General features: G+C 44.3%; 1 protein-coding gene across 1 annotated transcript; it reads right to left on the reverse strand.

Moving 5' to 3' along the window:
* Nucleotides 1–34216: 34216 nt before the first annotated feature.
* Nucleotides 34217–48917, reverse strand: LOC149324505 (uncharacterized). Its single transcript, XM_089565470.1, has 6 exons — nt 48789–48917; nt 47188–47397; nt 40081–40167; nt 38132–38379; nt 35182–35307; nt 34217–34243 (listed from the first exon to the last, which is right to left on the reverse strand). Exons 2-6 carry the CDS (start codon nt 47219–47221, stop codon nt 34217–34219), a joined length of 522 nt encoding a protein of 173 aa, XP_089421596.1. The 5' UTR covers nt 47222–47397; nt 48789–48917.
* Between the last annotated feature and the right edge of the window lie 23172 nt (nt 48918–72089).

Raw genomic sequence — 72089 nt, forward strand, 5'->3', positions numbered from 1 at the left:
CTAGAATTTCTTTGGAGGAGAAATTCTAGAGGCCCGTGTACTGTGCGATGTCAGTGCACGTTAAAGAACCCCAGGTGGTCGAAATTTCCGGAGCCCTCCACTACGGCGTCTCTCATAGCCTTAGTCGCTTTGGGACGTTAAACCCCATAAACCAAACCAAACCAAGACATTATGCAGAAAAACATGACACGAAGCATTCATAAAGGCATGCAACCGTGTTGACGTAAATAAAATGTTGGAAGCTTTTTTTTCCTGAAGCTATTTAGCATAATCTGTAAGGAGAGAAACGACAGAAATTTTCTAATCTGTTTTCAGTTATAACTGGAAGGAAATATTCTTGAAGGCATTGGAATGTGACTGCGTGCTTCAAGAATACTTTTGTGGTCATTTGCTTCTGAAAGGGCGTCTTTAAGGTAGCGATGACAAACGTTTTCTCGTTGGAAACAAATAAGTGCTGCTTGAGAGGGCATGGAACGAAATATATGTGAATCCTAATAACTGTTTAGTCAAGATTAATACAGCAGCCTTTCGACAAAAATTGATTGTTTATAAATAATCGAGAAGGAAGAGTTCGGCTGCCTATAAATTAACTATTTAATCTCGCATTCCACCAAGTGTTCATACGTGACGGGTGGGCTAACAGTACACATGCCATTAACAGCTTATCAGATGCTCTTCAGAAGATGTTTATACGTATCTAGAGGCGGCGAAGTTGTCATCTGAGGGTTCAATAAAAAGTAAACTGGGCTTATCCCGAGTAAAACTTCTACTGATATGTTTCCATCTAATGTTCCTCCTGGTATAAAATATAATAGTTACTAAAGCCAGATAACTCATCAAGCCTATGTGCTACGAAAAAGATGATGAGAAAAAGTGAAATAAAATATATTTTACACAAGAAGACTGGTGACTTCAGAGGTACAAAAAATGAATAAGTACCCAGGCGAGATTGTGCTAATACTAAGCTGGTGTATAAATATATTTGATATCGGGTACATAAAACATGTAACAAAAATTTTAAGGCCTTCGAAATTGCGGTGCACAGTAGCAAAATGACATTCATTTGGCACTGACAGCATTGGTAAACTGGCCGTCTTTCCTCTTTCTGCGCTCATTAAACAAATGAACGCTTTTAAGTTTTAATATAAGGTGCATCAGTAATGAAGAAAAATGGCTGCAGAAAATGCAAAAAAAGTTTTTTCTTTTGAATCAACATTTCAAAGATACAAGCACATTACTCGGTTTCAAGATTACAACCGAATTATTAGAAAAATGTAGGCGAACATTGTTGCAAGAATAACGCATTGAACTATAATTGTTTGACTGTTTTCAATTTTAAGGATGGAAATTTAATAAAACACACATGCAGTCCTGTGTTCGAAAAGGTAAAAGATTCTAATTTTATAGCAAACTTGACAACGGCAGCCACACCAGATATGCAATAAGCATCAGCGATGCCTGTGACGTTTTACTCCTTATTATCAACTGTGAAATCGGGTATGGGTGGTGCATGTTCTAGCAATCTTTGGCCTTTAGTAAAACTGTTCATGACAAAATCTTGAATCAGTGCCCGCGCAGCTCAAAGCTGTGGCGTACATGAATTTGTCGCTTCTATAATGCAGTTATCGTGTACAGCCACGGGTACTGCAGCATTAGTATACATTTAATTTCCCTGCACAGGGGGCAAGAAACAATGCGATAATTATTCTTGGGAAGTGACAGAATGCGTTGATTAATCGCGTCTAGGAGTACTGTCGGTGCTTCGAGGTTCATGAGATCGGAAGAAATAAAGTAGTGACAAATAGTCCGCTGCTAAGGCGACTATAAAGTTTAATCTCTTGTCTTCTGCCATCTCGATTGCTCTAGCGTGGTTATTACCTTTACAGTTATTTTTCCCACTAAAATTACAATACACACTATGTAAAGAAAACGCAGCACTCTTTAAGTCTTCTGCTGACATTTATAAAGGGCAAATAACAACGAAAGTGCGTCACCCTCGCCTCTATTATATAGCAGATGTACTTGATTGTAAACTGCGCATGTACTTTTGTGGTAGGAATTCGTATTGAAAAGGGCAACCAGCTGTTACCTTTGTCTGGAGCATTGCCTGTCAACTTCGTACCAGCGTCTGGAGCCAAAGAGGCACTCATTAAACAAGTCGGCAGGATAGTCTAAATGCCACATTTCTTTATTGAAAAAACGCTGGACTTCTGGTTCCGCGGGGTTAATACGGGGCATTCGGAATGAGTAATTCGCAATATCCGAGAAAAAATGATCTCACTATCAAAAATAACACCCCAACTTCTCCAGAAACAAATATCCAGACATCCTTAGCCTTAAGACTAGATTTGTGATACAAGTATTTCATATATAACTATTCTGTTTGGTTTCTCGGTGTTTGTAATGCATTTTTCATTAAAAATTTATTTTCTTCGGAACTCCTTCTAAAGGCAGTGCAATCTTCTTCCTACTTTTTTTTTTTATTTGATACCTCAAAGGCCCTTGGTATGGGGCATTACATTAGGGTTGGGCATGGCAGTTAAACAACTATGGTCTTGATAGCGTTCTTAAAATGGATGGCGTTGATGTGATGCACGGCGTCCTGTGGTAGATCATTCCAGTCCCGGGATGACGTGACGAAAAAAGACCGGGAATGAGCGGTAGTTCTTGCGGTGGGGGCGTACACGGCCTTATGGTGGTTAATACGGCTTGAGAGGCGATAAGCCGGTGATATCACTGATTCTCCTGAAGATGAATGATAAAACATACGAAAGAGGCACAATCGAGAAATTTTTCGTCGCGTTTCAAGGCTGGGTAAGTTGGCTCTAGTTTTTAAAGCAGACAGACTAGTGTAATATGAATAATCAAAATAAATGAAGCAAATAGCCAGATCTTGTATTTTTTCTAAGGTTAAAGAGATGTTCGACTAGTAAGGATCGCATATTACTGAAGCATATTCTAGTTCAGGATGGACAAAAGTTATGTATGCTAATGACTTGACAGATTGAGTGGCAAACCGTAGATTGCGCCGTAAGAAACCTAGGGTATGTTTAGCCTCGTTAGCGATGTTCATGATATGAGATGACTCTAAGCACAGTAATACCTAAGTGCTTAGAGGAAGAGATGAACGACACTTCTGAACTGAAAAGAGTGTATTTAAAAGGAGTATGCATCTGCCGACGATGGAGCGAAATCCAACTTGTTTTGGAAATATTGAGAGACATTAACCAACGTTTGCACCAAGTTCGAATTCGGTTAGGATCTTGTTGAAGAATGCCAGCGTCAATACTGCTAGTGATTTGACGGTAAATTACACAGTCGTCAGCAAATAAGCTGTTTTTAGAGGAAATACTGGAAGGACAGTCGTTAAAGGTGCACTGAAGAGGAATCTGAACTTGTCTTTTTGCCGCGGGAACTCGATCTACACGTTCCCAGCATTCTTAGAAACTGTGACTTATTGCCCTGTATGGCCGATTTCCCAAATTAAATCGAATTAACGGCCGGCTCCCGCCCTTTTTTTTTGAATTCTGCCTCGTACGGTGGGCGGAGTCGACCAACGCGTGGAGTGCCTTTCACCCAGTCCCGTGGCGGCTTGCCGCTCTGCCATCGGCGGAGTAATACGTAGTAGTCCGTAGTAGCAAATAGCCCGCGCGTATTTTTATTTCTGCGGGCTTATTTTGCGGCTATATTATCTGCGAATGAAACTATTTATTCATGGAAACCTAAAAAACAAAATAAAGCGAAAGCAAAGCCTCCACGGAGCTGGCTGAAAGGAACTTCACGCGTTGGTCGACTCCGCCCATCGTACGAGGCAGAATTTAAAAAAAAGGGCGGGAGCCGGACGTTAATTCGATTTAATTAGGGAAATCGGCCATACAGGGCAATAAGTTGCAGTTTCTAAGAATGCTAGGAACGTGTGAATCGAGTTCCCGCGGCAAAAAGACAAGTTCAGAATCCTCTTCAGTGCACCTTTAATATATATGAGGAAAAGGAAAGGTCCTAGGACTGTACCTTGGCGAACACCTGAAATGACCGGGCTACATGGAGAAGAATGATTATTAGCATAGACAAATTGCTGTCTGTTAGCCAAAAGGTTACAAAGCCATTCCAATACTAACGGATTAAGATTTAGACACGATGTATTTAGTAGCAGTCTTTTATGCGGTACTTTATCGAAAGATTCTTCGAAATCAAGAAAGAGAGTGTTAGTAGGAACGTTAGGTGAAGTTTGGAGCTTATGTCATTAATTTGGCTATGTGCGAATAAATAATATATTCCATTAGTTTCGAACAGACGTTTGTGAGGGAAACGGGGCGGTAATTTTTGCATGAAAATGGTGAGCTGTTTTTGGGGACTGGAGGGACCTTACCAACTTTCCAATCTTGTGGAAGGATACCTGTTGATATAAACTGCTGAAAGAGGTGGCACAATATTACACTTACAGCGTTTTTAGTATTTTTTAGGATTTTAGAATTTATGCAGTCAACACAAAATGAACATGTAAGTTTCAATGATTCAATGAGTTTCATGATTCCATTAGCATCAAATGTAATTTGTGGCATAGCTGGGTGGCCGAGAGATGGGAAATCCGGTAAGTCACTTCAGGTTCTTTTGTAAAAACTGAAGAAAAACAATGGCTGAGGCTTAGGTAAGGTTAAGCCTAGTCCGATGCGAAGCATATTGGTGGCTAGGCTTGGTAATACATGGATTTCCTTGGTTGAATACTTCGTCATTTTATTACAACCACTAGAAGCCTTCGTCGTGGGGGAAGACAACGGCATGGCTACAGCGGAACGCCGACTAACCCCGAGACGCGCGTTGGGTGAGCGCCTGGATTGGCACGGAAGCCGCGTCTGCCTGCCCGGTGGAGCGAGCGTTTCACCTACACCGAGTGTGAACGCGCGTTCGAAATGCGCGATAATGCCGCTCGAGGACATTCCGGCGTCTGTGCGATGGCATCGTTCTCCCTCTCCCAGCGCGTGACGGCGATCTGTCGTGACGTCATGTGTCACGTGGTATGTCACGTGGTGTGACGTCACTGTACCACGTGGTCTGCAGGGCGTGCAACCACAGCGACGGCGCGAGGTGGACCCCCGTCTTCCTCTGTCGTGACGTCATGTGTCACGTGGTATGTCACGTGGTGTGACGTCACTGTACCACGTGGTCTGCACGGCGTGCAACCACAGCGACGGCGCGAGGTGGACCCCCGTCTTCCTCTGTCGTGACGTCATGTGTCACGTGGTGTGACCTCACTGTACCACGTGGTGTGCACGGCGTGTAACCACTGCGAAGGGCTGTAGTGTACCTCTAGTAATATGCTTTGCATAAAAAAGTAAAGAGGGTGGCTAGATTAGTGTTCCGGGGTAAAGTTGTCGTCGTCATGTAATGTTGTGTTATCTAGTAGCCCAGTGGTCTCTGATTTTTAGAGCTAGAAGCATGCAGCTTGAAAAAGGGATTGGAGTTGGCGGAGACACCTTCCTGCTGCTGAATCAGATATATGAATGTAACGACTCATTCTACTCTCAATACGCTGAAGCAACTATCGCAAGCTGATGCCTCTCCTAAGCCCTATCTAGCAGACTACGCGACAAATTTGTTTGGCATGCAATGCTTGCAGAAAACAGTTACTCTTGCTGCTGGACACCAAAAGTACGCAGGAAACGTATACGAATTCTTCATTACGAAACAGGTCACCAGTTCTTAAAAGCAAGCAGTCTGAAGCAGGGAATTTGTTTTGTTTTTTTCAATGGTCATGTGGACGACTCAAAAAAATTTAATGATGAATTCATTTCAGATGTGCGTATAATTATGGAACGAAAAAGAAAGCATGACCACTATGCCTTTGCGTGTCACGTAGACTGCTGTAGTAACTGGCCTAAGGCGCCTGTATAACTGTCACCTCCGAGCATATTTCTGTTGCATATAGGCCAATACCGAGAGTTGGCACCCGCGCCACTCTCACGCACAGCGGTGGACCGTTGCTGCATTGGTTCGGTCCGAAGGAACGGAAACGAGCTACAAAAGGGCGTAATTTTCGAGCTTAACCATCAGGCAGCAACCTCATAATCTGAGCACACTTAGTGATTTTGCTGGTTGTAACCACAATAGCAAAAGTGTATATGATCGACCATATTTCGCGCCTGGATTAACACTAAATTAGAAATTAAAAGCAGGGATGCAGATAATGAAGTCTCGAGTGCATTTAAAAATAGTCGGAAACAGTTTTTCTGGACTAACTTGGGAACGCAAGTAGATCATCAAGCAGAGAAAACAAAACTCCGCCAACCGAGACATTAAACAGGCATCAACGATCGCTATTACGTTTAATCGCCTATTGTGCACTCTGAAATCGAGTATGGGCGGTGGCTATTCTAACGATTTTTGGCGTTTAGTGACCCTGTTCATGAGATTTTGAGACAGTGCGCGGCAGCCCAGAAGTATGGTGTACATGATTTTGTCGCTCCTATAAATCCATAATCGTCTACATACACGTGTACTGCAACACTAGTATACAGTTAACTTCTCTGAGCAGGGAACAGGAAACAATGCTTTATTTATCTTTGGGAAGGGGCAGAATGCTTTCATTAATCACCTTTAGCGGTATCGTTTGTGCTGAGAGGTTCATGAGATCGGAAGAAATAAAATAGTGACAAATAGTCAGCTGCTAGGGCGACGATAAAGTTTCATCTCTTGCCCTCTGCCATCTGGATTGCTCTAGCCTGGTTATTACCTTTAAAGTTATTTTTCACAATAACATTTCAATACACACTATGTAAAAAAAGCGCAGCACTCCTTAAGTCATCTGCTGACATTTATAAAGGGCAGATTACAACAAAAGCGCCTCACCCTCGCCTCTAATGTATAGCAGATGTACTTGATCGTAAACTGCGCTTGTACTTTTGTGGTAGGAATTCGTATTGAAAAGGGCAACCAGCTGCAACTTTTGTCTGGAGCAATGCCTGTCAACTTCGTGCCAGCGTCTGGAGCCAAAGAGGCGCTCGTGAGACAAGGCTGCAGGATAGTCTAAATGCCACATTTCTTTATTGAGCGAAAGAGGCGCTCGTGAGACAAGGCTGCAGGATAGTCTACATGCCACATTTCTTTATTGAGCCAAAGAGGCGCTCGTGAGACAAGGCTGCAGGATAGTCTAAATGCCACATTTCTTTATTGAAAAACGCTGGACTGCTTGTTTCGCAGGGTTAACACGGTGCATACGGAATAAGTAATTCGCAATATCAGAGATAAAATAATTTCACTATGTATTATAGCGCCCAAACTCCTCCAAAAACAAATAATATCCTGATATCCTAAGCCTTAAGGCTACAATTCTGACACAAGTATTTCGCATCTGACCATTGTATTTGGTTTTTAGGTGTTTGTTATGCATTTTTTCTTTAAATTTCTCTGAATTGTCCCCGAAAGCTTTGAGAGCTTCTCCTTCCACTGTGTTATCTACTCGCGCAGTGGTCTCTGATTTTAAGGGCTAGAAGCATGCAGGTAGGAAGAGTGATTGGAGTTGGCGGAGACATCATCCTGGTGCTGAATCAGATATATGAATGTGACAACTGGTTCTATTCTCAATACGCTGAAGCAAATAGAGCAAGCTGATGCCTGTCCCGAGTCCTATCTAGCAGACTGTGTTCAAATCAGTTTGGCATGCAATGCTTGCAGCAAAAAGTTACTCTTGCTGCTGGGACAACTGCACGTTGCAGGCGCCAAAAATACGCTCTGATCATATATGAATTCTTCAGTACAAAACAGGCCAACAGTTCTTAAAAGCAAGCAGTGCGAAGCAAGGGAATTTGTTTTTTAACCGTCATTTCAGATGCGCATACATTTATGAAACGCAGAAAAGAAGACAACCGCTATATCTTTCTGTCCTATACACACGACGTGGACGTCTCTCGAAGATTGTTCTAATAACTCGCCAAAGGCGCCTATATAATTTTCTGCTCCGACCGTACTTCTGCTGCTTATAAGTCAATACCGAGAGTTATCACCAGCGCCACTTTCACGCATAGCAGCGGACCGCTGCTGCATCATTTCCGGCCGAAGGATCGGAAACAAACTACACAAGGGCGTAATTTTTGAGCTCAACAATCAGGTAACAACTTCATAATCTGAGCAAACTTAGCTGTTTTGCGGGTTGTAAACACAATAAAAAAACTATAAACGGGCTAAAAAATTGCTTGGAATAAGTGTAAAGTAAAAGAAGTGACGTAGGTAAAGAAGTCGTGCGTGTGAGTCGAAATGCTAGGAAACAAATGTTCTGGACTACCTTGGGAACGCGGGTAGATCATAAAGCAGAGAAAGCAACACTTTACAGTAGCTTAAGGCTGCTTGGTTGGCGAAATGAATCTGCATGAGGTTTTCCTGCTTGTGCCGATATGCTATTTTGGGACAGGCCGCACATTACGCCGGTGCACTTATTATTATTGTTATTCATTTATTGCCAGACCTGAAGGAAGGTCCACATACTGATCGATTCCAACTGTTTTTGCGTGACATTGAAGTATATGATACGCGGCAATTCAAGGCCTCTTCAGGCGGCCAGATAGACATCGCATGTTGTTTCGCATTATGCGCCGGGAAATGGGCATCATTCACAAAGCTTTATTTATATTATTGTTAGGGATTGCAGGTTTTTCTGAGTAGGCTAGCGCTGAGCAAATGACACTTACTTTTGAAAGTTGATAGTAAATAAATGGCAGTGACTATATTTACGTACGCACTCGAAATGTGGCGCTAAATTTTAACTGTCCCAAGAGCGTCGTACAATGTCAGCATATATGACAGACCAATGTAAAAATAGGGCAGTTTCTGAAAATTTCGACGTTACATGAACGTTGGCCCCTTTTTTTTCGACGTTAGACCGGGGTTGGTGCAGTGTTGGCGTGCTGCCTGGGATATAAGTTGATACACATTCTGGAATATTTTGCATGAGTTATGCGAAACACACTTTTTGTGTTCGAACTTTTCAGAGAACTTTGAACCAGTAAGGAACATTGCCTGGACTCCAGTTCGTTATTATCAACAACAAGCCTAATTTGACCAAATTCCAACTAATCAGTGGCAGATTCTCTGTTAACCTCGGCGGCAATATCACGTTAAGCTAAAGAAGCAGTGGTCCAGGGCCCTTCCCTTTTGAACTGATAATGTGTCCGGCTGACAGCATGAAAACCGCTTGCCTGCTCTTCTTGTAGGGTGCAAGTTTTCATGCATAAGATATGGCACACTTGAAATGCACAGGCCAAGAAAACAAAGGAAATAAGATAATAAAGTCAACTTCCCACGCCTGCTTTGTACAACCCTAAGCTTCTTTCAGAGGCTACATTCTGAAAACGCATTTAATTTTCGTGCTATGTTTTCTGAAAATGTAACTACGCTGGTATGGACTTTTATTTTTCAAATGCTCTTCCTGTCTCTCCGGCTAACTCTAAAGTTCATTTGTTTTTTTTTTTTCTGCAAATTCTGTAAAGACGTGTTCAAGTAATAGTGTTTTGATTCCCGAAAAGTCTAGGGAATAGTTTCAACCACCAGAGGATCTCTAACGTTCACTGACATCGCTGTTCACACGGGCTCCTTTTGCGTTTCGCCTCCATAGAAACGAAACCAGCGCATTCGTGTTCGAAGACGGGTACTCGGGCTCACTATAAGAGCGCCTTCATCACTGAGCCACCACGCCAGAGTCGAAATTTCGGGGCTTGCAGGGAGGTGTCCTAAGGAGACGCAGATATATTGCGAAGGAAGATCTCGGCGCCGGCACCGGAAAAAATACGCAGGTGGTTAATGCCACGAAGCAATGACTAGAGGTGCGTTGGCAAAATTTTCAAAATATTCTGTTTTAATCTGCGGTGCTGTGCCCGTCATAGGCGCTGGCCGTTTCTGTGAAGGCAGGAGAGCCACCGTTATCCCGCGCAATTCACCCCTTGGCCCCAAAATGGGTTTCCCTCACCGCTCAATAGGATGATTAGCTGGCGTCAGGAGACGCTAGCTCGTATCCCTCAATGCGTTTGCTCACCCTCTCCTGGAGGAGCCTAACTACAAAAGGAGCCTACTGCAAAGCTGGTAGACAAAAGCTGACGCGACGCCAAGGAAACGCTGCCTTGTGTTTGTTCACTCATGCTTAGAAAATAAAAGTTTCTGATTTTGGTACACAGCAGAAAAAATAATACCTTAATGCACCATCGTCGGATTATATTCTCTTAACAGTATTAAAAAAATGTTGACAAGCAGCTTCTTTTACGAAAGGTGCCGATATATTTTGTGTTTCGGTTCATGTATTAAAAACACCACAGCTGGTCTAGTCGCTTCCGCCAAAGTCACCGTTCTGAAAATTGTCTACTGTGGCATATATGACTTATTGGCAGCTGTTTTTAGAGGCTTGTATTATCTTTTAGGACGTTGTGACAACGACATCAGAGGCTGATATTTTCTCCAAGTAATGGGAAAGTGACTTTTTGCGAAATATCAGTACCACAAATGCTCTGCCATACATCTATCTCTGGAAAGCTTGCCTTGGTGAAGCGTAAAGAATATAATGCTTTCTGGTGCCCCTGTGCTGGTCATCATTGTTTTTCTCCTTCAGCTGCTAGCTATTAGTATTGCTCAGACCCGCTGGATACAATTATTGATGCTCTGTGGTTCTTCTTGAGATGGTGTTCCCTACGTGCCAAGCGACTTCCTCGTATCGAACAAACTCCGGATCGCCGCCTCCCGGTGTTCAATGCATGCGTTTAAAGCGAAAATTTCAGAGTGCCTTTGGAATCTGAAGTTATAACAGTTCTGTGATCATTTGACATTGACATCTTCGTCCAGGGCAACAGGGATAGCAATGATGCCGGTAATGATTGCGAAGCGCCGACATTTACTGTTTTTCAACCTAACTTGACGAGCTTACTTTTCGCACTTCCGCCACTTTTCGAAATTTTCGTGACTGCCCCGTACTGCAACATTTGCGCTACATTTCTGAATTGCCAACAGCATGAAGCATAAGTATATTGCGAACGTGTCATGCAGTGCGATTTGAAAAAAGCATGAAGGAAGACAGTCGAGGACTGACCAGCGAATCTCTACGCAGTGCTCTTGCAGGGACCAATGTGTCTCGCGAACGTTCGTAGAATCCCCTTTTGTTATCTGTATTAACAAAAGCAAAGTGATCTTTTTAAACACGGATGTGGTTGATTTGGTTGCGCATTTCACAGTACGACTAGCAGCCAACTGTGCAGACCAACGAATGAACTTGTATTGTGCAACTCATGTTGGAGATCCAGGGGTACTCCTTGTGATGTGAATATACGAAAAAAGTGGTGTTCAAATAACGTATTATGTAATAATTTGTGACGCTGAAAATATAACAGAGGTTAGATATTTTCGTGCTGAAAGCCGTACATGCGTGGTGTGAATCGGAACATTGTGAGCATGGTTTAAGCAAACAACTGTGCATCATTTACAACGCCATTAGATGTTTATCCAGCCTTACTTGTTCGAAACCATCTCATCGCTTTTAAGCGTGACAACTGTGACAAACTTTTCGTGTGGATCAGTACGTCCTACTGTATAAGAGGATACGAAGCTTTGAAGCCATCACTGTGATAATATCAGTTCGGAAAACAGATGTTAGCTTCGTGCAATAAAAAAGTTTTATATCGTACATTCACATTGTATATCTACGCAGTTTATTTATTTATTCTTTTATTTATTTATTTACACAGTACTGCTGGCCTCTAGGTGAGGCTGTAAGTAGGAATGGGAGATAAAAAGCATAACGTGGCATTCTTAAAACATATCAAGGCAGAATAAGCTACCAACACAACCAACGAGATGCAGTCATCAGCAAAAACAGATGTTGCAAAGTTGCGCGCAAAAACAAATAAAGCAATCGCAAGAACACTCCCTAATCGACAGTTACAACTGGAGAGTTTTCATAAATGCTTCAGTAGAAGGGCTTTCTACAAAGCTGGCCGGAAGCTGGTTCCACTCACGGACAGTTTTCGGAAAGAAGGAGTTAGCAGAGGTTTCAGAGTGACAGGGATAATCATCGTTTTTTTTGCTGCGATGCGATCAGGTGGTTCGTCGGTGCACAGGCTCTATGTACTCGTGTTTGCATATACCTAGTTTATCATGAAACTGCAAGTGGATATATTTTAATCGGTCATACTGACGTCATTTTTGCAAACTGTCTAAACCTGCCTTTTTTACTAGAGCACTAGCGGAAGTACGCCAACTATATGATCGGTACACAAACCTAGACAAGTAGTTTTTTATTGCCTAAAAAAAGAATTTCATTCGAAAAGAACCGTTTTAGTATGTGTTTCTACGCAGTTGAGCATTTTTAGTGCCTAAAGCAACGAATTTCTTTCCAAATCAACCTTTTTAATATTCGACTGATGTCAGGCCTTTATGAGAGTCAATGTTTGGTTTTCAACAGTACTAGTTGTAGTAGACATTTATTCGGCCATATTTTATAAGCCGAGCATGTCGACCGCCTGGGTGACCAGACGTCGCTGTACTTCTTCCCCTTCAGCGTCAAGCTAATCGATAGGTGATCGATAGAGAGGGTGGGGGATAGAAATTCGACTCCTGAGCATGCCGGCAATAGCAGAGGCAATGAAGCAGGTCTGCATATATACAGGGTCAGTTGGGACAGGAAGGGTCCGATGGATAGCCATAGAGAAAGGCGGTACGGGGTAACAACTGCATTCATTTGGATGTGCCCAATAAGCAAGCCTTCGGCGCGGTGAGAAGGATGAGGGGGAGAGTAACGACATTTCTCGAGGCGGAGCTCGAGGCAGACCTCCTTTATGGTGATTCGCTTGGTGAGTCTTCCACCGTCTTCTGAGGGCTTGGGCCAGGGTATTAGCGGTGCCCGGTAAATCGCGGGTGAGCTGATGGGACAGCTCATTGCCATCAAACCCTGAACGCGGAGGGATCTAGCGGAGGAAAACGATAAAAAATTGCAGTGTGGAGGCCGCTTGTTCGACCGCCTGTTGGAGTGAAGAGTTTAGGGTGGAGTTCTACGTGTGGTAGATAGCGTCTTGGGAGGCTGAATACTGTGTACTCTGAGAGAGAGGGAAAAAGGGCAAATGACTGGATGGCATGTGCAATGGCGAGGACCTTGAGGGACGCTCCGATTTGTGTAGCGTGGCCCGCTGGTGTCGGTTTTAGGTTTGGGAGGTGGGAATGGTGCAGGACGTAGCCGCAGGGACCTCGAGGAGCCAGGAAAGCGGCATCCATGTAGACTACAACCTGGCTATTAAGAGAGAATAGTGCTGCGCGGCCGCATGACGACGGCCGTCGTGAGGGACGCGGGACGCTTTGGTCAGGAGGGAAAGGATACGAAGAATGGGAGCTAGGGTGGGAATAGGAGAGGTAAACGAGGAGATGGGAATGGGCGAGTTACCAGCTTCACACAATAACCACTGATCCTGACGGGTAAGGGTAAGGGGAATCCGGGCAAGCTGCCTGTCCTGATGGAGAGTAAGAAGAGAACGGAGAGGAGGGAAAATTCCTGATGCAACGAGATTAGCGGTATAAATAGTGATAGGGGGTACCCGCCGCGGTGCCTGAGTATTTAAGGCGCTCACCTACCGAGCCGGAGTGCCCGGGTTCGAACCCGATAGCGGCGGCCGCGTTTTGATGGAGGCGAAACGCAAAAGGCGCCCATGCGCTGTTCGATGTCAGTGCAATTTAAAGATCATCAGGTGGTGAAAATTATTCCGGAGACCTCCCCTACGGAACCTCTTTCTCTCTTTCTTCCTTCACTCCCGCCTTCCTCCCTTCCCTTATGACGCGGTTCAGGTATCCGCCGAGATATGTGAGACAGATACTGCGCCAGTTCCTTTCCTCAAAAACCAATTTGTCATTTGACTTGAGAGGTGTCTTTTGTTGTTTCGATTGAAGGAAGGATGAAAAAAAAATTGCACGGGTCTGCCTACTGGCTCGTGCTGAGTCACAACCGCTGCCACGTGCAGATAGAGGAGAGTTGAAAGATGTAAGAGGAAAGAATGAAAGAAGAGACGCGCGTAGCAACAACCGCGTCCGGCGAAGCGACATCGCTGGCTCTAACAGGTAACCCTCTCCCACCCCTCCGAGCTCTATTGTAGATGCTAACAAGGGCAAGTGTCGAGAGAGTTGTCTGAGTGAAGTGAACGTCTTGTACAAAGTCTTGTACTTTAAACACCATGTTCAGTTTTCAGCAAACAATCATTTCCTTTAATTCTGAAGACCCAACAACTGCTTTAAAAAGATGCTCTCCTTAGCAGAGAGGAAAGAAATGTGTATGAGTATAATGGCCTTTGGGAAATTGTAATGCGAGTCCAGCGAAAGGCCTTTCATTGGTTGTCAATAAACAAGATTCACTGTAGGTAAAATTAGGGACGGCATACAAATGAAGCAGCACATGTCGTCGGTTCGATTCGCTGTCACAAGCTAGACTCCTATACGACTAGCACATGTAAGCTGAGTGGGAGGAGAAATCGTATGCTGCAACTATTGAGAGAGAGAGAAAACTTTATTTACAAAGGAATTCGGGGCACGCCCCAGGGTCCCCGCACGACCCCACTTCACTCAAGTGTTTATGTTCCTGAGGTCCATAACACTGGCAGCACGGCCGGTGGCGATGGTCTGCACGGCCGGGTCCTCCGAGTGCAGCAGGGTCTCCCAGTCCTCCCAGGTCTTGAGGTTCTCTAGGTCCCGCGGGGGAGGGTCCGCCGGGCAGAGGGAAAGGATGTGGAGGGAAGAAGCGAAGGGTTCTGGGCATAGGGCGCAAGCAGGAGTCGGGAAGGAGGGATGATAGTGGGTTAGGGTAAGGGGCGAGGGGAGAGTATGTGTTTGTAATCTGCGCCAGAGTGTTGCGTGTCTGTTATCTAGGGAGGGGTGGGGCGGGGGGTAGAGCTGGCGAGAGGCTCTGTATGCCTGGGTCAGCTCACTGAATGAGTGCATGCGATCCTTCGTGAATCCCCGATCCGAGGCCACCTGAGCCCGGTTTAAAGAACCTCGGGCTAAAAGGTTGGCGGCCTCGTTTCCGGGATTCCCGGAGTGCGCAGGCACCCATATCAGCTCCACTTGGCGGGGCGGGGGTGCATCGGGCGAGTCCAGTATGCCAAAAGCAGGGACATGAACTCGGCCTCGAGCAAAATTTAGAATCGCAGTTTTAGAGTCAGTTAAAATATACCGGGCTTCCGTGCGGGTTATAGCAAGTGCAATGGCGGCTTCCTCTGCAGCCTCTGGGGACGTATCTGGAGGGAGAGGTAGTGTGAGGAGGGTGGATGAAGAGGAGTCCACCGCAGCTGCTGTCGCTTCATCACCCGTGCAGGCAGCGTCCACCCATACGGCGTCCGGCTGGGGGCCGTACGCTCGATGGAGTGCCTTCGCACGGGCTCTGCGGCGCTGCTCATGGTGGGACGGGTGCATATTCCTCGGGAGCGGCCTGATGAGAAGCTCTCGGTGAAGGGATCGTGGGATGGCGAGAAGGGTTGGGTCGTTGGCCGGTATTTTGATTCCCGGGGAGTCCAGGATATACCGACCTGTGGAAGTTTTTGTGAGCCTGATGTATTGGGCCTGTCGGTGGGCCTCCACCAGTTCCCCGATCGTGTTGTGGAGGCCCAGGCCTAGTAATCTGTCTGTGGGTGTGTTGAGGGGAAGATGAAGTGCTACCTTGAATGCCTTGCGAATCAAAGCATCCAGAGCGTTTATGTCATGTTTGGATAGTTGTAAGTATGGGGTAGTGTACAGTACACGGCTGAGGACAAAGGCATGAATGAGGCGACATAGGTCGCGCTCCTTCATGCCTCTATGATGTCCCGAAACCCTGCGGATGAGGTGCGATATCGCGCCTGCAACCTGCTTGAGTTTCTTGAGGGTAGTGGTGTTTTTGCCATCGTTCTGGATGTGCAAGCCTAATACACGGAGGGTGCCAACCTCAGGTACCGGGTAACCATTCAATTCAATGGCAATGGGGGAGCGGGGACAGCGGTGGTTCTTAGGCCGGATGAGGAGCAGTTCGGACTTCTCTGGGGAGCAAGACAGTCCGATGGTCCGTGCGTAATTTTGGGTGAGGGTGGCTGCTTCCTGTAAGGTGTTCTCTATGTCGCCGTCACTGCCGTGGGTGGTCCACAGGGTGATATCGTCGGCATAAAGAGTGTGCTTGAGGTGGGGAATAGTTGCCAATTTCCGGGCGAGGGGTATGAGGGTTATGTTAAAGAGAAAGGGGGAAAGGACGGACCCTTGAGGGGTGCCGATACTCTGAAGTGTGTAGGAGGTGGAAGACAGAGGGCCGAAGTGTATCTCAGCCGTGCGGTCAGTCAGGAATGCTTGAATGTAGGCATACGTGCGCACACCCACATTCAATGGGGATAGAGCAGTCATGATCGCCTGATGTTCAATGCGATCAAAAGCTTTGGAGAGATCCAAAGCTAAGACTGCCTTGGTGTGACCTGGAAGAAGCGGGTCAAAAAGGTCGTGTGTGAGTTGCAGCATGGCATCCTGTGCGGATAGATGAGGGCGGAATCCCACCATGCTATGCGGGTAGAGATTGTTGTCCGCCATGTGACTTGTGAGTCTCGCTAACACAACATGCTCGAGGAGCTTCCCGAGGCATGAGGTTAGCGAAATCGGGCGAAGGTTTTGAATGGTGAGTGGTTTGTTGGGTTTTGGTATAAATATTACCTTCGCGTGGCGCCAGGACTGCGGGAGGTTACCCTCCCTCCAGCACTGGTTGAAGTATTTCGTAATGTGGGTGATCGATTGGTCATCCAGATTACGGAGCATGGTGTTTGTGATTTGGTCTGCACCAGGTGCGGAGTTGGCGCGGAGAGTCAGGAGGGCCGCTCTGACTTCCGTCTCCGTGATGTCGGTGTCGAGTGTTGGATTTGCTTGTCCTGTGTAGTGCGGTAGAGGTATGGGGCCGCCTGGAGATGTGTACATGGTTTGAAGTGTGTCTAGAAGGGTGTCGGGATCGTCAATGTGTTCATGTGTGAGGCGTGTCACGTGGTGCTGTGCTGCTGATTTGGTGCGTGTGGGGTCAATGAGGTGTCGGAGGAGTTGCCATGCACGTTTGCTGGACAGGTTTCCGGCGATGCCGTCACATATCTGTCCCCAGTTGGATCGACAGAGCTCCTCAGAGTGCTGTTGGATTTGTGTCTGCAGCGCGGCCAGCCGCTTTTTAAGTGTTCTGTTGTGTTTCTTGCCTTTCCAGCGTTCCAGGATGCTGTGATAAGCCTCCCAGAGGTGGGCTAGGCGTGTGTCAAGGGTCGGTGTTTCGGTTGTAGTTTCAATGTGTCGCGTGTTGTGGTGAACGTCATGCTTGAGTAATTGCACCCATGCATCGATGTCTGCGATGGGAGTGTCTGGGAGGGCGGTGCGTGCAGCGCGAAAGGCATCCCAGTTAATGAGTTCGTGTGTCATATTTGCGTGACGGGGTGGTTTGTATGGGACAGTGATTTGTATAATGTAATGATCACTGCCCAGTGTATGTTGTGTTCTGTTCCAGGTAACGCCGCGGATACAGCGGCTCAGCGTCAGGTCCGGACTGGTGTCCATGCTGACACTGTTGCCGATCCGCGTAGGCGTCCGAAACGTGTTGTGCACAGTGAGTTGGAGGTTCTGCAGGAGCAGCCAGAGCCTGCGACCTCGATGTGTCGTGGTTGTGTATCCCCAGTCAGTATGCTGACTGTTGAAGTCCCCACCGATGAGTAGGGGATGTTTCCCTGCTAGATGGTGTAGCTTTCGCAGAAGTGATTCTAGCGGGGCCATCGGCAGGGACGGGGGGTGGTATATGTTTGCTATAAATATAGAAGAAAGTGAATGTGTGTGATGTATAATTTCCGTGATCACGCAGGGCGTCTCAGACGTAATGTGATGAGTTTTGTAGGTGAGGCTGCGGTGGATGAGTGTGGACGCCCTGGGTGTGTTAGTGGTATCCAAGTGTGTAGATGTGTAGCTGGGGAGGGTTGCTCGGTGTGCAGTCTCCTGGAGAAGAAGTATGTGGGGCGTGGGTGTGATGGTGGGAAGGAGAAGTTGCAGAGGTGCGCGCTTTGCCCGGAAGCCGCGGCAGTTCCAAGTTATAATGGGGAGATAATTAGTGTTCCCCCCCGCCATATTGGATGGTGGGGGATTGAGGAGGGTATTAAGACGGGTGTCAATAGGTATGTGTGGCTCAGGGAAGGTGTTTTGTGCTTGTGGAGGAAGGATGGGGGGAGTGGAGGGGGTTTGAAGTTGGGTGAAGCGATGGGTAAGATTATGCTCCAAGAGCTCCATCATCTTGGTAAGCATAGCGTCCATGCGCTGCTCAAGTTTTTCGGTGAGGGCGGCGGCAAGCTGATTGAATCTGGCCTCGAGGCGGGCGTCTAGCTCCTTTAGTTTATGGTCAAATTTTGCTTCGAGTGCTGCTAATTTAGCGTCTATTTCTGGGGGCACGGGAGGGGGTGTGGCGTCTGTGGTGCGCTGTTTCTTTGCAGGAGGGGTGCTCGAAGTGTCTGTGGATGATGAGCTCGAATTAATGACAGGGGGTGCGGGTTGAGGGGGCATGGAGGGGGCGGGGGTGCTTAGGAGAGAGGAAAGGCGGCTTACCTCGGCACGCAAGGCCTTGAGTTCCTGGTCTCTCTCACGATGAAACACATATGCGTTCGCACTGACCGAACGTAAGCAGCCTTAAGCGCCCTCTGGGTTTTTTTCTTGGCGTGGGTGAACTCGTTAGCCTAGGGACCCGATGACGTCACCAACAAGATGCTGAGAAATCTAGACGCGTCTGTGACGGCCGTAACTGGCCTACTTAACAAACAGTGGAAGAAGGGTGGAACACCCAAGAATGGAAACACCCCAGAATCAATATCTCTAAACCAGGCAAGAAGCTAACAGCCGAAAACCTAACACCCAATTCTCTCCCATCTTGCTTGGGGAAACTCATGGAACACGTAGTACGTAGTTCTAAACAGACTACAATGATGCACCGAAGATAGCGACCTCCTGCCCCCCCCCTCCCCTCCATGCTAGGAATCATGCTTTCGCTTAGCTATGAAGTGATCTCCATAATCAAGAACACGAGGACCATGTTTGGATTACACTTAAATTGTGTCTTTGACAACTTCTCACACGACGCCATAATTATCAATCTATCGAGGCTAAATCCAGGTTCCAGAACCTTCAAATACATAAGATCGTTTCTGGAGAAGAAAATGAGCTCTTAAGTGGAGTGCTCTCTATCACATGCCTTTGCGCTAAGGGGCTTCAAGATATTCTCGTGAAGCTGCTAGTCAGTAAAATGAAAATCAGTGTAAAGCGTACCTTGTTGAGCATAGTTTAGTCTCTTGTTTTTTTCTAAAATTACACGTTTTTCCGAAATCAATATTGAAAAATTTTATTAATAAGCCCTACCTATTATACTAGTTTTGCATAATGACGAAAATATTATAGACGAGAGCAGACTGCGCTCAACGGGACTGATGTGGTTTAAGTCCTCTACGGCACAAACTCTTTCTTAACACCTTGTTCATGTATAACTGGGACACCTGCTACCTGCGTTATTTGTACTATGAAAAAGGCTTCCACTTCGAACTGGGCCGCACCGAGCAGCACCAAAAGAGGGCAGGCGTGCCTAATGAATTATGCTGCTCCCTGAATGTCAATAGCTTGAAGGTAGTGAAGGGCGCTCGCAATGTTATTAGTTTCATGGACTGTTGCCTTGCATTCGAGTAAAATTCTGCTTTTTTATATAATTGCATTGCAAGGTGCCGCAGCTGAACTTAATAACGTCGGTCGCTAGACGCCCATTCTTCATTTTAGTGATATAGGCTGGAAAATAAGGAAGGAGTTTAAGAGAAATTTTTCCCGAAATAAAGAATTTCATATCCTTTTTTTTGTAGGCCATGAACAAATGTCGCCAACTGACACAAACAAACATTGAATGAACAGCTGTGTATTGTATAATAGATTATGCTCATTATACGCAATGTATAATGCATTGCGCGGTTGCCTTTTTTTGTTGATATTTGTAAGTCTTTTATACTCCTAATATCGTTTGCCTTCTTTCCTAATGTGGGCGAGGAATGACGCCTTTGGGCGCTGCATGTACATGAATGTAATGAAAACTAATTTGTTCGCATGTGTACTTGGAAATTACGTTTGACCAGTGGTTTGAAACTATATCACCATTGCACAGGAATCTAGATTTGAAAACTATTGCGAACCATTTTCTCGCATGTATCATCATGCGACTACTCGCCACCGACTTTACTACGTGTATGCCAGAAAGCTAAGAAAGAACAAAACACGTTTGTTACCTTGGAGCTAAAATGGAGACCTAAACTTTTTCTCCAATGTCTAGATTTTTCTTCCTCTAAAATCCTTGACTGTATTAGATTTTAACGCTGTGCCAAAGCGAATCAAGAAAAATCATAAGCTACCCGTCTAAAAACTTTGCCGTTATATTTATGTGATACACTCGTAGTTTTTACGTCATAGCTTAGCTAACTGTATTGGTGCTCTTGATGCTGATATTTCTGAGGCCTTCGTTCTGGCTTTAAAGCACTCTTTCCATTTGTGATGATCATTGTGCTCCACTATCGCTGTGCATCGCCATAATAACTGAATAAAAAGATAAAAAACATAACCTCTCTCTCGTTATGTCCCCAAACACTTTACTCCTCCGGCATTGAAGGAGTGCTCCTAAATTCAACACCACCGTCGAAACTGTACCCTACTGCAGAGAGCGGTAAAATATGTGCTACTTACATCATCTACACAGATATGGCCCTCGGCGGCCTCAGAAGCTCATAAGAAATAAAGGAATGAGGTACCTTTTATAGGATTAACAATGCAAAGCACGAGTCCCAGCTTTTATTCAATGACTGCGTTAACAAGGGCATTTCACAAAAAAGAATGCGAGAATCGTAGTAAATGTAATGCAATATTATCAATTACACTTAATACTAAAACTCCCATGTCATCTTCCAGAAAGTATTATTTTATTAATATTTTTAAAGAATGTTGCTGAAATCTAGCGCGGGCAACTCATTCTATTCGTTGCAGTGGTGAATATGCTCTGACACAGTCAGATCGAAATCGCTCCATTTATTTCAATGTAGACCAACAAAATATTGTTTCTTTTTTAGCTTAAAAATGGCAACCTATCTTTTATCCACGTCGAATAACTAGTTAGCTATTCTGCCAGCGTCTGAACTTATTTATACGCAAAAACGCTAATGGGAGTCGGTTCGAGGTAGAAACGGGCGCAGTAACAGCCTCATTTCTTGTTCTACACCAGAAGCGCGCCGTGAAGGAAGAGGTGATCGAAAGAGAGAAAGAGGTGTTGTAGTGCACGATATCGGAATAATTACGAACGCCCAGGTGTATTTAAAGTGCAGTGATATTGTTCTGCATACTGGTGCCTTTTGTCTTTTTCTTGCTAACATATATTCAGTGGTGTCTAATCAAGTCCTACCAAGCCGCCGCTTCCCAACATGGGTTCATGCCCTTTTTCTTCCTAAGTGTGCAACATGAATGAAGTTCAGAAATAATTCTACTCTATTTCTCATACCAGCTGTCATACCACTCAATAGCAAGTGCAGGTCAAAACAAGAAAATGGCATAATTATCGCAATCTTCCAGAGTCGTCGAGTTCATTACCGTTTGGCGGAAGTATCTTGAGTGTCTGGCACTCTTAGAAAAGAAAATCATATTCTTTTAATACACAGCCGAAGAAAATTGCTATCATAGTGCACGATCATTAGGCTATAATCGCTTTAAAGCAGGTGGTGAGAAGCGGCTGCTTCTATAAGACTCGTCATTATGTTTGTGTGTAACTGATTTATGTATTATAAACGTCAAATATTGGTATAGCCGCTTCCATCCAATTTCCCCTTTCGCTTTATAGCTCACGCTTAGGTGCCTTGGCACACAAGGTATTTTATCAGCTACTCTTAAAGGCTTCCCTATTGAAAAAACTCTGCGTGAGTTTGCACGAGAACAGTGAGTTTTGTACGATCACGTTCATTTTGCACACAAATGCGCAGAAATTGTGCGTTACCTGTACGCATTCTCTGCGTCCTGTGTGTACATATGCGCGTACTGTGAGCTGATAGACGTTAACGCACACTCTTTGCGTGTAAAAAATCGTGGACTCTCGTGGAGAACTCTCTGTACGTGGACATCTGCGTGCTGAGAGGGGGCTTGCCGAAGCTGTGCGTGCTTATGTGCATACTGAGCAAGCTCAGTGAGGCTGCGTGTGGCCATGTGTGCGTTTGCTTGCTTAGTAGCAACTTGTCGAGACTGTAAAGGCCCATTTAGGGTGAAAGCAAACAAAGTTCGAGCATTCAGTTAATGATTACTTCTCAATAATGCGCAATAAGCTCACGTTTTGCTGTTTTATAATTTTCGTCTTGGCGTAAGTACCCATTAATCATTTTCAACTTCAGCAAACAAATAACCAAAAAATTATCTTTTAGTGCAAAATGGTTTCCTTCGATACTGCAGGGACCTGTACATGACAACATGCACACTGAGCAAGAACTTGTCAACATTGCAAGTTCATAGTAAAATAATGTAAAAAACAAGCTGCTAATGACTCTTACAGCATCCTTCAGTTCTTCCTTTAACCAATTCTGAAAGTTACAGATATCTTATAGATGCATGATGAAAGCCATCCAGAGCACTTATGTTGTTGCCCGTCATGCAGACAGCCATATTTCGAAATCAGAAGCAACACAACCATTTGTTGCTTGCACTCGAAAGGAGTCAATCAATGGGATAACTCTGAAAGGGCAACAGTGTTTGTTAGGTGCAACAAACAAGCTTGCGGATATAATCAGGTTCAATCAAACATGACGTGCAGAAAGCAAATTGTGAGCTGTAACAGGAATGTTACGAGGCAATTTCCAAAACCATTTCCAAAGCAATTTCCAAAGTCATTAGCATAAATTTACATGCACGTAAAAAGGCCATGTAAGCCTACACGAAAAGACAGTTTTGAACTCACAGTTGGTGTCAAAAGTTCAGAATTTAGTGCCCTCTCTCAAATTCAGTGACAAATCACAGATCGATTAATTAATTCCCAGTATGGCTCCAGAACAAATGCAATGAATCTCAAATGTGCGAAGTATATATACCACACATGTTGCCTGATTAGCACCAGCATTGCATGATGCATGACGAAGTATCACACTCTTCATTCTTCTTCAATCTGTTTTGAAATTTGCACTACCACAAAGACCATCTGGATGGACTATGATTCCATCATATTGCTGAGAGTCACATTCGGAGACCAAGAGCAACACAACAGTGTGCTGCACATGAGTGGATATAATGCACTGGGACAACTGTGCACAGTAAGGAACGCTTGTAAGGCGTCAGGTATTTGCTTGGGGAATGTAATCGAGTTCAGTCATGTTTCATGTGTAGAAAGGAAGATAAAAGTTGTAGCAGAACTATGAAATCCAACATCCAATACTGAACTTCCCCAGGTGATCTACACACACATAAAAAGCACGAAAGGATAAGCTCAGCGGTACTGTTAAGTTTGATGCCCCTAGAGGTTTGACTTGCGCGTCTGTATGCAACCATCAGATACCATCTTGAAGTTACCAGAATGCCCAAAACAACTTTGTTGAACTGTTCTACTCTAAACTGAAATACTTTTCCTTAAAACATTTTTTTTGCGACATGCTGTGTAGCTAATTATAAAATAAAGAAAAGAAGCTGATAAAATTTTCTCATCTGAAACGTACTGATAAGTACACAAATCTGAGTGCTTTCAAGAGAGGTGACGCACCCGGTATTCAGTGTCCAGAAGCACACATAATGCTGCAGAATCCTATAGCAAGAAAATTTCTTTTAGTTGACAGATGGCTATGTCTGGTTACAAAGTCAATACCAAGTAAGGCACATATCCTAACCTGCAATTACATGAAGCTGCACGTGCTTCATAGGCTGTAACTCCGCCAATAACTGCTACATATTTCCCACCTCTAGCACGAGTGCGGAATCAATATACAGCATGGAAACAGCAGTTTTGTTGCTTTAGCTTCTTTACTATGCTGTTTAGGCAAGGGACGAGTTGAAATATTTGCATGGGCAGTTCTCGATTGAAGTAACGTAAAAAAACATCCGCACTCCTTTCTGCTGAAGCGACTGGTGGACCACTTTTGCATGTCGCATCTCGTATGACTTGCTAAGGGTCCAGACTGACACGCGCACTTCGTCAAACCTTCACACAAAACACTCTTCGCTTTTGCTATAAGCTCCGGCCACAGGCAGTAAGTGTCCCGTCACCGTTCACATCGCAAAAGAAGGCAGCGCTCGCAGGCGGTCAGTTTGAGCTGACAGCGACAGGTGTTGCAGGCACACCCCGACTAAGTTTCCAAGGAAGCCACACTGTAGAAGGGCGCCGTCTTGTAATCGAAACACACCACAGAAACAATGGCCACTGTCGCTGCTTATGAGCCAGGCATTTTTGCAACGAAGTTAGCAGTGCAATAGGCCGAAAGGTTCGACTCATCAAACGACGGCACCGCACTGCTGACCTCAATATCGTTGTCGACCAGACATCCATAGCACATATGCCCCGACGGATCGCTTAATTGGGAGCTGCTACTACTCTTGGATGAGAGCGCGCCCACCGGCAGCACACACCGGTAATCCTTCTTCTTTTGCGATTCCAGCACAGTAACAGCGGCGCGCAAGACAGCCCAGCAGCAGCACGAGAAAACAAGCAAAGCTCACGGCGGTGATCTCAGAAACCATGCAGCATGTCGGATAGGCTTTGGATTTGACGAGCTAGACCATGCCCACTCACGCACGCACGCACGAATGTACCGACACGCATATTAATGCGTCCATGCGTCACAAATTTCCCAAGTTTTTAATGCTAATATGTGCACAAGAACTTAATTATTTTTGTAACGAAAGTTTCATTTGGTTTTAGTTCTTTGCTATCGCACTGCCCAAAAGCATAGAGCCCGAAAGAGACGACCTGGAGGAATGTCTGGAGGCGATGCCTTTCTAAACAGGCCGAAGGAAGCCGGAACTGGCCGAAGCGCTAGCCAACGAACGCAGCGTCTGGGGAGGGACAGCATGGCGGTCAGCGTTACTACGTTTGTCGTGGTCCTTTGTGGTGCCGAGGGCGTGAACCATCGCTGGCATGAGCATTTGTCACTCTTCCGATATGTGATGTGCCGACAGCAGTGAAATTCGCTGGTGCGATGTACGAAAACGTGGTAAGGTGCTGAGTAAACCTGTGTTTATAGCGTGCGTCAGCGGGCTCGACGGATAGCGCGTCGTCCTTTGCGCGCCTTCACTGGAAACGCTATGCTGACGGTGGGGCTCATTTCCTCCATGGCGGAGCAGCTGGTGGGAGACCACTACCCGGGTGACATCTCGCATCTTGGGGGTAAGTTAATTTTCTTCGAACCTGTTCATTGTTTCAAAGCCTTTGCGCACAACTGGCCACGTCAACACAGCTAGTACAGAGACGCGAAGACGCAGTGCCTATCGCGGCAGCACGCAGCGCTGAAAGGTTGTTTGCTGGCGGCACACGGGCATGAATGCGCGTGTAGTGTCAGTGGTCACACGGTCATGGTCAGTATGCCATGCAAATATGCACAGCTGATCCGATCGCGGGGTGCACGATATCGGCGCCGTACTGCCGCCGTACTGCCATTCATCTCTCGCCGAGAATGGAATATGTGCCCACCAATAGATCTTCGGCCCGGGCTTTACATTCTCGCCGCATGTTACGCTCTAATTGAAGTAACAGCGCTCGAGCAGTTTAACTACGTAGACTGCGATTCAGCTGTATGCGTTTGGATTGAGCTTCCTCCTCTTTCACTTGTATTTCACTTGTACTTTTATAAATTGTGTATTTAAGGTACGAAGCTCCATATGATCCAGCTGCGTTCGTACTTATAGCCGAGCCAGTGTAGTCGAGCCTTGAATAGCAGAACGGTGAGATAAAAACAAATTGCTCTGAAGTTTTTCGCCTCTATTTTGGCATTCGCTTTTTCATACTTTGGCTCGGAGCTGAAATGGTACAAACAACTGCAAAATGCACACAGGTGCCCTAGCTCCATTTGCCCTAAATCCCGAAGTTGCAGTGAAATTTAAGGGTAATTGAGCCTTTAATATGTACGAAGAATAAACTTGATGCTGAGGTACCTCTCCAATACCTTACTTGATGTTAAAGGAAAAAGTGTGGTTTTTCTGCAATTGGCACTATTAATTCATCATACCTGTGAGAATGTGAAATCAGTGCTAATCATGCCAGATTTCAAATTGAGGGACGCATGCAGAATTTGAAGCAAACCAGCCTTCTACTGAAAATATCGTTCTGCTGTGGTCTGTTCTTTTTAATGGTATCATGTATTGTAGAAACGATGCTGGATATCGATATGCAAGTGATGTCTCGTCTGAGGCTAGGTTGTGAATGACTGCCGTGGTTATGAATTTCTTGTTGCCTGGCCCACTTCGAAATGTGGTTAAACAGTTGTGTTCCATTCTGCGACCGGCTCCTTTTTGTGCCTTGCACTTTGCCTTACATGCTTGATTCTAGTCCATTTTTTGCACTGTGCTGCTGTTAAATGTGTCTTTTTACCTTGCAGCAATCTCCACATAGCTTTACCAGCAATGCCTCTTCCAAGCTCTCCAGTATGGCTGTGCCAGCCTTTCACTCGGTGCTAGGATGCCCAGCAAGCAAGCAGGCTTTTGAGGTAAGCACTGAAGACATCTTCCGACACAAGTAGCTTTTATTTTCCTAGTCCACTGCTACTTGTGTGACCCCTCCTTATGTTGATTTTGGCAAGTTAGGTTGCCTATTAAGGGCTCTCTTTTGTTTTTCACCTGCTGCTGTGGCCTACTGCATTGGTGTTCGGCTACTGAGCCCAAAGACGCGGGATTGAATTGTGGTGGCTTCGTTTCGACAAGGCAAAATGCATATTTGCTCGTGTGTTATGCAATGTCAGTGCATGTTAAAGAATCTTTGGTGGTCGAAATTTATGCACAGCCCTCCTCTATGAATGGAGCTATTGTTCAACTTTGAGGCATGAAAGGGACACTGATGGCAAGCTGAAGTTGACCTGTGATGATGAAGTTCCGCATCCTAACCACAAAGACGACACTTTTTCTGAATGTGGAGCTTTATAAGCCAGAGAAAGCAAAACATACAATTTTCATCAGCACCGGCTAATTTCGGAAGTAAATTGCGATGCGCTGACTCTGTTTTTTTTTTGGCACAGATTCCAGAGGCTAGGCTGAACTGCCATTCACCTCAGAACGGTTATCATGGAGTCCTTTGTGTAGACTTCATGAGTTCAAATCGAGTGGCGGGAAAATTTTTAAATGTAATTTTTGCGCCAATCATTGTGTTGATGGCCTTTGCACTGCTGTTAAAAACCGGGATAGCAGTATGGTATCCCATAAAACTAGGTTCAGGACTTGCAGGAAGTGGTTTATCACATTCCGCTAGCTTGTGCAAGAAACTACTTCAGGGATATGTGCAGGTGTCTTTAATGTGTTCCTGAGTGAGCACTAACTCGTTAGAGGGAAGGCAGCTTCTAATATGGCACTACAGTGCCAATGTCGTGAGTGTAAATCATAAGATGACCCATCAGTGTGTACGCCTGATTTCTGTGACACTTCAGTGGTGTATAGAAGTGGTAAACAAATCTGTAAGGTATTTGATGCATATCTCCAAGGCAACGGCTGTATGAGTAGCGAAGCCATTAGTCAATCTTCAACGGAAAGAATTTTCTCTTTTAGATGACGTGCTTGTATATCAGTGACAGTTATTTGTTGTCCTGCCTTTCGCTGGTGTGGGTCATGTGTGGCGCATCTTCATGCGAGCCTTCTTTTCCTTTACAAAAAATTCAATTGATAGTCCAACCTGTTTTCTTCTCTTTTCCTGTGTTGCATCTTTTGGCTGGTTTTAAATCTGTAACTCAGCTCAGACCATGATAATTACAGCCGGTAAACAGGGCTACTGAATGTGAGCTTGGCATACATGCATACTGTATGTGTGAAAGTGCAGTTTACAATATTCAGAAATGCTTGATAGCCTTACAAGCATCTAAAATTTTGTTGGAATTCCTATTTGTTCTCTGTTCAAGTGTCGAGAGTTTTTCCGCTTCATCGTGTGATTAGAGCCACTTTGGTACTTAAGCTGAAATCTTTTCTTTAGCCTGCATGTTTCTCACTTTTGGGACAGAAACGTGGAGGCTAATAAAGAGAGTTCAGCTTAAAAGAGTATAGACACCTAATCTTGGTGGCATGTTTTCTTCTCTATAATGATGCGGAAGACACTACTATGCATGAATCACCATCTGGTATTCGCGTGAGACCGCTAAATAATTTATAATCAAATTTTTCTGCCGTCCTGCTTCGGTGAACAATTTGACTATGGCTATGACATCAAAGAGAGCTTATAGGTCACGTGAGGCGTGGGAAAACTGCACTTATAATCGCTGCTTCATCATTTTAATTCGCTACAGCGCTGACGCCAGCATTCCTTAAGAGCCAGAAGTACCAATTGTATTGCAGTTTTTCATGCCTCACGCGACCAATAACCTCGCTTTGACGTCACAGCCACCATTCAGCTGTCGAAACCGAAACAAATACAGCAGGAGAAAGAAATTTGATTATAAATTATTTAGCGGTCATAGGAGGATGCCATGTGGTAATCCGTGTATAATACTTTATGCCTTATTACAAAGAAAAAAACACGTGCCAAACGATAAGGACAGCAAAGTGAGCTATGGAAAGAAAAATGATAAGTCTAACATTAAGAGACCAAAAGGGGGCGGAGTGGGTGAGGGAACAAACGCGGGTTAATGACATGCTACTTGAAATTAAGAGGAAGAAATGGGCCTGGGCGGGGCTTGTAATGGGAAGACAACATAACCGCTGGTCCTTAAGGGTAATGGAGTGGATTCCAAAAGAATGCAAGCATAGCAGGGGGCGGCAGAAAGTTAGATGGGCGGATGAGATTAAGAAGTTCGCGGGGATATGGTGGCCACACCTAGCAAAGGACAGGGTTAATGTGGAGACATGGGTGAGTCCTTTGCCCTGCAGTGGGCCTAGTCAGGCTGATGATGATGGTATGTGTCGCACCTGCTGCTTCGTTCTGTCAGCTGGCCCATGCTTGGCCGACCAGACTAGCCAAATTTGTGATGTGGGTTTTCTATTGCACCTGCATTTCTGTACACAGAGGACTTGAATGGTAGCAGGCGATGCTGTGCATGTGTTCACGCCACAGCACACATGACCCACACTGAAAGCTTCTCTGCCTTTAGTAAGACAGCTGCATCAGTCTGGGGCATAACGTATCCCAGTGCTAGAGTATGAGTAAATTGCTCTGGAATTTTAATCTGGTATCAGGTAGCATAGCGCAAAAGAAGGCTAGCGCGGCTGCCTAATATTCTCTTGGGCAGCTGTGTTGGATTTTCAGTGCCTGTTAGTGTAATCCGTGAAAGTTCGCTGTAACCCATTCGTTTCGATGTAAATTAGGAAGTCCTTAGAGCCCTGTACTTTTTAATGATAATAACAAGGTAATGCAGTAATTCAATTGTACCTGTTCTCTTTCAACACAGTAAAGTGCTGCTGGGTCGAGATCACAGTTTTACTTTGTAGGTGTGCTCAGGCTGTCATCATCATCATCAGCAGCAGCAGCAGCCTGACTACACCCACTGCAGGGCAAAGCCTCTCCCATGTCTCTCCAATTTTGTCTGTCCTTTGCCACTTGCGGCCACTGTATCCCCACAAACTTCTTAATCTCATCCACCCACCATTTTTTCCTGTGTGTGTGTCTTCTTCGCCATTCTGAAATTCAATCATACAAATGGATTGATGCACGTAGTGTCAGGTGCGTAATGTGATACCACCAGCTCACCCCAGGCTGTGCTCAGATTTGCCTCATTGCTGCAGGAGCAATAAGGCAGACTTGAGGCTGAGTGGTGCAAAAACATGATTTTTCAAGAATGTCTTTGTGGAAATTGCAATTAATCATGTGAATTTGCTTTCATTTTAGGAGCTGCACACAAGCTGTGCGCCTTTCCATGCTGATCATGCTGGCCAGGTACGCTTATGGTTACATTACTAGGTTGTTTTCATAATGGCAGTTGTGAATTTCTGTGTGGTTTTAAAACATAAATTTTATAAGTATTTGGCCTGCCACAAAAGTATAGTGGTGCATTCAAGGCCAGTGTTACAAAGGGATGTTTTGATTGCTGCAAGAACTTGAAAGCCCCTGTGTGGTCACTGTGGAAGGCACCCTCCCTACTTGGGAATTGCTATTTGGGTTACTCCGTCATTTGGCAGAGGAATAGTGTATAGAGATAAGGGATGGAAGAATGCTTCCAACTAAAGAAAAAAATCCAGCAAGCAGTCATAGAAGCAGAAGTACAAAAATGGCAAGGCTTTCTCTAATTTACATCGAATCTTTTTCACTTAGACTTCTTATTGCATAGAACGGCTGATGCTTGGCTTACACACATATTTTCTTTAGGTATGCAGTAGGTCTCACATTCTTGTATGATATGGTCACGGTGCCAAAAAATGATGGTGGTGTTAGAAAACTCGGAATATAGAGGAATTTTATTGCTGACCTTATGGAGAACTATGGTAGCTGTGCAGTCGTTATAAATATCTTCCAATATTTTCACATAACACTCTTCTACACCCTGATTCCACAATGCCTGCATGACAGCTGTGGTTCCACCGAGTCAATTGCTGTCTGGTAGTCAATGAAGGCTATATATTGGGGTTGGTTATATTCTGCCCATTTCTCTATCACCTGATTGATTGCATGAATGTGGTCTCTTGTTGAGTATCCTTTACGAAAGCCTGCCTGATCATTTGGTTGATTGAATTCGAAGGTTGTCCTGACTCTATTAGTGATTACCTCAGTAAATACCTTGTAGACAATGGATAGTAAGCTGATCGGTCTGTAAATCTTCAAGTCCTTGACATCTTCTTTCTTATGAATTAAAATAATGTTCGCATTCTTCCAAGCTCCTGATACACTCGTGGTCACGAGGCAAGCGTGTACAGGGTGGCTAGTTTCTCTAGCACAATCTCTCCTCCGTCCTTCAACAAATCTGCTGTTACCTGATCCTCACCAGCTGCTTTACCCCTTTGCATTGCTCCTGAGGCTTTCTTTACTTCCTCCCTCGTTACTGGCGGGATGTCCCATTGCTATGCTCTACTGCCTCTCTCCGTAACGTTCTGATTACATTCACTACTGTAGAGATTTGTGCAGAACTCTTCGGCTACTTTAACTATCTTATCCATATTGCTTATGACATTGCCCTCTTTGTCTTTTAGCGCATAAATCTGGTTTTTACCTGTGATTAGTTTTCTCTTCACTGATTTTAGGCTACCTCCATGCTTTAGAGCATGCTAGGTTTTCTCCATGTTAAACTTTCTTATGTTGGCTACCTTGCACTTATAAATAACTTCGATAGCTCTCCTAGTTCTATTCTATCTCTGAAGTTAGACGTCCTCATGCTTTGGCGTTTCTTCATCAGACCTTTCGTCTCCTGAGATACCTTGCAGGTATCCTCTCGAATGATCTGACCACCTACTTCTGCAGCACGCTGCAATGAATTTAAATATGTATTTAAAGATAACAGTTAAGGTGGGAGATTGAGCTTCGAGATTTGCACTTCAACTCGAGAGTTATGCCACTGCTACACAGAATGCTTGATCGCCGTAGAGATATTTCATCATCTCGCACCAAGCTTCTGTGGCGCCACTGTCACAGTTGATAATTTTGCTGGGAAGCTGTTGTAGCGCTCACACAGTTTTGAAAAGGTGGTATTCATTGTTTTTGTGCTATTGGCAACAGTGATAATATGCTTGCTGCAGTGTTTTGTGGCTAGCCTTCTTTTTTTTTAGTGAACTAAGTTGTACATTTCATGTTTAGTATTCTTTCAGCGATTAAATTGCTTTGATTTTATTCCTTAGTGTATAGTTGCGAGTGCTCCATGTCTGAGTGCAAATTTCTACCACTGAAAAGCCTTCAAAATCTTAATAGATGTTCACACTATTCTAGGGACTCAGTGGCTATTGGAAATGCCCATTTAGCTGTATTCAAGTGCCGTTGAGTTAATAGCCATTTGAAAGCCTTCAAAATGCCTGTGTGACACGGTTATTAGATTTTGTGCAGGTTTGATGCTGAGCAGTCTGCGTGATTGAGTCGGGCTTTCCAGTGTCTGTATTTCAAACCTGAAACTTTTCGAAATCATCATTAGTTCATTAATGGAAGAAGTACTTGTGCCCTTTTCTGGAATTTCCAGAAAACAGATTAACTGAATTTTTTTGCATATACTCCTACCTTTTTGCAGGTGCTGCATAGTGAGAACCTGTATCAAGACGCCAACCTGCTGGACTTGGAGAAACTGAAGAAATTGTTTAGCCACTGTGTGGCATCCATCATGAGGGATGTGGCATTAATAAAGCCAGTTAAGGTGACCTTATCTATGTCCTTTTGCAAGCATGCTACACACATGAGAGCCATCCCACGAAGCACCGTTTCTGCAAAGCTTGTTATCTCACAACATGCATGCTGAATGAGGCAGTGACAGACAGATGAGGAGGCCTTAATGCAGTACATTAGTGTACCGTGTTGAGCAGTGATGTAGGAGCCTTGCAGCCATGCAAGGTATTATCGGTATCATGACGGTAACTTCATTAGACACTGTCTAGTGCTCTGTGAGCCAGACTCGGCTCTTGAACATTCTGGGACTCACCCTTGGCTCTCGGACATTCTGGAAGCCTCACCCAGCTTGCGCATATTACGCGAGGATGTCTCCTGCTGTACGAGCCTTACGCGGCTTGCGCACTTATGTGAGAGATGTCTCGCGTTTGCGAGCTTGCTCGGCTTGCGCAAATTATGTGAAATTTGTCTCGCGTTCTGCGACCTCGTTCAATTGTCGCATTTTGCGTGGCAATAAACACGCAAAGATAGGCACGCAGAATTCACGCTCAATATTTTCAATAGGGTTGTGTAGCCCATTAGGACGTTGCAACAATCAAATCAGTGACATCGACTATCGCTTTCAGAGTGTTTCAAAATAGATTCGCACGTGGCTGACCGCCAATCACTGGCACCAGAAGAGCTGTAAAAGTTAACTCTAGAGCAAATCGCCGGAGTGCCTGCCTTTTGCGCAGCACACTGCCTTTTCAAGAATCTATTGTTTCGTTCCATCACACTGCTTCTCATTTTTCTTCTGCTTCAGCCGCTGACTATGCGCATGGCCCACTTAGCCATACTTTGTGGTTTTTCCTCCCATGCTATGTCCTACACTCCGAGCGACCTTCTCGCTGCTAATAACACCGAGATGATCGCCTTACTTATGTAGAAAAATTTCACTTAGGCTAATAGAAACTATGAGAGGGCTGTAAAACCTAACCCTAAAGAACCTCTGTAATGAAACGGCACTAGGACCCTAATTCAGTATATCAATAATAGCTAAGGACACAGCTAATGAAGGCAAAACACTTTACTTTATTATTTTACAGCCATCCTTTGACGAATGTATGTTTCCTATTTCCGCAATAGCTCAGGGGCCCCTCGATGCCCTCGTTGTGCTTTTGTCGTTTTGTAAGATTACCGCTACGAACCGGGCTAGCACACACCGCGATGTATGTAGATACTGCGAGTTTGCACGCATTTTTATAGCTGAAAACGAGGTGGTAGCTTGTGAATGTTCGGGAAATGTGTATTTGTTACCTTTACTAAGGAAAGTAATCTGCCCTTTTTATATGAGAGCACCGTCAGAGTATGATTCTCAGGAGGCATTCCTGAGGTGGTCACTGTGGTGAGAATTCGAAGTCAAATAGCGTATTCTTGGGGCATTGCTTGCCGAAACTCGGAGAGGTTGGACAATTTCGTGCTGAAAGTGGTCCGTGCGCGGTGCGAGTGTTAAGCATGTGAGGATGGAATAAGTGACGTTTTAAGCGCTGTTTACGAGTTCGATGTAAAATTTTTCCACATTTTTATTTTCTTATATTGGATTGGATAATATTGGAGCGGTTGTAAGCAGTGGAAAAGAGTGAGTTAACCTATATACGTGTAGTAATGTTTTCAGCGTGACAAGAAGATTTCGGAATTTTACTGCCGTCATTGCAGCGATGCCATTTCGAAACACTGTTCACAGCCTCGCAAAACTTAAATATTTCGGCAGTTGTCCACGAAGTGTTTTTTTCTTGCACAATTGTGCTTAGTGTACGGCTCTCAACACAGGATGCATGAATACTGAGCCTGCCCAAGCAGCACACCAACAATGGACCGACGCTGGCATAATGCTGGTCAAAACCGGCTCGAAAGTCGTACCGACGTCGGCATTGGGGCAAAAAGTTACTTTTTCCAACCTTGGCCTGATGTTCGGACCAACACTGAACCGACATTCATGCCACTATCAGACCACTGTTCAGCCGCTCTACCAACACTGAACCGACATTCATGCCACTCTCAGACCACTGTTCAGCCGCTCTACCAACACTGAACCGACATTCATGCCACTCTCAGACCACTGTTCAGCCGCTCTACCAACACTGAACCGACATTCATGCCACTCTCAGACCACTGTTCAGCCGCTCTACCAACACTGAACCGACATTCATGCCACTCTCAGACCACTGTTCAGCCGCTCTACCAACACTGAACCGACATTCATGCCACTATCAGACCACTGTTCAGCCGCTCTACCAACACTGAACCGACATTCATGCCGCTATTGTACCCAATTTCAGCCGCTCTACCAACACCGGCTTGACATACCACAATTAGGCCACTGTTCAGCCTTTCTGCTAACGCTTGCCCGAAGTTTATGCCACCATTGCATTTCCAGTTCAGCGAATATTCACATTCCAGTTAATGTTCGCATTGGGAAAGCCATGGGTTTTGGCATTGCAAAGCTGCAATCATCTCTTCTATACACATGCACAACAAAATGAGGCAACGAAAGAATCCAACTGAGAAACAATTTATTAAATAATTAGGCACCGTGGCTGGGGACGCGAGGTTGCGCGAGTCCTGCGAGGCAGCGAGGGCCGCGCAGGAGGCGGGACCTTGGGAAGGAGCCAGGGCCGCGCAGGAGGAGGATTTCTGGGAGGTGAGGGCCGCTTGGGGAAGGGAGGGCACTGTGCTGGGGGCTGAAGCACAGGGGCTCGCAGTGGTTGCCAGGCCGGCAGCGGTACTTGGCAGAAACGCTTCGGCAAAACGCCTTTTGCGTCCGCCGCCACGGTCCACCGAAACTGGCAACCACTTCCTAATAAACCCCTGCGCTTCCACCACATCCGCCCCCGTCTTCTCACAGATGGCATCTGCATAAGATAAGCGTTCATTTTAGGCCAGCAGAAAAAGTTTGCTCGTTCACAGAAATCAAGATTATTTCAGCAACAGAGAAAACAGAAAAGGCCACAAGTACATGTTAACTCAAAGTGCGTGCCAGAATGAAAGGACTACAGTATCCAAATACAACTTGAGGAGAAAATCCACCTGAAAGCTCTTCTAACCAACTGTATAAAGCTGCTGCGACATCACGGTCGACCACTTTGCACTACTAACATATGGGAGCACAAATGGCTGGCAGATACAAGGCACGACTACGATCCATGACAAGAGATGGATGTGACTGATGGGAGGGCTTTCTTTGAAAGGCATCTGCTGACTCATATATCTTCAGATGCACATGGAAGAAAACTGCAGATGACTACCCCCATAAAAACAGTAACAAAATATTCACCTGTAATGAAAAAGAAAACTGGTAAAGTATCAACTGAAAAGAAGAAAAGAAAACAAAGCGCAGCAGAACCTGGTGCATGTTCTTCCACTCATCTTTTAAAATTCAGTTAAAAGCTACTGCAACAACATACTTGTTGCCACCTTGCATAACTTCAGGGCAATAAATGACCACTTGCCCTTGCGGCCATGGAGGCTGTACATCCTCTGTACAGCCAACCCCATGATGGCGGTCATTATGTTGGAGCCCACCTCCCTCAGGCCCTTGCCCCCCAGGCGGACCAGCTGCTTTCGCCGAAAAGAAACACCACAGGTGCACAAGCTATTAGGCACAAACATCAATTATAATTTCATTTAGTTTAGCAGAATCGAATAGCTAAGACAATTGTGTGACTACCTGTCAACAGCCCATGCGAGTACCTACAATCATAATGCATAATTTCTGTATGATACAATAGCTTGACTAGTTGCTACCAGCAGAAAGCACCACCACCAATATGGACATTCTTTTTTTTCCCAGTTTACTAAGAGCAGGGAAACTTTAGCGATTAAGCAAAGGTGGCCAACTCCTACCCATTATGCTTTGCATCTTGGACATTATTATATTATAACTATAATGCTTTTTGCAGATATCTATGTGCTGGATGTGTTTTCTCTGCACAGCCGTTACGCTAAAATTGATTTGGTTTGTAGAACTTAAAGTTCCAAAGTGACTCAGGCTATGATGAGGGACACCATAGTGGAGGGCTCCGGAAGTTTCGACCACGTGGGGTCTTTAACATGCGCCACTGACATCACACTGCACACGGGCGGCTTGCTTTTCGCCTCCATGGAAAACTGGCCATCACGGCTGGGTTTGAACCTGAGTCTTTGGGTTCAGCAGTCGAGTGCCCTAACCACTGAGCCACCATGGCGGGGCTCACTACCCTGAAATTGAGCAGTCTAATTAATGCTATACAAAGGGCGCTTATTTAAATCCCCAAGCACCTGAGTAAAGCTGCGTGCTTAGCAACCACATTTAATTAAACGATGTTGCTTGTTTTTGGCAGCAGATTAAGTAATGAAATGTGCATAATGTGAGCAAAAGACAGGGAAGAGGTGGGTTAAAGCTGCCCCATTATTTGGGAAACCTAGCCGAAATTAAAGACGCGCTGAGAGAGGACCAACTTCCAGCTGTGTTCACAGCAGTTCATGCAACAGTATATTAACCGAAAGCTCAGCTTCCTGTAAAACAGACCTTACAACATCCTTAATGTTAGCTACAAAGTCCACTGCTGAACTAAATTAAAACAGCACAACAATAAATGACAAATGTAAGGAAAATGAGGGGCTCGTTATGAGACACATACGAAGAAAGGCAGCCACAGGCAACAAAAGCATAGGGGATTTTTTTTTGCTGTTGATCGATGTAAAACAATAATGTAATCACAGAAATATTTGACTGAGAAAAAAAATTTGTTGGAACCAAGTCTGTTATGCAACGACCGGCCACCGGCAGAGCTCTGGAAAACTACATCGAATGACATTGAGTGACACCATCTGAGAGCAACTGCCCCAAAAAAGCCTGTGACTGCACCGCCAAATACCAAGCTACTACAAGATGTGACAGGTGCAATGCTTCGCACAGAACCAGCATCAGTAGCTTTGTTTGCTGTTTAGCGCTCCTTCTCGCCTAAACGCTCTGATGCGACAGCAGTCTCGCAGGTGGCATTTTCTTTGCATTGCGTGGCTGAAACATGACGTGACAACTGGCACTTGCCGTAAGCAATATTGCGAGCACCACATGTTCAGCACTGCTACTGAGCCCAACAAATTGATAGGAGCCAAAGAGCAGATAAAGAGAGTCCCCTAACAGCTGTCCCGACACGTGATGCAGTTTTTGCAAGCTCTGCTACCGGCTGGGCATTGCGTACCACTTTTGCTTCCAACAGTAAATCTCACCACACAAGGAATCGACAGGGCGTTCCAGTGAACACTCTCAAAAATTCCTAAAGAAGCGCAAGTTCGATATGGCAAAACAATTTTTTTTTTTGGAGGAACGATCTCTCAGCAGTGGTGGACATAATTTACTGCATAACTGTGCGTGTGTACCTGCAAATATTTCTTCTATTTTGAACTCCCTATTCTTAGGAATTCCTGAAAATGTTCACTGAAACAGCCAGTGTGTATATCAGCAAGCAACTTTCATGAACAGGACATTTACATTAACAAAACACACTGTGACAGCACACTCCAGCACAACAGTAGGAATTATATCTATGAAGAGCATGTTATTCACAGAGCACGGCATGCAAATACTCTTGGAGCTCAAGATTTCTTCACAAACCTCGGAATTACATTATGCATGCAATTCGTTAGTAGGCATTCATTTTTTCCAGACACAAATTATCAGAAACATTAAATCACCAGTCCAGCAGCCACGCTGTCGTCCTGGACGGCAGCTTCCGCAGTGTCCAACTGCTCGGGGGAGAATGCGGGCAGTGCAAGGGTGGGAGGCGGTGGCGAGGGGGACACTGGCCGAGTCCTCTGCTCCAGCTGCCGGTCTGACCGCAGCAGCACGTGATCCTCCAGCCTTTGTAACCGCTGCATTAAGTCGCGCTGCTGCTGTCGGACCTCCAGCACCAGGCGCATCAGCTTCAGCAGGGTAGCTGAAACTGAAGCAATCAACAATTTCAGTGAGAGCAGGGTTAACCTGGGCGCAATAATATCATTTGCGCACTGAGGTACAATAAAGAACAATATGAGGCTAACAGTAGGCAGCAACACACTCTGTACTATGCTCCTAAACTTCCACCAATTTTATCCTCCAAGACACTTCTAATTCATGTTCTATTCCTTGCTAGCTTAATTTAAATGCCATAAATGTCACCATGCACTGACAAACACCTAGGTGAAATGGAGCTGCTCTATGTGTGATAGCTAGCACAGAACCTGCAGCCTTGTTGTGTAAAGGACTTCTCAGTCTATGAGCTTCGCCAATTTTTACATTGGTTCATGGGCATTTCCACTGCTATTGCACCATGGCAGAGATGGCAGCAGTTAGTCGCAAATGGATTCTTCCAGTGTCATGAGAAGCATGTGCTAATAGAAGCCAGAAAGGAGAGCAGGCCTGTGCCCTTAATATAGCATTGCACCATTTGGAAAGTATTGCTTACGGCAACACCCACATTGGCCAAAATGCTGGAGGTAGACATCTGTTCTAACTGCAAGTGCTGGCAGGGATCAATGCATTAAAACTGCAACAAAGATAGCCCTTATGGAATTATAACCCTTAGCTGACAAGCGAAATGCAACAAAGAGGTGGACCAAACGTTTCTTGCTAGGCACAGGAGGTGCCAAACCGTTGAGAAATAAAACAAGGTCACATTTATCTCTTACCACGCATCCATTTTGCTGCAGGCAAGACAAGACTAGGAGCCAGCTGATGTGCTCCACAAGGCAGTTAGGCTGTTCAGTTCTTTCCTAAGCAAGAGGTCCTCCTTCAGAGCATGCCACTATTATTGGCTGCTTATCTCCTTCAGCACCCTTTATGGGAGCTTTGTGATATTGCAATTAATTTTTTTCAGCACATTTCGCTGCATCCAAGGCACTGCACTCACTTCCAACCAATAAACTTTTAAAATACTTTGAAAGACAATGAAAAATTACAATATGGGCCTTGCTGACCTGTGTGCCTCTGGAAGCGACCAAATTATGCTGGTAAGGAAACAAATGCACAGAACATGGGACTACTGTGTAGAGTGCAATTTGTAGGAGTGGCTTCCTGGTGGTGATGTAGGCAGAGAGAGGCAACAGAAATGCCAGGATCCAAAAGAACCCAACAAAAGCACAACATACAGCTCTTGGGAAGGGCGCACAACAACCAGTCCACTATGAATCACAAGAGAAAGCAATGGAAGTACTAGGTTGTAAATTCCAGTACCACTTCAGTTCAATACAATCGTTTTTGAGAAATACATGTGATGATTTTCAGAGTGACCCCTTTCAAAGCACATAGTTTGAAACTAGAAATGTGCTCCTAGCACCATTGCAAGAGCCACTGACGAGAACTCCATGCAAATATCTTCCTGAATAAGTATATTCTCTAGATCTTTCTGGGCCTGTTGACTGCTGCTCGGCAGCAGCAGGTACAATGAGAAATTTAAAATTTGCTCTGTTTTTCTATAAGACAAAGCAGATCTAGCTTCTACATCTTGTCGTGTCACTTGATACTAGACAAAATAGGAGTGTAATTAAAAGAAAGGAACACAGTGAAAAGACGGGACAAGCAGCATTTGTCCTCTCCTCTCACTGTGTCCCCATGTTTGGCTTGCATTTCTCTTTTTGCACAAAAGTAAACAAAGTGAAAATCTCACCATCAACAGTCCCAGCTGTCGACTCCTCCAGCTCGCTGGGTGGCGCACTGTTTTCGCTCACGCTCTCCCCAGCGTGATTCAGTGGGGCTGAAGATGAACATGTGTCATTGATGGCAATCCAGGAAGTACAGAACACACTACTGTGTACAACTACAATGTCACATTTCTATCCTAATTGAATGCAGAAATGCTACTTCAGGATATTTTTGGAGAAGGGACAGAACAGTTGCATGGCCAGGCTGTTTTGCATACAGGTGATCTTAAAACACAATAGACACAAAATTACGAAGTTCAGAAACAAATTTCTGGTTATATAGAGATGCCCCCCAGGCAATAGTAACACTTCCTTTGGCCGAAAAGATATTTTAATTTGGTTTCAATCACAGGCTGTACAAAGACTTCATAATTCAAAACCCATCAAAACCGACACCTCCATGACAAGTAGTTGACGTGACAAACAATGTCACATCATGCAGATACCTATGACACATAAAAGAACGTTGTGATCCGACTGCTGCGGCGCGTTTCGATGGAGGCGAAATGCAAAAGGCGCCCGTGTGCTGTGCGATGTCAGTACATGTTAAAGATCCCCAGTCGGCTGAAATTACCCCAGGGCGCTGCGGCACCTCTTTCTTCCTTTCTTCTCACACTCCCTCCTTTATCACTTCCCTTATGAATGTCCACCGAAATGCGAGAGAATTACTGCACCACTTTCTTTCCTGAAAAATCAGTTTTCAATTTTTTAAATATGTGTCTATAGTACTTCAATAATTACATTTCTCATGCACCAGCATGGTGCATTGGTACCGTATTTTCCGGTGTATAAGACGCGGCTTTTTTTCAAAAATCTTGCTGGTGCGTCCTATACAAGGGTGCGTCTTATATGCGAATTTTTCGTTTTTTTTAGAGAGTTCAGAAATTACTCAGGTTCATTTTCAAGCTTTTTTTACCGAAAAAATATCACTACCAATGATGCGGTTGTAACACGGTTAATACTCCAATACAGGGACCACCGTGCGCAACTTTTTTTAGGTGAACTTTATCATGAAACGACGGGGATGACGACTTCCGGGATCACAAACACACCACCGTTTCGGAGGCCCCAAGCAAAAGTAATGTGAAATGCCAAAAGATGACAACAATCACGCTTCTCACCATTGTCAAGACAAGCCAGGACAAGCCGGCGTTCTTATTTTAGCCACCCTTTCCCATTTTGTTTGCTCCATGTACGTAGTGCGAACAGAATATTTCAGTCGCGTTGCCACTAGAAATGGGCGAACTTTTTGATAGCGCATCCGAAGGTGAAGACTTCCAAGGTTTTAAGTAGAAATAAAATGTTCTTATGGACATATGGGAGAGTTTTTTTCGTTTTTCTTTCTTTTTTCTAAAACGTGGGCAGGAATGGTGTGAGTGTTGCCTTTTTCGACCACTTAGCGTTGCTTAAGAATTTCTCACAAGTACGGTGAATTTCATGATGGTCGCGCAAGCGTGTTTAATTGATCCTCACTAGCCCAACTGGGTAAACTGGGGTGCGTCTTATATAAGGGTGCGTCTTATATAGCAACTTTTTCAATTACAGCCTGCATATATGGCGGGCGCGTCTTATACACCGGAAAATACGGTACATTTAAGGACATGAAAGAAACTGTCATGGCGAAACCAAAAACAGAGAGCGGAATATATGTCATGTGAATAGAAACCTGTTCGCAGTACTGTTAACGTGGGTAAGAGAGTTTGCCACGAAATGGTTACTGGCAGATTCACTGCTGATCTGAGAGCATGGCAAATGTAAAAAGCTGATGCCAAGTCTGAACACGTTCTATTTCTCTGCAAGTGCAATTAGCTACGGTGGAGTTTTTTTTCCCAGATTTTGCAAGCATACTACCATAAATCCCCAATCAAAACTAACACAATGTCGACCTTACATTAAATAGAAATGAGAAATGGTGTTTTAGTTTTAAGGCGGTTAACATCCAAAGACGACTCAGGCTATGAGGGACGCCGTAGTGAAGGGCTCCGGAAATTTCGACCACCTGGGGTTCTTTAACGTGCACTGACCGCACAGTACACGGGCCTCTAGAATTTCGCCTCCATCAAAATTCGACCGCCTTGGCCGGGATCGAACCCGCGTCTTTCGGGTCAGCAGCCGAGCGCCGTAACCACTGAGCCACCGCGGCGGCTTAACAAATGAGAATTCATGTCGTACGTGGTGACGGCAGCTGTATAACATCGTTGTGGCCCTTATTTCCTAAAAATAATTGCACATGAACGTCTTGTTGAGTATGCAAAATAATTTCTGATCAATAAAGAAATATGAGAATTTCAATTACCAGAAACTGCCGAGCTTTATAGGGCCGAAGTGAACTCGTAGCGCCGCACCTTTTTTTCGGCGCTCTTGTAGGATCCTGCAAACATTCTCAATATCTCGACAAAAACCATGTCATCTCCAAGCAACAGTACGGATTTCAAAAAAACAAAACAACTGAGGCCGCCTTAATCAAAGAAAAGCTAATTGAAAACATAGAAAATAAACTGCTAACAGTTGGCATATTCCTTGATATGAGGAAAGCGTTTGACTCGGTTAACCATAAGATATTGCTTGAAAAAATGCGGTGTTATGGAATACGCGGCGTTCCTTTAACCTTATTTGCTAGCTACCTTGACAACCGATCTCAAACAACTATCATTAACGGTATTTCATCTGGGATCGGTCAGATTGTGTCTGGTGTGCCACAGGGCTCCGTTCTAGGACCAACGTTGTTCTTATTATATATTAATGATATCGTCAACCTTCGTCCAGCAGACAACATTATAATCTATGCAGACGATACTAACGTATTTTTTTCAGGGCAAGATAGTAATATTTTGCAAGCAGCCTCCAATAGTTGGTTATCCCAATTGTCTGTTTGGTTAAAATCAAATAGGTTAGAACTTAATGTCAGGAAAACAAAGTACATACTGTTTAGAGCCAAAAATAAGGAAGTTCCGAACAACTTCCAAATTCACTTCGAGCAAGCTCCTATAACTCGTGTCAGCTCTACAATGTTCCTTGGAGTCATTTTTGAAGAACATTTACTCTGGACAGATCATGTAAACTACGTTAGCACTAAAATGGCTCGCTCTGTTGGTATCCTAAATAAATTTCGCACAATACTGCCTCGAAAATTCAAACTACAAATTTATTTCTCTCTAGTCTTTTCGCATGTACAATATTGTTTGTTGATCTGGGGAACGACTACCTCAACCAATCTTGTGAAAGTACTTACTTTACAAAAAAGAGCTGTACGAGCGATTGATAACTTACATTACAGTGAGAGCACAGGTCCTTCCTTCCTCAACCATAGACTGCTAACCATCACGGCCGCTTACCACAAGAAACCTTATGAAAGAAACCTTATGAAAGGAAACTGGCAGACTTTCGAGAGCACATATTTAATTGCCCAAACAGCATACAGTCTTAGGCACCCTCAATACCATGCATCAAAATCCCGTACAAACTATGGGTTCCAAAAACTAACTCACATAATTCCTCATACATTAAACGCCTATCCATATTTAACAGAATTGTCACTACAAAATATGTCCGAGGTCAGATTTAGGAAAACTGTTCATGAATATTTTTGTTATAGCTAGTTGTGGTGTGTTTTTACCTAATCAGTTTTTGTCTGTTATGTTTTGATCTTAGTTTTGTTGTGCTTAGCTCTATGCATGCCTGATCTCTGTTTCGTTGTCAATATATCCGCTGTTTTTCTTGTTTCTGTTACTTATGGAAACTTTGTACCATTGCCAAGTGCCACTTTGTTTTTTTGTTTTTTACATGGGGAGGGCAGGCCTCTGTCAGGCGCTACTAGGCGCCTTTAGCTTGCTCTCCCTTGTTTGCAGTCTCTGTACTGGCCAAACAAAACCAATAAATGAAAATGAAAAATTACAAATCAAAAACCAAACTCTTGAGCAATCTACATGAAAATTCTACTTCATATGAAATAAAGCAACATTTCTCACATTGCTGGGATCCATTGACACCACACTACACACACAAAAAAAAATAATGTGAGTGTATCATGCTGGTATTTCAGGATGAACATCTTAGAGCAGCCTGATTGTTAGAATAGACAAGGAAATGCTCCAGCTCATTTTATATCGCAGTTTACTGTGTTTTATATTCCAACCAATTATTTGGCACATTTCAGGACAACCAGGTCACACTGCAAGTCACGCCATTATGCACGTAGTTTAAATATGCTTGCTTTCTGGCATTTGTAATTTCCAGGTAGCAAACAGCATATATAAGGCCAAGGTGCAGTGTGGCAATGACACAGGCATCTTACATCCCTGTCAGACGGGCATTTCGAAGGCTCTCAAACTGATAGTCTATCACCTCACGCTGAGCGCTGCTACAAAGGAAGTTTTAATGGCCATTGAGTATATAGTCTATAGAGTCAAAGCAGTGTGGAACTCTTTAGCGAGATTTCAAGGGCCCTCGAGCATTGTACAAGGTTGTTAGCATTGTTTCGAGCGGCACCAAAGCATGCTCTCATGCATGATATGTTCACAGTAGAAAAACGTGAACAAAGATTACCCTCCCAAATTTTAATGCAAGTACCAAACTTTAGCTTCTACAATGATTTAAAGATTGTGTCAGTCTGGTTTAAAGTGCATTACTTTCATACTCGGCATTGCAGAAGACTGAAACACCAGCGGTATTAGTATTCCCAGAGCACTACAAACTGCGACAGCAAATCACCTAAAACGGCAGTGCCTTTCAAGACAAGGCAACTGACCTGCAATAATAACTCAAAACCTCCTACGATCCCAAATAAGGCTGTTTCTGTGCCGATGCTCGAGAAGCTGCATGTGTGTGCGCACATGTTAGTCAAACACACTAATTTTTTTCGGCTGGTAAAGCCCTTTTGTAAAACCATGGTCAGTGTGACCATTACCAGAGCATGGGAAATGATGGCCGGCACACGAAAGCACGCGGCGCTGCCACCCCAGTCCTGCCACGGTAGATCCCGAAGTGATCCAAAAGCTTCACTGCCCACACTGACCAACAGCCACTGCTGTCTCCATTTCACTTCACCCACAGCCGATTGTGCGGCAGTGACAGGATCCCGAGGTTCCACTCGCTTTTCTCAGTGCTTGTTAAGCAAATCACTCGTGTATACAATTAATGAGTGCTTCAAGATTCCTGCAGGAATGCACCGATTCGTAAATTGCAAGTATGTACACCCCAGCGTGTTTGTTTACAAAGCTAGTGTACAAGTGGCTGTATATTGCTCATTTGTACAGGATGAGACGCAAGGTAAGTTCACATTACCAAAAATGTTCTCTTCTGTTTCTCACCAGTCGTAGCTTTATTTGTTCACACACTGTAACAGTGCTGCAAGAAGCATCAAGGATGTGACTTCCAACATTGGGATATTAGAGGATCTCCGCTTCCCGCTAATTACATGTACATGCTTTATTCGATATGACTAGTACTTAATTTTAAATTGTTTAATCCAGAAGCATGCTTGGTGACCATTTGCATTAAATAAAGGCTCCAAATTTGTTGCCCACAAGCAGCGCCGACTCAGCCTCTGGTCTGCCGAAGACAGATCGAGTGACCATCCGCCGGTTGGTTTCATCGGTCGCAGGCTTTAGGCGATCACTGGTTGCGCTGGTATCGTCACCGGTATAATGTGAAAGATTGGTGCATCAATCAGCTAAGGCCTATACCGCCCAGCCCACCGAGTGCAACCATGCCTTAACTATGCCAATAGAAACATACATTAAGTTTATCATTTTAGCAGAGTAACACGTTCATGACACTCCCGCATGAGGTAGGACCACTACTTCATTTATGCACAAAAGGAAGGAGACATGTCCTTTGACAGTGTAGCCTGCATTGCAGATAACGCTCTGCCATCTATTGTGACATCACATGAGCAGTTCAATATGGTGGCCACTCGCAGTGGGAACAGCTTCCCGATCACGATTTCTATCGCATTTTTTTTAAAAATAAAGCGTCCCACGTACTAATACTTCCAGGAGTGGAATCAGACTTTCATATTATTCCCAGAAGCGCAAAACTGCCTTTCCTCAAAAACCAATTTACCAATATGTCGAATGACCCTGTCATAGCCCCTTCAAGTGCACCGGGATTTTTTTTCCAATTTCACTAATAATACTGCTGTGGCTTCATTCCTCAGCACCTAACCACAACACTGCCATTTGAGAGTGCACAGCACTACTGCATGTAAACGCTGTTCTGGGCTGCTTTGCTGACTTGATGCCCGTTCAGCTGCCTGTATAGCAGCACTCAGGCCAACAGACCATCAGTTTGAAAGCCTGTGAAACACTCATGTGGCAGAGGCATTGTTTTATTTACAATTAAAAGTGTGATTCTGATTTCTAGGATTTAACAGCTTTAAGCTATGAAGAATGACGTAGCGGAAGACTCCAGATTAATTTAGACCACATGGGGTTGTTTAACATGCACTGATATTACAGAGCACAAGCGCATTCTGCACTGCTCCATTTCACCACAGACAGGATGTAACCTGGGCCCTCGGCTCAGCAGCATGGACCACTCAGCCACTGCGGCAGGCTTACAATTCAAACTGAACTAAATGTAAACAGCTGGATGAGTTGGTTCTGAATTTGCATTATGAAACACTGTCTCAGTGCACAACAAACATGGATGAGGAAAGAGCACACAACGCAAAGCATCAATTGATGTCTGGCACTTGTATTGTGTGCTCTTTCCTCGTCTGTGCTTTTTGTGTGCCAAAACAATGTTTCATAATGCAAAAAAAAAATTACCATACTAAACCTTTCTGTACTAAATATTATTAAGCATACTGAGTTCAGCACTAATTCTGGGAACTACAGGTCTTCAAAAACAAAGCACTAATGAGTTTCAGAAGTAGTTCATCAGCTTACAAGTGCAATAGCTAACAGTTCATTCTGCTCCTCTTTTTGACAGCTGGCTAAGCGGTGGCTATCAACATGACTTCTTAGTCGTAATTTAGCCATGCAGAGGTGCAGACTCAGAGAATCTAGCAAAGAGGCCTTTACAATCGCTGATGAAGCTACCATCATTATGTCTGCAATAAGACTACTTACGGCAAGTGGTAACGACGACCACTGGGCAACGCATCCACTCCCCTCCGAGAGCTGGCTTGGCCTCAGCTTTTGCGAGCCGCGTCACCTCCGAGCTCCTGGCCACAGGCCAGTAGCACTCTTAATTTTGTCTCTGTGAGCCATCCGACAGGAATGACTGCAAGGCAGTCATCCTCAAGAGGAAACTTCACCACAGCGAATGGTTTTGACATGCTGCACAGAGGAAACACGACAAAAGATTAATGGGGAAACAAGGATTTTTACCAGACACTGTCTGTGCCATACTCTACTGGCACTTGCCTGTTTGGGTGCCGAAAACTTCACACTACCATGACAACTGACAGGTACTCTTACAACCATCTCGTTCTACTTCGCAACGCACTTCTGAACTTTCATGAGTTGAGAGTTACAAGTGTCACGAGCGCCTGCAATTTGGGACTTATTTAAACAATATTTCTGTGCCTGCTGTCATGTGAACCAAATAACATCCAGCAATAGTGGCGTGCAACTTCACTGCATTGACCATCAAACTGAGTGCAGTCTACCAGGAGCATAGTGATGAAAAAAGAAACCAGTAAAACGCAAGATTGACCAAATGAGGAAGAGAGAAAACAAGCGCGTTCAATTAGCGAGCTCGAAACTAGCACTCGCTATATGTAGAGTCACACTGATCTAGACTTTGTAATACAAGGCTCTGAGTAGCGGGAAGGGACACACATAAATAAAAAGTACTCTCAATTTTTTTTCTGTAACCGATCACTGGCAGCAGCAGCATTACTTCTGGCAGTACAGAAGAATTGTGTTCATTCATCCTGTTCTTGTCACATTTCTCTCATCGCACGGAGACTCGCAACGCAACAATGTCAACACTGCCATGGAAGCATTTGTCAATCAAGCACAAGGCATGCAGGCTGCGACTCTATGAAGTCTGACATGCATGCCTGAACCAAGCGATTAGCCTCACAAAAGCAAAAATTGGCGATGAAAAACACTCAACTGCATCGCACGTGGCAACTGGTTGGTCATGGGGGGCGCCGCAGAGAACGGCTCCGGAAATTTCGACCACCTGGGGTTCTTTAGAGTGCACCGATATCGCGCACAGTACACGGGCCTCCAGAATTTCGTTTCCATCGAAATTCGACCGCCGCAGCCGGGATCGAACCCGCGTATTTCGAGTCAGCAGCCGAGCGCCGTAACCACGTGACGACTGTCATTGCGATCATGATCATAATATCTATACACGTACATAAATGTACGATGTGCCGTGAGAAACAAACCCTCTCAGAAGCAATGCGCCAACAAGATTTGCCGGGATAGTGCGTTCACCCTGATGAAGGAACACACAAACACACGCGACATTTAGAAGCGCTTCCCTTCGTGTACTTGTGTGTTACTTCATATTACCCCAACCCTTACACGCAGTTACACCTTGCAATGCGCCGCTGAGTTAATCAAAAGACAACTGCTGACAGAGGCCTACAGACAAGTTAGCTAAAGGGGCAACACACGAGGCGTGCTCATTGTCCTCACTCTTGACAAGTTCACAAGTAAGTATTAGCTGACAACTAACATGAAAGGGAAAAAAGGACAGAATGTATACTTACGCAAGCAGTGCCTTCTGGTTCCCCTCGGTGACTCACGCGTGCCGCCACCAAACTTGAAAAAGCTTGAAGAAATAAAAATTCACAAGCGCGCGCTGCCACTGCCAAACGTCCAAACGAAATGACCACCAGCTATGGATTGAGATTGGCTTGGAACGCACGTGGGAACGAGAGCGGATGCCTACGTTTATGCGTAAAGCGGTGGATAAATACACGTTTAGTTTCGGAAAATTTCTTTGAAGCTTAGTGTTGACAACACCGCCAAGAATAATTTTTATCAATTTTTTTACACTTCAATTTATTAATGAGCAAAACAAAGATGGAATGGCATGGCTACTTTTGACTACTTTCAGCTCAAGTTTTGGCTCCTTTTAAAATGTTCCCAACGGCAACCCTGCCCGCGAGTCATGCCGCGAGTACAGTGGCTGGAATTCACTGTACCGCGAGTGCTCGCGCTTGTTTTTCTTTTGTGGTGTGGAGGTGTTGGTCGTACTGCCTGTCTGCTGTCCCTTTGTGCGGCTGTTGCGGTCCTCGTCTTTCACCGCAAAGCTTCTGCATTTCGCCATGAATGCAAAGCAACGCAAGTACCGTATCGTTGAAAAAGAATACCGTGAGATCTTGCAAGATCTCGGTATTTCACAACGGCCGGTCGCATCTACGTCTTCAAGCTTGGATCAAGGCGGCAGGAAACGATCGCACTCCGAAACATCAGTCGACGTACGCACCCCCCAACTCTTGCTGCCGTCCGAAGCAACCACGCGACGCAGAAGCGAAGTGCGCGCTGAAGACGCGTGATTGAAATCTATAACCGTAATCAATATGAAGACGATTAACCGATAGCGATTAATACGTCCCTATCGAAAAATCTCGTATATATGTGTCATATGTGTCTGATTCATACGAGATTATGGAATATCTCGTATGTGTCATATGACACATATGTGTCATATGACACGTTTACAATTATTGAGAAAGGAAAGGGAAGGGCTGGGGTGGAATTATAAGGCAATTAACAATAAAACAGCTTCCATTGAAGTTAGTAAACTAAAGAGAGTAAAAAAAAAATTCGGACGCGAAAAAAAAACTACGCGTCGTTCCGGATTCGAACCACTGACCTAGAGATCTTCAGCTCACTACACTACCCACTACACCACTGCTGGCATGGCAAAAACTGCTTTACATTTCGTTGACAAGACTTATGCTATGCTTCCCACTACTATAGAATTCGACGGTTAGGTGCGAGGACAAATGTTTATTTTTAAGGTATAAGGAGCTGAACTACAGCCGATTGCACTTCCACTGATATTGTGGATCTTGATGTGCTCTGTGATAAGCACTGAAAGATCTGATATTTGTATGTATTTTAATTTTCACAGCGCCTGCACCATTGATCATAGTACTCTCATTGCGCACATATTGTTAACTACAGTCGGAGCTCTTGCATGAAAATACCTGGCGTTATTAGCTCAACTAAGCCCAGAAGGCAACATTTGCCTTCTGGCTGAACGTTTGTCCAAGCACATTGGAAACGCCTAACGTCATACTGTTTGGATAGGCGCGGTTTACAACAGGAGGGCACAAGCAGAGAATCAAGGAGAAAAATATTTGAAACAGGCCAAGAGTTTTTTTATGCGTTGGTTGGGCACTTGTTAATCACTTGTTCATCCCTTTTTTCCGCGTGTTTCAAACAGCAAGGCCCACTCTATAAGAGGCACTCATCAGCGGCTATGTGTTTCGCACGAGATTGATGTAAGCTGATACGGTGCATATCGGAGCTCTTGTGTACGCACGAGTGTCGCCTGTCAGTTAAGGTATGCCACATATGTAATAAGTCCATACAAGTCACCTTTCCGTAGCGCGTGAACTACTATATATGCAGCAGATGTGTTCATCTGTGACATTTGTGACGCGTATGAGCTCGTACGCAGCCTATACGCGTTCATACGAGACACATTAATTTGTGACACACATGAACTCGTATGAAGTATATGTGCTGATACGAGGCGCATTTGTCGACACATATGGCTCATATGGTGCCCATATGAGTCAAACGAGGCACATATGAACTCGTATGAAGCCTATATGTGTTCATATGAGGCACATATACTGACACATATAACTCATATGGGCTGCATACGAGGCAAAGGGAGAGAACAGTACCGTGGAGGCGCAGTGCCTTCGCATTCTTCCAATTCGAGTTCCCGCAGACGATGTAACGTTTTTTTTCTTAAGCTATATGTATCTCTTATATAAGCGCATGGTCAGCGCTGTCCTATCATGGAGCAAACGCACGTTACTGTTTACCCATTCCTGCTTTAATGGAGTGCTCGACACGTTGCGCCATGCATATATGTTTTGGTGCTGTTCTGCAGGTATACCGCATTAACTGCGACGCCCAAGCACATCAAGGTACAGCGGATTTAACGTTAGAATCGAGAAGTTATTTTTATAAAATGCTATTTATAGTTTTTGAAATTCAGGCCTGATAAATCGGTGCTGCATATATATGTTTCTCCGACTCGCATTCTTTCATTGCACGACTGGACTTTTTACATTTACACAGAACGAAGACCACACCTTGAAGGGAGAAATAATCGCATGCATGCATGCAACTTTGCATATTTTAGTTTAAAAAACTGAGATTTAAAAAATCTCACAGGAGGTTATGCGGGTTTTTACGAAGATATCATTATCTGCGCCCCGAACTATATATGCTTATAAATAATTAACAATGTGCGAGCTATATATATATATATATATATATATATATCGCGCCTAACGCCCCAATTGAGAAAACTAAGAAGTCACAATAGCAACTGCATGATGCTCCATAGCAGTCGGCACTTCAAAGTTGCGTTGCCTATTGCAGGAATTGGCCAGCTTCTAAATATGGCAAAGTCAATGCAGGGGAAACATTCGAGAAATTGGTCCAATACTGCCAACTTCTAAAAATGGCTGAGCCAAGGCGGGTGAAACGTCCGAGAAATTGGTCCAATACTACCAACTTCTAAAAATGGCTGAGCCAAGGCGGGGAAAACGTCCGAGAAATTGGTCCAATACTGCCAACTTCTAAAAATGGCTGAGCCAAGGCTGGGAGAACGTCTGAGAAACTGGTCCAATACTGCCAACTTCTAAAAATGGCTGAGCCAAGGCTGGGAGAACAGAGGCAACGCGGGGCCTTCACAGGGCTGTCGTTTGCCAACTCAGATCCTACATTGGACCGATGTCATGTGCTGCTTGGGTGTCTAAATGAGGTATCGCTGTTAACGGACAAGGAACTTTCTGTAGCATGCGTAGATATAATGGTTTTTGTATGCGGTCAGGAGATTTAATAAATGTTAGGACTTGATAGCGTCTGGCTCTTGACACTTTTATATATAACTTCCAAAATCAGTAAAAGCGACGAGAAGGCATACAGATTGTTGAGCGTTGCCTAAAGAAGGACTACGGCTGACAGCTGTTTCTTTCAGTCTTCCCTTTTTTGAGCTCTGAGCCCGTATCTATAAAAGTAATTACGGAGACTCAGAAAGTACATTTCAAATTTGTGTCGTAGCTCCACTGTTTTTAAACATTAAAGGGTAGTGCTTAAAACAGAGACGGAATTCTAATGTCATGTCAGGCATCATAATTATTGCTGCGTTATTAATCACCATCATTTTACAAGAATTGTGAAGCTACCTGATATTGCGACAGATAAAGAGGGAGGTGTTACTGTTCCATGAACCGATATCTCTTTACTTGGCGTATCTATGTATGTACAAATATAGCAGAATTGCTTGAAGTAAAGATATCGTAAGGGTCTCCTGTGTTCTCGCTCTGTCACACACGCATGCACCGGTTGTCCCGGCTTATTGTGCCAAGCTACTAATAAAACACTCTACTAGGCGAGTGACGCCAACTTGGCGTGTAGCGACACCTGCGGCCTAGAATACAGTATTTTTTATGTTCTACAAAGTCAGTTATTCCTGAAAACAGAGAGTTGCTTTCTTTGTTATTGATGACCGTAAAAATCGTCATTGCAGAAGTTGTTGGTTTTGTTAAAAAAGAGCAGACGGAGATGTTTATAAAAACACGGCATAATTTCGATGATTTTTCCGGCCTGGCAACAAAACCCGTCAGTGGTGTAACACAGTTCCCGGCGCATATCTTTCCGACGTGGCAAACGCAAAGTGGCGTTAGCGAACGCACTTCTGATATGAACGAATGTTCCCTGAGACCGTGTCTTCGGTCACGAAATGAGCACCGCTATTACGTTGATAGTATTCGTACTCCTTTGGTTTAAAACATCTACGTAAATACTACCTTATTGTTATTATTTACAACTGATTTTTCAGCAAATTATAGAACTAACAAATTGACACTTTTTCTTAAGGCACTACTCATTAAAGTGTGAAAATAGACATTACTAATTATTCAAGTTTTTAAGAAGCAAGACAAACAGTGCATACTATACCACCCGGCTACAAAAAGCATTCAGTTTGTTTCACATGCTCAGAAAGCTAAATGTTTTCCGAAAAATTCTTTCAAATTTTCTGGTACGCCTTGCATACAGGGTGTAATTTTTAATAACCTTTAACGAATTTTGTTCTTTAAACTGAGGGAGGTCTGGAGGTGGATTCGGTGGAGGTGTATTCTACAACCATATGAAGATTACGCACCAGACAAAGCTCAATTATCACGCGAATAAATAACCTAAATTACCTAAACATCTTTTATAATTAAGGGCAAGATTTTATGGCGAGATTGATAGTCGCCAAAATCGAATTTAGGCACTAATCCTCAATTTTATATTGTGCATTTGATTAAGTTCATAAAACGTAAAAAATCTATGATACGGACCCCGTGTTTGTATTTGGCGCGCAAGTTTTGTATTTAACCTCGATAGGGAAAGATGGCGCCATCGTTTATGCGAGTTTCGTAGAAGAGCATTTCATCCACCGTGCGAATGCCGGGCAGACGAGATTTTTTACTTCGCTTGGCTACTGCCAGCTTAAATATGACTGCACAAATATACTTTTCAGAAAAGAGTTTTTGCAAGCAATTTTTGATTTGCAGTTAAAAAGTTATAGACTAAAACGTTTACTGCACATTGCAACAAACAAGCATAAAAGCAGATAGGTGTAAACGAGCACCGAATTTGCCCATGCTGAGGGAGGGCTTTCTCTTCATATCAGCAATTACAGGTAACCGTCGAAAATGAGTTCTCCCATTTAAGAGACATACCTTTCACATCAAACACCGTTTCAAAAGTTTTTCTGGGGATTAAAAGAGTACGCTTTAGAAGCTTCTGTTTTCGCATTGCGCAAGATATAAATGTTCCATTAGTGTCGTCTACTTTTGCGGGTTTGCGCCCCATGCTCGTCTCTGAGGATATGGTTCATGTTATTGATATATAAAGGAACGAATTTATGAGAGGCACTTATGTCACATTTTAAGAAGGCGAACGTGTGGGCACCCTCTCGTTACAGAAGAGTGCAAATACGGGCTGGTTGGTACATGTTTTGCGAATTGGAAAAACAGCGCAACCAAAGACGAGACACAAGAGAAGGGCAAAACACCAGCGCTGACTAACAACTAAATGGTTTATTGCTACAGGTGAGGCAGAATATAAATGAAATAGCACGAATAAAAACTCTCTAAAACCCTCTCGTTAGTTTGCCGCCGTCTCAACTCGTATGCCTATGATGCAGACGACGCCACTGCACCGAAAGTTACTACTGGCTGCGCCATAGTCCATGAACTTGTAGTACTCCTTGTAGGAACACGTGACTTCCGGCACATTTTTTAGCCCTTTACCTCCGACAGTGAGGACCTCTCCAAAGTTTTCCTTTTTCAGTGGAACCTGCCATGAAACACTTGCCCGAACCGTCACCCTTCCATAAGAAACATGTTTGCACGCGCTAAGCTACGGTTCCCACGACGTTCTGGCGCTGCAGTTCAGGATTTTGCAGAGAAAAACATCAATTAGGTTCCAGCAACTATCATTTACGACGTAGGCATTGTAAAGGTTTGATGACCCTCACTAATCTCTCACGGAGGCGCGACCAAACGCAAGCAAGTCATTATTGCGATATCTCAATCCAAGAGCCGCTTCATCTGCATTGATCGACGCTCTTCACAGCGAAAGTTGATTACATCTGGGAATTTTACCAAAGAAAGTCCCTTTCTTGCTTTTGATTTTAAGTAGTAATTTTACCAAAGACAAGGACAGTTACTATACTTGTATATTCTTTACGCTGACTGCATCCGTTGGAGGGCAGTTATTTCAGCTCTTTGATTTCTTGGATCTGGAATGAACTGCCTGTGTTTCTGGGCAACTACACTACCACAAAGCGCACAAATGAATGCCCAACTAAACAAAGAAGGAATCCAATCCGTAGAACAGGAAACAAGACACTACATATCATTCCGAAGCGTCGCCTTCCCTCCATTCCTCGGGGGTCCTTGGTGGTTGAGGTGTAGGTCCTCCCTCTTGTTCTCTAATTAATATTTACAAACTTAAATGTATTTTATGATGTGAAATTACCTCGCCGACTTTTCCTCAAATTGTAATGAGAATGTTTATGTAGTTAATGATGTACAAAATACCTTTACTTCGGCGCCAATTCCACGGTGTAGCGATGTTAGTTTATAAGTATGTAATGCGGGAAAACCAGCTCAAAGATTTTTCAATTGGCTAATTTTGACGTTTTGTGCAGGGTACTTCAAATTATACATTACCGTTTTTCCTTCAAGAAGTCGATAAAGATACTCCGGTGCTTTGTCTATAGTTTTGGTTACCGCCAATACGGACATTTTTTGCGATTGGTTGCCATGCAAATACTATAGTGGGACTGACCGGAAGTAGTTGAAGCAGCGGGACGAAGAAATCGACGAATTGCAGTTTGGGTTCCTGAGTTACTCTTAGGGGTTTGTCCGTTGTGATGTTCTGATATCAACGACCACTGACCTGTGCTTCGAATAAACACCTTTACAATACAAATATTTAACTAAAATTGGAAATTAAGTTATCTATTTTTACTTCTGAGCACACGATCATGGCGTCAAATTGCAGGCCGTTAAAATAAAAGGCGAGGACAATTTCTGAAATTTAAAAATCTGCGTATGCCGCGAGATTTTGAAGGCCAAAGAGAACTTTCGATATTCCTTAAAGTAGGCTTTTACAGGTTGCATATTGATAAAATGCGCCTTCTTTGAACGAAAAGTAGACGCAGCGTACATCTTTTAGGAAGTAAATGATATTTACTCGATTCCCGTGCCGATACCTGACTTTATGAACATGTGACAGAAGAAAGCAAATTTTGACTACCTGCCGAATTGTGTACTTTCAACGCTCTATATATGGAAGCACGATGTTGAATCAGAATACCTTTAAATTAGCTTAGCCTTTCATGCCAAATTCCTTAAAATAGACGAACTGCTTCGAAAAAAAAATTGTTATGCGTAATTCAATTAGAAATTATGGCATAGAATGGATACATTTTAATCTCCTTATTAAGCGTTGCTGGTGAATCTTAAAAAAAAAAACGCCCTTTTTCTTTCCGAACTTAAAGAAGGTACTTCAGAAACTTGGAGCTGACGACTAGCTGCCGCATGCTAAATTGCCGAACACGGGGTGGACCTCTTCATTAACGCAGCAATGTCAGCTTTCGTAGATGAAGACCCTCAATGCATTAACTAACTTCGATCGCAGAAACTGAACACATTATTTTTGCTCAAAAAGACGTGCAATTTTTCATGCTTAGTTCCTTCTCCGAAGTCTGGAAACTGCATACGTAGCTCGACGACTGCTCTCAAAGTTTTCCGAGCCTTCCTGCTGACTTTCATGGCTGCGCCACTGAGAACATAACTTTAATCTGAACATGGGGATTTCAAACACACTAGACGAGCTCATTGAGGCTACCAGAGTAGCACAACGACAACGACTCCGACGCAGTCATTAGGGGTTAAAACTACTAGAAAAGCTAGGCTTCGAACCTCGAGCGCGGCTCAAGCACATGGAGAATATCCCAACAGACATAAGGAACAAAATCAGAATCCCACCACTCCCAAGGAACATGCATCCGGTACACCATAAGGGTAGGCGAAAGGACAGAGCGAAAGCTCTACGGAAAAAACTAGCCAACCGACAGGACGTGGTTTACCCGGCCGCGGCGGAATATGAATGCAGAACGCGCTTCATAGCCCTAGCGACTAGGGAGGGCGGAGACCGAGTCTCATGCTGCAGCATCCGATAGAGAGATGCAACAGCGGCTGAGGAGGTAGCCATTGCGCTGGCCCTAACTCAACGGAATGTCAGGGTGATTATAACAGATTACAAATCGGCTATCCGTAACTACGACGCAAGCAGGGTATCTGTCGAAGCAGTCAAAATTCTGTCTGCCGGCCCGACACAGGAAGAACTAATTACAGGAAGAACTTTGAGCAAAAATATCATACAATAGGACTTTTCCTTGACTTCAAGAAAGCGTTTGATTCCATCAAACACAATATATTTTTGCAAAAGTTATACAACTATGGAATCAGAGGAATCGCATTTGACTTAATAAAAAGTTACTTAGATAGTCGACAACAATACGTGCAGATAAACCAAGTAAAATCAGGTCTAGGAACAATAAAATACGGGTCCCACAAGGCTCTATCTTAGGGCCCTTACTGTTTTTGTTTTATATTAATGACATTATCGATATTCCACTTACGCCAGATATAATCCTGTATGCAGACGATACTAATGTATTTTTTTCTGGAACAGACTTAGAAATGCTTGAAAGGCAAACAAACAGCTGGCTAAGCAACCTATCACAATGGCTTAACATTAATCAATTAGCCTTGAACACTAATAAAACAAAGTACATTATTTTCCGTCCCAGAAATAAAGCCATCAGTAGAGAACCTATTATACAATTTCGTGGGGAACACCTAGAACGAGTAAACTCTCACAAATTTCTGGGGGTTATTTTTCAAGAAAATCTGAGCTGGTCTTTGCACATAGAAAAAATACGAAAAGATATTTCCAGATCAATCGGAATTATCTTTAAAATAAAGAACTTACTACCAATGTGGTTAAAAAAACAGTTGTATTATAGTCTAGTTTTTTCTCGTTTGCAATATTGTATTCTTGTCTGGGGAACTACGACAAAAACAAACATGGAAAACCTGCTTATACTACAAAAACGAGCCATACGATTAATAGAAAACTCTCCATATAGAGCCCCCTCAGCCCCACTTTTCGAAAAACATCAGATATTAACTATCACGAATATCATGAACAAAAGAGTAGCTTTGAAAATATATGATCAAATAAAAATGGACCCGGCTGGGTTCTCGCAAACTTTCTTCTTTAGAGACCACGACCATAACCTTCGGCATATTACCTGTAGAAAAGAACTAGTGCGTACGAACTACGGTACACAAACGCTAAAGTATCGAATCGCTGATCTTCTAAATAAGTACCCGGGTATTATAGAAATCATTCACGACAGTCGTTCCATGAAAGCATTTAGCAAAAAGCTAACCCATTTCTTCTTGTGACATAGCAATGGCTTGCTTTTTCTGCACATATCTGCCCTATAAAATAAAAATAAAAAATCCATGTTCTATTAGAAAAGAAAACCTTACTTTGGCTGGCTTAGTTAAGCTCTTCATGCCTTTTGTTATGTTCAGGGACACCGATATTTGTATTTTATGTGCAATTCTGTGTAACAATGTTGACTGACGAATATACTTTTTGCAGCATTTCTTAATTGTGTGCCTTAAGTGAATATGTGCTGTTTTTCTTGTTTTTTCTTTTTTTGTTTTCGTGTATAATGTTATATGCAATGTCTCTTTGGTGTTACGGTCTGTTTTCTTTGGTTAAACCTGCCCACTGCTCAGTTGTAGAGTGTAAAGGGGGCGGACGCTTCGTCAGGCAACTTTTGATTGCCTTTTTGTTCGCCTCCTCGGCAACCAAGTGTTGTTGAAATAAATCTGAATCTGAATCTGAACCTAGTTTGGACTCCGGCCCACGAGGGCCTCCGGGAAACGAGACAGCGCACGCATTGGCTCGAGTACTCACACACCGGGACCCCAATGCGGTCTCGTCGAGCAGAGAGCCCCTTAAGAGGGACGAGGAGCTGAAAACGTACCAAGATATTCTTAGCTCTTACAGATTAGGAAGACAGACACTACCTGGAGCATGCAAGGGCCACAGTAAAAAGGAAGAGGTCATATGGAGAAAGTTAAAGACGGGAGTTTTTCCGAACCCACTAGCACTAAGCAGATGGCATCCGGCGATCCATGACCCGAGGTGTAAACAGTGTAATGAAATAGCAGATATGATCCACATGGTGTGAACATGCCCTAGCCACAACGAACCGGCGCTAGAGGTTGATAGGGAGGTTAAGAGCTGTTTTGTAGGTGCCCACAAGGGCAATCTCGAGAGCGTCAAGTTAAGTTTTAGTGGAAGAAACGTCTTGTACAAGGTCTTGTACTTTCAACACTAAATTCATTTTTCAGTAAACAATCATTTCCTTCTATTCTGAAGGTCCAACAACTGCCTACAAAGGTTGCTCTCCTTAGAAGCGGGGGAACCAGCTGCGGAAGGGTATAATAATAACCTTTGGCAAATTCTAAAGCGAGTGCAGAGAAACGCCCTCCTTTCAATGCCATTAATCAAGATTCACTGAAGGTAAAATCATGGAAGGCATACAAGTGAAGGTGCACATGTCGTCGATTCGAATCACTGTCACAAGCAAGCCTCCACTTTAACTAGCACATGCAAGCTGAATGCAAAGAGAAATCGTGTGATACCACTTGGAAAGCGCTCACAGTTTTTGTACGAATATAGTAAGAAAAACTGGCGCCACATTTGGTTCAGCCAGTCGGGCTTATACAACACGACATGGATGATTATGAGGGGAAGGTGGGCACTGGGACATCTATTACAGCCGGCGTCGTCGCTTCGGCGGACATGGTTGTTGCGACGCGTGCCCGTTCTAACCTCTCCTCTGTTCTAAACTCTCCTCTGTCAGCACGTGGCAGCCATTTTGGCCCAGCTGAGCCAGTGGGAAGGCCCGTACACTTTGCTTTTCATCCTTCTCTCATTCGCAGCAAAAACAATCATTGTGAATGAAACTCTGCCGCTGAAGTTGCTGTGTGCGTCCTACGGTCGCTATATGGATAATCCATTGTTTACGGCGTTAGTTAGTAAAGTTAGTTCACGGCGAAAGTGTTGCCATAGGCTCACTAGCCCAAGTCCGAGAAAAGCCGGCGGCGTGTGTTATTGTATTAGTGCATTAGTGTGTGTGCTCGCAGATAGTACAGAAAATGCCAATGATGGCAAGAAAAAGAGTGTGATGCCATCAAGTGGCTTAAGGACGTAGAGAGCCTGTCGAGTGCCGCAATTTTGGACAATGATACAAATTTATTTCATCTTATATACCCCACTGGCTGAGCTGGTGCCAGTATTGTAAACTACATTCGCACCAGAATTGCGGGCAATCGTTTATCATCTATCGTTCCGGCTGACGTCATACGACATGTGTTTGCTTATGGCTGGCATGTCAAGTTGGATGTAAGCTTGCGACGGGGTTTCGAACTGACTACATAAGCACCTTCAACAGTATGCCTTCTTACACTTTGTCTCTTCCCTTAAAGCGCGCTTGAGCGCGCTTTAAGGGAAGCGCGCTAGCCCAGTTTACCGTTCTTATTAATTACCTTTTCATCACTATCCTATTATTCCCTCTTCCCCAAACACGGCGCAACGGCGGTGATTCCCTCCTCAGAGGAGACAGTTGAACGCGCTGTGCTCCTCTTTTCAACTCATAATCACCAAGAACCTCACTCGACTCGAGAGTGACTCCAACTTAGCATGTAGCGACACCTGTGGTCTAGAATGCAGTTTTTTTTGTGTTCTGCAAAGTCAGTTATTCCTAAAAACAGAGAGCTATCTTCTTTATTACTGATGACCGTAAAAATTTTCATTTCGGATTTTGTTAGTCGTGCTAAGAAACTGCAGACTGAATTGTCTATAACGCACAATCTTTTAGAATGATTGTTTTTCTGTCCTAGAGACAAGGCTCGCCAATGGTGAAACAGTTCCCGGCTCAAACCTTTCTGACAATCCAAGTGCAAAGTAGAGCCAGCGAACGCACTTCGTGTATGAACGAGTGTACTTCTCTGAGATCGCGTCATCGGGCCCTACAAGCTATGGGGTGGCCGCTAAAGTTTCGTCTTTGAGAGTTTAACGCGATAGTCCGCAGTTCGGCGTTTTCGCGTGCCTCACCCCCATTGCTTCTGCGCGCTTAGCCTTCGTCTGTACCTTCTCAGCCTTGCGTGGGAGACCCCTTCGCTCAGCAGGAGCAGAAGATGCATGCACAATTCCGCAGTCGCAGACGACGTCTCATACGAGCGCCCCGCAGTGGCAGTCGCCACAGCATCCATCGCACACGCGTTCCAGATGCACGTCTGCATCGCGTCTTTACATGTTACATGTCATACGCTATAAGGCCCTCGCGCCACCTGTTGAGGCAGTGGCGCACGATCATGGAGTTTCCCAATGAGCTTCGCAAGCCGGCGCTAATATCGCAGGTGTGGAAAGTGGTAGATAGCGGAAGTGTGCATTGCTACTTGCTTGACTATTACTTCCGTAATTAGATACTTTATAATGACGCACCTACTCATTAGCTAAGATTCGTAAAGAAATGCATACAATAGGCCGACCTTTATTCATAAATTAGGGAACGCGCTTAACAGCCACTAAAGAAAAAACAAGAGGTTCTGTGGCTGAGTGGTTGCGTGTCGCCCGGCAGTCAAAGAGCCGTATTCGATTCGGTAGGGCGAGACACCTTTAATGCGGAAGCATGTCTTGCCTCATAGATGCCGTGACCACCAGATGCGTACACGAGATAACTACGATAAGAAAGTTCTTATTAAGTAACGATAACCAGATAATTACCATCTAATATTAACTGAAGTAAAACAGCTAATAAGTAATGAAATAAAATATTTACAGGCACTTAATAATTAATGATTTGCGGTTAATGGGAGCTTAACGTACCAAAGCGACTCAGGCTATGAGGGACGCCGTAGCGAAGGTCTTCGGAAATTTCGACCATTTGGTGTTCATTAACGTTCACTTACATAGCAAAGTACACGGGCCTCTAGATTTCTCTTTCATCTAAATTGCACCGCCGCGGCCGGGATGGAACCCGCGTCTTTCGGGACAGCAGCTGAGCACCATAACCACTGAGCCACCGTGGCGGCTAAAAATAGTGACAGTAATAATACTTACCGGTAGTAATAGTTAGTGGCAGCAATAATAGTTACTGATAATGATGTCATCAACCACTAACGTTTAGGCACCCAACTAGTCACGTGGCAAGAACATGCAAAGAACAAAAATTTGTCGATGAGTTGTTCACGTGACAAAAAAAAACATGTCTAGACAAGTAGTTGAGTCGCTTTCTGTCAGTTCGTTCTTGGAGGCCGGCGCGGGCGGTACTGTAAATGCTTTCGCATTTCCGCACGCAACAAGACTTAAAGGTGAACGAAAGATTATTCTGCGGTGGCTCAGTGGCTATGGTGCTCGGCTGCTGGCCCGAAAGACGCGGGTTCGATCCCGGCCGCGGCGGCTGAATTTCTTTGGAGGAGAAATTCGAGGCCCGTGTACTGTGCGATGTCAGTGCACGTTAAAGAACCCCAGGTGGTCGAAATTTCCGGAGCCCTCCACTACGGCGTCTCTCATAGCCTTAGTCGCTTTGGGACGTTAAACTCCATAAAGCAAACCAAACCAAACCTATTCTGAGCTCATCTTTTCACCATGGAAGCTTGATATATAAGCTCTTAGCATTCTTAGAAACTTCCAATTAATATCTTGAATAAACAGCGTGAACGACGACATGCACAAGAGACAAGGAAACGGACGGCACAGCGCTGTGTCGTTCGTATCCTTGTCTCTTGTGCTTGTTGTCGTTCGCGCTGCTTATTAAAGATTCTTGACCAACCAGCCCGCCAGAACGTGTTATTGCAGTTATTAATTTGTCCGGCCAATTTTCCTCCTAAATCGGATTAAACGTCCCGGCTCCTGCCTTTATTTTGAACTGACCTCGCTGACTATGAGTCAACCATTGCGTGGGGTGCCTTTCAGCCAGCCGCGTGGCGACGTGATGACAGGAGCTCAGAATCCTCTTTATTGCATCTCTATAGGTGCACTGAAGAGGAATCTGAACTCCTTTTCCCCGCGGCAACTCGATCTGCACGTTCCGAGCTGTCACAGAAACCTACTATTGTCATTTGCGGCCAATTTTCCTAATTTGTCAGATTCATAGAATCATATTTAGGTCATATATATATATATTGTTTTCATATTACATTCTAGTGAGGCAATATGCTTAGCTTCTAGAAAATCTTTAGGCGCAGTCTCTCAATAAAAATAATTAAAACCCAAATCTAACCAACCGCTCGCAACACGTGTACAAGGTGATTCTGCATCTGTACTTGATCTTATATTTTTAAGTTGTCACTTTCAAAATTTGTCAGTGTCGTTAGAATGCAGCTTTTCTTATCACAGTATTGTGGTCTACGTTTCATTTCCTGTGCATGATGTGAACAAAAAGTCTATCGCTAATATCGTAACTTTCAAGGATTACTCACGCGCAAACGACGAAAGTGTGCAAAATTACATTGAAATTTTTATGGTCCTCTCGTCGTTGAATTGTGCGAAAGGTTTAAAGAAATTTGCTCTCACTGCTAGAAAATTTTGTTTCTCAGAAAATGAAGAAAACACGCAAATATACCCTTGCATCAATTGAGACGTAGTGCATCTTACGAGGAAAATTAAACGGTTGAAACGAACGGAAGCTAGTCGATCCATAATTCGAAGTATGAAACCGAACCTTACCGAAGAAGTTCTCAATGCAAAACGGTACTACTTTGAGCACACACTTCCGGAGTTTATTCTTTACTCCCTTCAAAGGTTTTGAAACTATTTAGCAGAAAAGAAAAAGCCGATTAACCGAATCATGCATAAGGGTGCAATGCTTACTCATAAAACTACAGCATTGCTGAGACCTTTAATAGGTCCTTCCATATTGCATTTCAAAGTCAAAATCCAGGTAGGTTGCGCAGCGATGTATTTTGTTTTATGATCCCTGATCCAGACATGTATCATTACCCGCATTAAGTTCACTGTTGTTAATTCTTAGAACTAAATCTTCTCCTGGTCTGGATAAAATCCACACATCTTTTTGCGTCATTATGCAGAAGGTATTTCCAAATTTCTTTCAATAATATTTAGCACATAGTTTGCCACAGGAAGGCTACCTTCCGTCTAGAGGACAGCTTGCGCAGTGGCTGTGCCTGAAAAGGGTGACATGGTGTGATATGCACACAACACTGTCGAGGGACTTTTGGAACGCGGCAGTGATGCGTCGGACATCGGAGCGCCGTGCGTGCCAGCCCCGCGTTGCGCGTGTGCGCGTGCGAGTGGTGTGCGCGAGGCAGGCACGAGGAGCGTAACGCTACGTGTCAGGAAACCTAGGTGTAAAGGGAGGCACCGCAACACAAGTCTGGTCGTTCAAGCGTGGAAGTGGCAGCGGTCGGACGTTTGGGTCCGTGCTGTCGGTGACTTCCCTTGAATCATCGGCTCAAGAACACCGAGACCGGTTCAAGCGTGGAAGTGGCAGCGGTCGGTCGTTGGGTTCGAGCTGCCAAGCCTTCCCTTGAATCACAGACGCAAAACCTTTAAGCCTCATTCAAGCGTGGAGGTGGCAGCCGTCAGACTTCGGGTACGTGCTGCCGTGGACCTCCCTTGAATCAACGACGCAGGCCTACTGCGATCGCCACTTTGCTGCCACGGTTTCCTTGGATAGGCTGCAGCTGCTCAGTTCTTGGCGGCGACTGACAAGAGTTCGTCAGCGTCTCCCGTATCCATCTCCGTTCCTCATCTCCTGGCTCTCTACCACCGCCTCCCAGGACGCAACGCCAGCGACGCATCGCAACTCGCCAACCCGCGTCTGTGCTACCTGCAAGGCATTCCCGCACCACCTGGGACGCTGTGTAGCCGGTGAACTCTCTCCTTTCTATCTGTTGTGTTTTACGCGTGCCTAGTGTGTGTTTTCCTTGATGTTTTCATATCTTTTATTGGCTCCTTTCCATTAAAATATAAACAAGGCTTCGCTTTGTTTTGTTCGATTTCTTTATTCCTTTCCTCGAACCTGCACGCGAAAGCGCTCCCCTTCAGCAGTCGGGGACGCGTCCGTCCCGATTCGCGACACATGGCACATGTTGCTACAGTCCCATTTCACTCACTTCACACTCACTTCACAAAAATTGCTATTTTTTTCTGAAAAACAGCAAACTTGCCATGAGTTCTGAACGCAACCTTGCACCCCTTACAATTTGGTCCACATGACGTCATCATGCACATTCTTTAACTCCGTGTCAAGCAGAAATTAGTCTTTAAGTCTTCTTTCTACCCGCATACTATTGAGGAACGGAACAAGCGTCGTTATAATGTGATCATGTTCATTGATTATATTGACAGGTTGTTGGCGTCTCATTTATATCCGTGTTTCGTATTTCTCTATCTTTTCATGTTGGAGTTAAACATGTATCATTGTATTTTCTTGCTACTTATGTTTAGTGCGGTTCTTGCCATGAATTAATATCCACAATAGAGTATTCGTTGTGCGCCTCCTGCTAGGACCTACTAAAGGCATTCAGTATTTATTAAATAAATTAAGTAATATAAAATAAAGAGTGGGCTTGCTTAGATGTCTGTTGATTTTAGGTGGTTTTTACAACGGACAGCAGTAAGTTTCAATTCAGAGAGCGAAGAATCAGACGGTCTTGTCCCTTATGGGTGTCTCAGGTGAGCATGGATGAAGCTTTATTAACGCGATATCTTTAAAGGCCTCGTTACCCAGAAATATTGTCGGCATTGTCGGCGAAAAATCACGAGCATGACTGTCAGGCGGCGCCCAGAGAGCAAACGAGTAGGCGGGTGGGTCACCGAGGTCATGTGACCTTGCGACGTCATTTGCAACCTGCCCATCGGATTGCTAGCAAACTGCCCACGCTGGCAGGGGGCAGAGAAATTAATGATTACTCGCTCGGTAAGAACCGCCTGGGCCGCACAAGGCACATAGCCCCTCTACTGCGCCAGGAAGGGTATGTGTGCTGCCTGGGATCTATGAATGTAAAGTGAAGAATAACTTTCTTGATATATGGCAAGCAAACATTCACGCTATCGCGTCATATCCTTGAGGCGGAGCTTTAGTGCAACCTGCATTTTTTTTTTCTCTTGCATATAATGACATCGCTCACTACATTTGTTTCTGGCGTACAGATTCATTTTTTTGCTTATGTCTACTTGTGGTATCCGGACATTGAGTAATAGAATCAGAAGTTTCACCTTAATATCTCTGTGACTAAAAGCCTTGCAAGGCGCGTGAAATAGGGCGTTGTTCTAAAAAGTGAAAAAAAATTGGCTGATGGTTTAGCATGGTTAAGCCTGGTAAATAGCGACTGCTTCATCTTCGGTCTCCTCTGCACGTCGCCGCCGCATGATTTCATTCCAACGGCGGTCTCCGGCTTCCTCCAGCCGAACCGACTGTGCCCATCTCTAGCCGGGGTTGCAACGCCAAACGCCTCTTTTATACAACCGCCTCGCCTCCTCTCCGCGCTATTGCGCATGCGCAGCTGGCGGATCGCCGACACCGACACGGCCGCCGCAGCCACGCTAACCGCACGAAGTGCCAGGCAAGGCGGGGCCCCATCCCAGCTGAGGCGGTTGCCATGACAGCGGCTATGCTCTCCGGCACCGACACGGCTGAGGAGCAGCCACGCTGACGGCTTGAGACCTGGCGCAGTGGAGCTATCGCTTCAAAAGCTTCATTCGCATTTCGCGTAAAAAACTCTTTTAATGAAAAGTATTCTCTAGGGCATTCACCATTGCATCGTCTTCGCCTTTAAATACCTAGATATCGCACAAACTGATGATATGTCATGAAATTCACATGTGGATAAATATGCGCATCTGCATTTCGCCAGCTATTTCTACATGGAAAACAGCTGCGAAATCGCTCTTTATGATTACGCTACTCACCTCTTTTCCGCCTTGCTGGTCTAAGCTCAAGTGCGCATTCGCAGTTTGCGCTCTGTATAGTGTCATCTGACCTTCTGAGAGAAACTGAATCGGAAGAAATTACTTTGATCGAGAATTTCTTTTCTTGCACAGAAATAACAAACTAACTCGAACCTGCATGTTACTTCTGATCATACGCTTCACACGTTACCACCATATCTGTTCACTTACGCCACAGTTTCCTCAAATTAAGAAATTTAAATTTTACTTTTTCGCGCTCCCTAAAGTATGTGTTTGGAAGTCGTCGACACTGTGATTCACGGAGCAAAGTGGTGCTCCGTGCTCATTGTTATTTCTTCACGTTTTATGTGTTTCTGTCACTCTTGCATGTGTCATGATCTGCAGTACGAAATAAACATAAAAATAAAAACGTCTGCAGGTAAACACACAAAATATTTTCACCATTGATTGGAAACTTGTTTTTTGGGGGGCAAGATTCCTTGCCCGTCTGGAAGCCAAGACGTAGGTGGTTTTAAAATACCCAGCCAGAAAGTCTATATTGCGTGTCTGCGTTATATTACGAGAGAATGACTACTTGGGCACGTTGAAAAATATTCACTGCTTCACTGCAGAGCACCAGCGTGAAACGACGACACACAAGGAGAAGCACACCAAACAGGATTCGTGCTTTACAATAACGGTTTTGTTGCTGTTTCGGGATTGTAAATCTATGTGGTTCACAATTCGCCTGCAGCCGCATGGCGCAAACCTTCGGCGCTTATCGGCACATCCTTGCGATTCATTACAGTTTAAGTGTGAACAGGTTCTTGGAAGTGAAAATCAACCAAAACGTTCAACAACTGAAAAGAGTTTTTAAACCTAGATTTTATTGGCAGCATCTACTAGTATGCCTGATGCAAGTGAAATATCATTGGAGGAGACTTAGTCATATTTGCAGTTTGGCTTTTGAAGCTTAAAGCTTTTTCCAGGGCACTGCTTTGTGTCTTTGTAGTATTTATTGCAGCCATGAGGAATTTTCTTGTCCTTTGTTGAAGCTGTGACAAGAAGTTCGCAGCCTAACAATGAAAAAAAACAGTAATAAATATGTGAATATTAAGGAAAAATTAAAGTCCACTTACGCCTCCTTACGTGCGGAAATGCGAAACCATTTCGAGTTCCATTGCCTCCTCTGTAACTTAGCAATATAATTTTTCGTTGACGATACTTATTTTGGCTAATTATTTTATAAATTATTCGCTTCTTGTTTATCAATTATTTGGTATCAATATTTCATTATTTATTAGTTATTCTAACTTAATATTTATCGATAACTGCTTTCAGAAAAGAATATTCAGCTTTCATTATTTTTATTGTTCGCTCAGTTCGGTTGGAATTACTGGAAATGCACGAATTTCGTGAATTACTCGGAGTAATTGATGAGTTTAATTGCCTTACTACTTAACTAATTATTCTAGTTCGTTATTCGGTCATTAAAGCTTTCCATGCAATCATTATTATTCATTACAAGTCATAATTACACTCATACTGATGTCCGTCCACACTTCCTCTCCGCAGACCGTGGTAACATCCTGTCCACGCCACTCATGAGGTTACAAGTGCTTTTGCATTCGTATTAAGAAGCGAAGTCGGGAGGAGCGCCAAGCTCCGCAGCATGGGCTGACCAGAGAATGTCATGTGGCGCGTGAACAACGGACTGGCACGGATTTATGGTCGTCACTGTGCGCTCACCGAAGTCGCTTAATTAACATTCGAATGGCGCGACAAATGGCCGAAGTGTTCTTGATCACGGTAGCCCAAGTGATCGCAGTCTTGAAAAAATATACCTCATATGGATAATACTTACGTCCGGCTACGCGCCTCTCAACAAGTACAGAGCCTAAGAGTAATAAATAAAAAGTGAATTGAACGGCATAAATGCTCGGTGGTCTATGCTCTTCATGACGCAAGCGTATTATACCCAACCTCAAACACCCTTTTCAAGGAACCTTTAATTGGAGACTTGTGTTTCGTATTGCCCCCCCCCCCTCCCCTTGTTTATTAAAACCGCAATTTATTGGCCCCCTCAGCTTACATGAATCCTGTGCAGGCAATATATTCCCACTTTTGCTTTCACAGTAAAACTTTGCTGAAGGTATGTAAAAATAAAAACAACCACATTCATCGCGTAATATGTAAAGTATTTAGCAAAAGAAGTGCTCTGAAAGTCTGAAAGTGTTAACTGTGCGTTCAAAATACCGAAATTCAGGAGGTCTCTTACTTCTCGTCCCGCCTTGCAGTCATTCAGAGTGCAATGCCAAAAAATTCGGTCAGACCTGCCGTCATACTGGTACAGTAAATTAGGCACCGAGCCGCATAGCGCTCGACTTGACTGCATAGTCAGTAGCTGACCCTGGTGCAAAACTGCGCATGATGTCATGTACACGCCTCTTTCTTTCTTTTTTCAGATTACAGCAAAGAGTAATGAGTGGGAACTTGCCCTCTTGCCCAGGAGTTCTCTTCACCAAAAGTACGAAGCAATCTCCACTTTTTTCCTTGTACTTCAGCGTCAGAGTGTAATTCATTTTCCCTAGGATGCAAGAAAAGTTGTACTAACCACCACTAGTTATAAACTAATTAAACTAAACCAACACACACAGCTGTAGCTAGTTTTGAGAGTCTATTCAGTTGAACCGCAGAAAGCCCTGAACTATCATTGTGAGGCAGAGCAGTTCCGTATTTTGTGAAACAAGACCCCAGTCAAGATTTATGTGAATTTCGCCATTTTCTGGGCGCCCTGTAGACGTAGGGATGATGAGGGGCTTAAGCAGACAGCTTCATCGTGTACAGATTATCGTTCAAAGTACTTCCAGAGACCGAACACACAAGAAGAAGGGATTGTTAAATTTACGCTCTAACTCCGTAACGGCACCACCATCGTGGTTCGTCTTTTTTACTTGCATCATGTTCAACACAATTGAAGTGGGCTGAATGTAACAGCGACCCCTGCGCAGCTGTGCGGTGTTCTTGTAAAGCTCTAATGTGTCGCTAATAGAGGTTGGAAAGCCAAACAGTCTAAAATGAACGAACACCACAGCGTCTGATTCCCGCCGTTGTTACTGGCTTGCAATAGAAATCTCGAAATTTTCTTCTTCTCACGGGTGCGCACAATCCTGTGCAGCCATTGGCTGGTGCGGCTGGTTCTTAAATTGCATTTCAAGGCCATTTAGGCGGCAAAGCAACAGTTGGTGATCTACGGGGAGTTAGCACAATCTCTCTTCAGACGATTTTGTGAAGAGTTGTTTTTGGCCAATGTGATTTCGTGCAAAAGTAATATATTACATCAAGACACTTTGCACATGGACAGAAAATTCTTATACGGCCCCCTTTCCTAGGCTTATTTCCCATTTATTCTCTAGGGCATTGAAACCAATTTTGGGGGCATTGACACAGAATTAAATAAGTACACGTACAATTGGCTGCCCTTCTCACTCATAATTATTTTTTTTTGCCTATATCGCATTCTATCCACCTTCTTACTTCCACAGGGCGCCTATTTTGTCTATATATCTGTTACACTCCTTCATATGCGAAATATAAAGTTTCATGTGAAGCATACTACTTTAGCTACCACTTCAGCCCTTCACCGTGGTTATGCGCCTCCAAATCACGTGATACATGACGTCACACCACGTGACACGATGACGTCACGACAGTAGAGAAACGGGGGCCCACCTCGCGCCGTCGCTGTGGTTGTGCGCCTCCAAATCACGTGATACAAGACGTCACACCACGTGACACGATGGCGTCACGACAGTAGAGAAACGGGGGCCCACCTCGCGCCATCGCTGTGGTTGTGCGCCTCCAAATCACGTGATACATGACGTCACACCACGTGACACGATGACGTCACGACAGTGGAGAAACGGGGGCCCACCTCGCGCCGTCGCTGTGGTTGTGCGCCTCAAAATTACGCGACACGATGATGATTCGCATTCTCCAGGCTTAACCAAGTTAAGCCTCAGCCATTTTTTCTAAAAGCGAATGCCATAGCTGGTTAAGAAAATAAAAAGCGATCAAGAGGTTATGTACGCCGCTTCCTGCCAATCGACACTTGTAAACTGGGCAGCGGGGTTATCCTATGAATCAGAATTCACCAGTAAATCCTGCCGGTGCTTTTCGGCACTGAGCGCTAAAAACTAAACCGCCACGCTCATGGTGTGGTGTCTCAAACCGCATTCTGCAGAGAATCTTGTTTGGAGAACCGGCTGAGAAAAGGCAGTGGAAGGAAGAGATACCTTGGGTTGCACCCTGCATGAATTAAATTTCACATAGGATGAAAGTAGTGGCGGATACATCAAGAATCTCAGTTGAATTATTTACCTCTGAAGTAGTGGAAGAACCATGGTAAGAAAGTTAGGGTAGGTGCACCTACACAACCCTTCAAATCTCACATTTCTCTTAATCATAATAAAACCTAAAGAATGCGCTTCCACAGTTAGCGACACGCTGCATATTGTTGATGAGAGGATCTTCATGTCTATCGTCAAGAAAACATATGTTTTGAAATCAGCTTTGTAGAGCCAAGAACAAGGAGAAAAAAACCCATGAGTAACAACTTACGTCCGTCTACATAGGTTGCCTTATAGCCTGTTTCGCCAGCAAGTGGTAAAAGCTTAATGGTTACGTCCTCTGTAAAACTAGAACAATTTCGAACATATTATAGCGATAGTAGTAGCCTTATGTGAAATTGAAAAATACTTGCATTTGCGACTAACAAGGGGTGGAATTATTGTTCAATGCAAACTGGAGTAATTTTAAACGGCAATAAGAAAAGTATAAGCATTATATCAAAGTTATAAATACTGGCATAGTAGCCTTATGTGAAATTGAAAAATACTTGCATTTGCGACTAACAAGGGGTGGAATTATTGTTCAATGCAAACTGGAGTAATTTTAAACGGCAATAAGAAAAGTATAAGCATTATATCAAAGTTATAAATACTGGCATTTGTGAATAACAAGGGTAAAATTGTTGTTCAAAGTGGCGCAGACGCTCAGGGCCGGCCAAGCATGAGTTTATGAATACTTTTTTTTTGTTTTTTTTTAACGTCCCAAAGCGACTAAGGCTATGAGAGACGCCGTAGTGGAGGGCTCCGGAAATTTCGACCACCTGGGGTTCTTTAACGTGCACTGACATACTGTACACATACTGTACACATGAATACTGTACACATCGGCTT

Source organism: Amblyomma mixtum, unplaced genomic scaffold (assembly GCF_055824585.1).
Source record: "Amblyomma mixtum isolate Tamu unplaced genomic scaffold, ASM5582458v1 scaffold_28, whole genome shotgun sequence".
In the NCBI taxonomy this organism is placed as follows: Eukaryota; Metazoa; Arthropoda; class Arachnida; order Ixodida; family Ixodidae; genus Amblyomma; species Amblyomma mixtum.

What these genes read in the sequence shown, in the direction of transcription:
- LOC149324505 (XM_089565470.1), bottom strand. Translation starts at nt 47,221, where the DNA reads ATGCGTTGCCCAGTGGTCGTCGTTACCACTTGCC. An exon ending in GACAGCTGGGACTGTTGATG is followed by an intron (nt 38,380 to 40,080) that starts GTGAGATTTTCA and finishes TGATTGCTTCAG; the next exon opens with TTTCAGCTACCCTGCTGAAG. An exon ending in TGCCGAAGCGTTTCTGCCAA is followed by an intron (nt 34,244 to 35,181) that starts GTACCGCTGCCG and finishes CTGCTTGGGCAG; the next exon opens with GCTCAGTATTCATGCATCCT.